Source organism: Hoplias malabaricus, chromosome 2 (genome assembly GCF_029633855.1).
Source record: "Hoplias malabaricus isolate fHopMal1 chromosome 2, fHopMal1.hap1, whole genome shotgun sequence".
NCBI classification, from domain to species: domain Eukaryota; kingdom Metazoa; phylum Chordata; class Actinopteri; order Characiformes; family Erythrinidae; genus Hoplias; species Hoplias malabaricus.
Genome location: NC_089801.1, coordinates 41709808 through 41770755, shown reverse-complemented (window position 1 = coordinate 41770755; position 60948 = coordinate 41709808). Strand labels below are relative to the sequence as shown.

The following is a 60948-nucleotide window of genomic DNA, read 5'->3' as shown; positions in this document are numbered from 1 at the left end:
AATAAGACTTTAAATAATTTATAAAATGAATAGCAGCAGACATCATATCAATTTTATTGCTGTTTTACAGGTGTGTAAAATAAATACTAACTTTTCACCACAATTAAGAGACTATACTTTTCACTACCAAGTCAAATAATTTTGTGCAGTGCTGGGCAAATCTCTTTTTCTGGATCAGTGACACAGGTTATAAGGCAAATACTGGGGGCCTGGTGTAGGCCCCACTTTCGCTCCCCACACCCTCAGAGCTAGGGACAAAGACCTGAGTGGGCAAGGCCTCGATACCCTGTCTGTTGCAATGTCTAGGAAACATCATCAAATCACATGAAGTTCAAAAGGATGTTTAAAAATAAAGATTTTATTAAGCACCTACTTCAGAACAACATCAACATGACGTTACTTCCTGCCAACAGAACCCATCAGAACCCCCAGACCCAACTTTCACACCGGAACACCATCCTAGCTCCAGAATAGCATGAATTGGTTTGTGTGTGAATAGAGGAACCCCACCCACTGACAGGAGGTCACTGCAGGCCACACCCACTCAGACAGTGGTCAGCTGATCCAGGTCATCATAGGAACGATGGGCAAGGTGAGACTCCAGGATTTCCCCAAACAACCCTCGCTTCAGGAGAGAGTAGGCCATCTGCAGCAGCTGATTTATCACCTTATAGAAATACTGCACTCGTGAAAACACACACACACACACACACACACACACACACACACAGGTTTGACTATATATGTTAGGACTATGAAAAAAAGGAGCTAAATAACACTAAACCTAACCCTGATATCAGTAACCAGATAAACTTTTGGCTTTGTTACTTTTTGGAATAAAAACATTTAGACACGCTGTCCTGAGAAGTGAGTGTCTTCTGGAATTTTGTCTTGACAATACAGTGTTTCCAGTACTGTGTATTTTGTGGCGCTGCCGCTCAATCATAATTTAAACAATTACATAAAACCATATTTACAAAAGCAGAGGGCTTTTATTTTGGAGTGAGGAATACCGGAAGTGGAAAAATGTCAACTAACGTGCTGCTTCTATCTCTACACACATGACAAGTGAGCGAGAGAGGGAGAAAGAGGAAAGGAAAGAAAGGTAGAATAAACTAGCTAACTTCTAAATGTTTGAAAACATTTAGAAGGTTATTTTAGATATGGCACATACTGTATAATGAATGGGGCCTGTTTAGATTCTACATATGTTTTAAAATACTGTCAAGGCTAAAGCGTCCATTTTTAACACAGATTAATCATATGACCATATCTGACCCCAACATTTCTTTAGTAAATTAAGAGATTTTAATTCAAAAATCATCAGAACTACACTGAGATAATTATAATACAGAAAAAAAGATTCCTCTATACCAGTGGTTCTCAAACTGTTTTCACCTCCAGCCTATTATAGCACATAACTGATGTAAAACTGATTCCTTCTCATTTTTATTTCTTTCAAAACACTTGTCCCATACATTTTATATGTTCTCATAAATGTATAATTGTGTCTGAAACATTCAGTTTAGGCCTATAGTTATTTGTTTTCCCTCTATAATTTGTAGTATTTTTTTTGTATGCAAATTTTTAGTAAATAAAAGCAACAAAAACATGCAAAAGTTCAAGCAAGACTTATGCTCCGCACCTGCCCCTGGAACCGAAGAAGAAACGGGCTCACATGTTTCTGTGGTAAGACTTGGAGGTTTTGGTTTTATAATGAGTTGTACTTGGTGTAAAATATTTGAGAACCACTGCTCTATCCTGTTGGTCATGTATCACTACACTAACTTACACATGTATTTGTTTTATTCCTCCCCATATAAAGAATTACTAATATTTTAACCTGTAATTTATCAAAGAATATTGTAGCAATAAATAAAAGTATTGGATTTAATCGTGTTGTGTTGATGTTCTTTTATTTTAAATTAAAAAAATCTATTTTAAAGCTTTACTCAAGAATGCATGAAGTGTGCACGTTATTGAGCATTAATGGGCCTTCTCTGGCAGAGTTTCCCTATGATAGAGCCATGGAGCCCTTTTTTAAAAATAAATCATGAAATAATAAGTGCTGTATTCCAGGCTGCAACCTATGCAATTCAATTTATGAAAATTGTGTGTAAATTTTGTGTAACGTATGTATTTTTCTTCGCTTTTTAATTAATTTTGCACTGTACCAGTTGGGGGCAGGAGTGTGTGTGGAAACACTGAAATGTAGACTGTGTTTTTGTGTGTGCATGCATTACTTGAGATCCAAAGCAGAACAGATCGATCCCCAGCTCGTAGCCCATGCCATAGTCACACTCATCGTTGGCAAACTGAATGAATGTAATCAACTCCTGAATCGGAGCAAAGGCTTTCATCCTTTCATCATCATCCTCAGCTTCAGATATCGCCCTGCATATCATTTTCAGCTCAGCTACACGCAAACAGATAAACAAACAGATAAACAAATAAATACATGCCAGCTACACATGTTGCTAGGGTGTTGTATGGATGTTACTATGGTATCCCAGGTGGTTGCTAAGGTGTGGCAGGGTGTTATGTTATCCTAGGTGATTGTCATGATGTTACTCTGTGGTCATTAAAATATCACAGATGGTCACTAAGGTGTTGAAAAGTTTTTGCTACAGTACCCCCCCAGACAGCGAGCATATAATCGGTCCATTGGCATAAAAATCTGTCACACTACTGACTGTAGACCACTGCTGGTCCACCATCGGACCACTCAGATTATTGTCCTGTACAGGATATAACTCATTTATAATCTCCTCAAACAGATTTTACATTTACAGAGACTTTTATTCTGGAAACAATTTTATACAAATATTACCAACAACTATGAGAGATATAATAATGAGTATAAGTCTGATATAAAATGATTAAATGCTAAAAATGTTGACACTGTGCTGGATTAAAATTATTTACTAATCTTATTTATAAAGAATAACAAAAGAACCTAATGAAGGAAAACAATGTAAATTGGACTGTGAATGGAAAAGTGTTAAATGTGGCATTTTGTCTAAAATTATGTTTAATCACCAGTGGTCCGCCCAGAAAACGCTGTGTAAAACACTAGTGGACCTCCAACTTTGCCCTCAGTGGAACAACAGTGGTCCATCATGTCCTATCAGGGTCAGGTGGTTGCTAAGATTTTGCCAATAGCAACATGCCATTAACAGTCAGTACCATTGCTGTGGGGGAGTTCTCTGTATCCCACGTTGTTTTTGTCGACAGGAACCACGATACCGGCCCCATGAAACGTCTTGCATACCACCTTCAGAACAACAACAACAAAACAATTACACACTTTACACTGGTGGGCGACATGGCCCTAAAATAATATCACAATAATTCAGGGTATTTTTGGTGATAATGATTTTTTTGGAGATATGACAAAACACTGAATAATACATTTATTACATTTCAAGAATACACTATTGCAACAAAATATATTTTATATTTATATATTTAATGCAATATAATATATAAAATATTTTAATAATATTAATATATGTTACATGTAAACATTTGCTTAATTTGTAAACAGTAACTTACCAAGACACTGATTTTGTATAAAAATAATGTAGCATATTTAAATTATAATAGTACACAAGAGAAGATGTAAAATATCCTATGGTAATCCATTAGAACTTCTCATAGGGCCCACCTCAGTCTCTTCCTACCTGCAGCCACCAAAATTCCTTTTGGATCCTAAACCTCAACATTATGGTTGCTGTGGCCGTTTATGATCAAATCAGCAACCAGCGATCATTAACAACTACGGGTACTCATTGAGCTCAGTCCATGAGTACACAATCCAGCCACTGTTTCACTAGCTCTTCACAGGGGGCATCAGGCAGGCACCTCTTCTCGTTAGTGTTTCACTGAATTAAGCCCAAAACACCTCCAGAAGGCTCAACAGTATAGTCTGGCATCCCAGACACACACCCCTCCAACCAGCTTTATAGTCATACCTTATCCTTTACCATCAATAGCCATAAACCAACATCATGGTGACTAAGGCTGTACCTAGCCCCACTGGCACCGTTAATGAATGCTCAGTGCACCAGTTCCATGTGAACTTTACATGATACATCACCAACAACCACAATAGTACCTCTACAGTGCATTTGCCCAAGTAATCTGTGCTCATCCGATCCCTGATGCCAAACAACAAAAGCAGGGATGTGGCTGATTTGGCAACAAAATCGCCTGCCACCCATCTTCCCTCCCAACAAACATGCTAAAACCCTTAGCACCTCATTATGTCTCCATGTATACCTCCTCTGTGACAAACTAACTTTACTAGCTAATACAATATGCTTCAGCATGCCAACCCCTGTACATAATCCACAACTATGGTCTTCACCTACCCACTGTCAAAGATTTACAGTGTTGGAAGGACGTCATAAGTTGCTAAAAAACTAAATACGACTTGCCTCCATCGCCCATAACTCTTGCCAGGAAATCTTCTGCTTCTCTAGATTCTCCCATTGAAGCCCCTGGCCTTGTTTTGCCTGTGATGCTGCTGTTGCACACCATGCCTCCTGCTTGCGAATAAAACAAGTAATTTTCCTTCTCTCTGGTGACGTGGCCTTACTAAGCTTTCCACGAATCACCTGACCCAAGGCCTGCTCTCCCGCATTGTACTTGGCCAATCACAACCCTTAGTTCTAATTAGCTCCTAGCTACCAAGACGGCCACTTTTGGATTCCACTTCCTTTGAGTTTGTGTGTTTGGCGCTGCTGCTTTTACCACTGCATTTTTTGATTCTGACAAAATCATCTTACGACTCAAATAACTTGAGTGGTAGCTCCAGTGCCCCTCTCCCATACCATGCCACGCTACTTAAACATTGCGGCACCCCTAGCCACTTCCTTATGGCCTTGTTAAAAACACTTTCCATCCTCTCTATTTCTGTGATTTAAATATCATAAGCTGTCAATGGCCACCTAACACGAGGCAGTAAGCCAAACTGCAGACGCTACAATTTCAACTTTCCTGGCAAACACGATCTATCAACGCTATTAACAGCCTTCACCTTTTCAGCTTTTAGTCCCACAACTTGTTCGATATCATTTAGCGCTGCACTATACCATCTACCTAAACTCTTCACTGGTCTCTCCGGTACTGTGGGGATTATTTCGACTTCCATCAAAATTTTTCTTGCACAAGTTTTGCTTTGACAATCGACATAGATTGCTTGGTTTAACTTTCAGCCTAGCCAACCATAGATTATCATTTAACTTCTCCAGCAACCGCTGTGTGCAATGCACAGTAGACCTTAGCATCATGTCATCCATGTAAGCCCTAATTTGGGGGAGCCGAGTGCTGTCATGCAACCTTGCCAACCCATCCCCACCTAAAGGACCTAATTAACACCATTTCCATTGTAAAAGCTAAGGGTGTAATCTTACATCCAGCCATTCATTATACCTATTCTTATCGCCATGTTGTAACAAATTCCACTGTACTAAAGCAAAACTGAATATCCTCAAAGTATGCTTTAACCAGCCTAATAAACTTATCTGGCACCTGGAAGAATTCAAGCTTTCCACATAAGTTTATATAAATATAATAATCTAATTGTGTGTGCAACAGAAAATGTAAAAATTATATTAAAAGTAACCTTAAAACTTTGCAGTAAATAAGAAAAATATAGAATAGGGGCCATGCTGAGTCAGTGTAGTTTATCTGCTTGGGTTAGAACTCACTGGATATTGAACTATTTTAACAGCATTTTTGATTTTTTGCTTCTGTCTTAGGGGGTAAAACATTAGTTTTGTTACCCCTTTAACTGTTAAAGGAGCAATCTGTAATATTGAGACAAAGTGTTTAAAATCGGAACTATAATATAATTTTAAAACAGTGGAGAGAGCTGTCTGCCTCCTCCCCCTCCTCCTGAGATGTGAAGATTGACCAAGTTGCCAGTTTGAGGAAAAATGAATGAACAAGCAAGATATGAGTTTAAAAACTTTGGACCATAATAGCTAAGAATAATGTGACATAATCAAAATATTTACATAATTTCACTAAAATATCTACCTGCATTTACAAGGCTTAACTGTCCAAATCCACATTAAATATTTAGACTAGACAAGGCTGGTGTTACTTATCGATTTTCCATTCCATCATAAAATGTTGTTTAGGTAGATCTTTGCTTCTTATTCACAATTTTCGTAGTCAAAATATTTCGTTCCACCTTTATGTCCGTTTATGAGTTTACAAACAATTTTTCCCTGTATTTACAAGAATTTACAGTCTAAACCACCTTTATGTTTGATGTTAATGTGTTGCTTGTTTCGTCTTAGCAGTTTTTCTGTGGCTTTAACGTTGTTTATATAGACAAATTAAGGAATAAATATATTGTGATATAAATTTTGGACATATACTCTAGCCCTCACACACACACACACCTTCTTGTCCCTCAGTTTCATAGCCTTGGTTTTCTGCTCCAGGCACAGACCCAGACGCTCTGCCTCAGTCTTTAGCGCCGCCTCCAAACGCTCAAGATCTTCTTTATCGTACTTTCCCTCACTCTCTTGCTTCTTACGGGAGAGAAATAACCTGAGAGAGAGACAGGGACACAGAGAGAGAGAGAGAGAGAGAGAGAGAGAGAGAGACAGGGACACAGAGAGAGAGACACAGAGAGAGAGAGAGAGAGAGAGAGAGAGAGAGAGAGAGAGAAAGAGAGAGAGAGAGACAGGGACACACAGAGAGAGAGAGAGTGTGACAGAGTGTAATACCCTTCAGGCTGTGTATGGGCACTGTGACTACTGTAGGACACTTACAGTACGGCAGTGAAGAGATTCTCCCCCTGGTGCGTGATGGTGCAGCCCAACCTTGCCTCATTCTCTCCAATAAACACTGGCAGGGCATCAGGACTGTCCCTATACACACACACACACACACACACACACACACACACACACACACACACACACACACACACACACAGTGAGGATCCTGTTTTCCGAGCAAATTGAACCCTCTCACTCGGATGCTGAAAAGGTGGGAGAACCATGTATTAGTTGGGCTGAGCACATGGAAAGTCTGGGGGAGGTGTGTAAAATGGGTTCACCACCACTGGCTCTCCTAATAAAGCCCTAGCTCCCAGAGCCTGCAGCTGAACTCAAGGACGACAACCCCTTTGATCTCAGGTTGGGCGAGCATGGTCTCTCCAAGGACAAGCAGGAGGACCTACTGGCTCCTTTTGTTGCAGCAGCTTAAGGGGGGAAACAGGATAAGGCGGAAATGCAGTGCTGCTCAGAAGCTGGATGTTCAGTGGCCTGCTCCTAACACAGCCAAAGTGGCTACGAGATTCTCTGGTTTCTTCCTTGCGCCATTTCTGACAGTGGTGAAACATTGCCTCCCGCTGTTTAAAGTCCTCATGGGCTAAACCACTGTTGACCCGTACCGCAGTTCCGGGACAGGTCCGGGACAGACAGGTCTGCTCAACCCCCTTCCCATGGACCCATCGCTATCAGCTTATCTCGCCCATCACACAACCTAGGAGTCGCATTACCAGCCGTGCTTCCCTCTAAACCCTGCCCTTTTTCCTCCTCTGAGCTGGATTAAGTTTACAGCGCTCGGCTAGGGCTATGAATTCGGTCACACTTCTCCAATCAGGCGATGTGTCTGGCCGAGCTCATAGAGCAACTGCCTGCAGAGAGCCCATAAATTGCCTTACTTAATGAGTTCAGAATTGCCTCGGATTACATCCTGCACATGTCCCGCTGTGCTGCACTGTCGCTGGGCAGAGGAATGGCATCATCACCAGAGGAATGGCTCATCACCACTTGGCTGACTATGTCCGATATGTCAGAACGAGACCCGGTGTCTTATTTGGACGAACCAGTCTTATCGGAAGGTCTGTTTGGTAACTGTCTCTTAGCCATTCAGGCTACATTCGAGATTAGGTAAAAGCGGACAGAGGCACTGCGCTCTATTCTGCCAAGAAAGGAGGTTAAGCAGGAGCCACTGTGGGTCGCTCTTAAGCCCTCCACTCCATTTCCCGCTATGAAGAGATCTGAATCAACAGTTTCTCCGGGGAACACCCCACCTAAGCAGCAACCACAAAAGCAAGGGCCCTCCCACCTGGACTTCTGAAGGATTCAGCGGTGAGGAGGAAGAAGCCCAACTCCTCCTAAGCTTCAGTTTAGTGTGGGAGAGGTTTCTGAGGCTCAGGGACACCGCAGCCGCTCCCCTCAGGTCACTCAAGAGGCATCACCCTTCTTTTGTGCTGGGGCCCAGTCCAAAAAGGACACATTCTACCCCGATAGTGTTCCCCAAGCACCTGTTCTGCCCAGACATATGTGCACAAACATCCCCCCAATCCTTTCCCAGTTCTCGGGTGTGGGTGGGTTTCCCTCAATGTTTTCTAGCCCCCAGTCTGGGTGCAATAAAATATCATATTGTTCCTCTATGTGCTTTAATAAAGTGTCATTTTTTACATAAGGAAATAAAGGTGTGTTTCAAGCTCAATAAAAGATCTTGCATCAGTGAGACTGAGAAAACATACTGTGTGCTCCCCAGCTCAGCCACAAGGGGGCTTCATTTCACCAGAGGGGGCCAGAATGGAGAGTCAGTCCCCTGGTGGTGATGCAGATATGGGATCGGTTTGGCAAGGCCAATGTAGATCTCTTCACATCCAGAGAAAACATGCATTGTCTTCTGTTTTTCTCTCTAACGGACCACGACATGCCCCTAGGAGTGGATGCATTGGCACACCTGTGGCCAAACACTCTTCAGTATGCGTTTGCTACAATACTTTTTATCTTGCCGATATTGTGAGGGTGCGCCAGAGAGACCGATATGGGTTTTTTGATGCCCGATGCCGATTTTTAGACAGCAGTAGTGGCCGATGGCCGATATGTAAAGCTGATATTCCCATTCCTCAGACAGTGAATAAATTAGAGGTATTATCATGATTTATTTTTACAGAAAACCCTTCAAATTTGTAAAAGAAACCATTTAGAGGTCCTGAAATATATATGAAATGGTCAAAAGCTTATGAAAAACACAAAAAATAGGCACTTGTCTTTTTTTTTTTTAAATTTGCCTATAACCTGAAGAGTTCATGAGTCTCATTACTTTTTTTCTTTTTAAAATTGTGTCTCCAGGGGTCTACTTTCATCAAAAAAGTTGATACCCTCCTACTGATTTGAAGTTATTCAAGCTGTAGCCGACAGTGGACAGATGGCCTCTCCAAGTGTCTCTTTAGACCCCAAGCTCTCCATAAGGAAAATTATTACTTTTACAGCAAAAATACAGTGAATATATCTTGTCTAGACCTAATGTCAACATCTTAGTGTTTTTCTTTACTTTCTTTGAGAAACCCGTCTCCTGTCCCTCAAAGTGGCCATTTACCCCTCACCAAACAATAAAAACCCTTAGTTATGGTGTGTTTTATTCTGATTTACTGAGTTTATTTCTGATGTTTACACTTGTTTCTCACTGAGTAGTGTTCCTTTAAATGACTGATTGAAATGACTGAGAGCAAGGCAACCTTCCCCACACCCCCTGCTGCATTTAAATGTCTTCAAAGGGGGAAATGTAACTAGTAAAAGACATCTAAGCCTTGAAACATGTTTATTGACTTGATTATTGTTTGTGGAGCTTGTGGCTGCCAAACAGAACCATTTCAGTCTCTCTTGCGGTGTCTGGGTCTGTTAGGCGCTGAAAACATATGCGCTCTGCTGCGTGTTTGTCCTGCCTCCTTGGGTGCACATTGCCATAACTCTGCCCCTGATTGGTCTACAGATTTGATTGACATGTCGTTTGGAAAGCTGAGCACCTAAGACACGCTGCAGTAACATGGGTCCACGGGGATCATATTTTAATTAATTTTTTGAAAATGTGTACTATTTTTTCGGCCAGTACTCTTGACACAAACATGAGGATTACTCACAAGCGGTTTGACGGAGAGGTTTGACTCAGATTTAGTCTCGTTTTGAAGGGGACTATCTAAGGTAAGCGCTGCTGTCTTAACTTTGTGTGTGAGCCTCTTGTGGGCTCTTCAGGCTTCGAGAAGCAGCGGTTTAGTCATTGATGAGGAAGAAACCTGAAGTTTGGAATATCTTATTTTTTTTGCCTTTAATTCCTTAGTCCTACATTTTAGTGTATATCCTTGTGATCCTGAGAGTCTGCCTGTTCGATTGGTGTATGATATGTACACATTGACTCAAATATGGCGCAGTGAAAATTCAGAAAATCTGTACTGTACCTAATATTTTTTCATAACAATTTCCAATAACAGCAAAAATAATTATTTATGGAGTGGGATTATATATAAAATGATTAAATCAATGAACCTCAATGACTTTAAGCTTTAATTTGGTACATTGACTGTCGACTTTGGACCTGTAGTACCTGAGCTATACTGACTGATATAACAATTAGTGATTTTTTTTTTATAGGCGCCGCCTACCAATGAGCGAAATAAGAAGCTAAATAACGCTGGGTTTCTAGGTTACAGCTATCAACTCGTTTATGATGTAGATTATTGAGTGTATGTTACAAGGAGCAGCCAGTAACAAATAGTGAGAGCTGAAGAAGAGAAAATAATGCATACCGCTTTCTCTGACGAGACGGCATGCAGCTACAGGTTGGAGGCTTGTACTCCTGTACTTGTGTTCAATGATGTCTGCCTGTAAGATGACAAAATGGACACAAGGGGCGCTCTAACAGCCAGAATGATGGATCTGCCCACAGCATGGCCTGTGTGCATTGTGTAAATATCGGCCTCTTGCGCTAATATATCGGCCGATGCCAATTATATAAAAAATGCCAAAATCGGCCTGAATATCAGCCGGACGATATGTCGGTCGATCATTAGACCTGTCCCTAATTCTGGTAGCTCCCTGTTGACACGATACACAGAGATAGTCAGTCTCCTTGCAGGAGTCCCTTGGCCTCTCCCTCTTCACAAGAACCTCATATCTCAGGCAGGCGGAGAAATAGTTCACCCTCAACTGAAGTTGTGGTGTCTCCATGCTCACCCGCTGAAAGGTCAATGTCAATGGCTCGTGGCTTACCCCTCAATGTAGTTTCCACTATTCAGAGTGCAAGGGCAGCCTCTACAAGAGGTCTGTAAGCATATAAATGGCACGCATTTGAGCTTTGGTGTCAGGTAGGCATGGGCGAAATATCAAAATAATATCTCGGTATACGGTATTACTATGGAGAGGAGGTGCTCTCTCAGGCTGCGCTAAGCCTTTGAGCACACCAACACACATTAAAAACCCGTTTCTGGGAGAGCTAAATTCAGCAACTGGTGCTGAAGGAACAGAAAAGTTTGAAAATAAGCGAAATAAAAGTGTACACTGTTTAGAAGCACAGCTGGCGCTAACAGGCACTTGTAGTTTAGCACCTCACAGCAGATTTTTCAGCGAATTGAGCCTCAAAACACGTATTTAGAGGATAAAGCCATATACTTGTGAGCAAGTCGAGTGAAGGATTTTCTGAGAATTATGTCTGTTTACAGCTTAATTCCTTTCTCTTTTAACCCAAACTCACAGCGGGGTTGGGCTACTGCGCTTGTTTTTTTCTCCACCCATTTTCAGACCGTGATATCAGCAGTTATAGAGCTCCCACAGCGCCCCTTCCCTGTGGCTCTCTTAAATGCACATGATCATTTTAGCCGATTTTTAAAAGGCATAGAACCAGACGTGACACACCGCACACATACACGTCATAAATACCGCCTCATTTTAAAGTACCATGGTATACGGTATTATCATTAGTTTACAATGTTCCATTGGTGACATTTTACCTTTCCTTCAGGAGTTATTTGAACGAGCTCTCTTTTTCAAAAATAAAAGTAGCTATATTAGCCTTTCATGAGGGTTTTTGGTGTGTTGTCGCCAGGAGCACACCCCCTAACCATACATATCATGAGGGGGTGAGGCACCTAAAGCCTGTATCTAGGTCCGCTGTTTCTACCTGGGACCTGACTGTGGCACTTGGTGTGCTATGTGCACCTCCCTTTGAGCCGCTGGAGTCTGTGGGCTTCAAATTTGTTTCATATAAGACTCCTAGCTTTAGTATCTGCAAAACGGGTGTGTGACCTCCATGCATGTTTCTCTGGGTGTGAATTTAGGTCCCATACAGCTTGTGTTGTACCGAGTGAATCGATTGATAGGGAACGTAAGGTTATGCATATGTAGTGGATATGATGAATGTGTATTAATTTCTAACACGAAATTGTGACTTTCCGAGAATATTTGATATACCCAAACTTTAGCTCGCCTCAGAGACACACAAAGCAAGATTGGAAATTGAATATAAGCTATTCAGAAAGAACTGGCCACAAATTGGTGCCTGGCTGTCTGTGTCAGAGAGTCATAAAACTGAGACTATAGGTCCTTTCAAGGAAAGTTTATGACCGGGTCTTGGGGGATCATGGAACTCTTCTCAAAAGCAGGATGCAGAGAGACACTCCTGAGGATCAGTTTAACTTTGATTAAAACATAATTCCAATCAGTTGTGTGATAAAACCAATCCTTGGTTATTTGATTGTGTGTGCACCTTTCTTGTTTGGAATTCTAGTTCAGATTCCATTTCAGAGTCAAGAACCCACAGCTGGTCAATGAGCATAATTCATTAATAATAGTTAATTCTAGCTAATTCTATTGTATAATATGTGAAGATGGCCTTCTTGTCTAAGCTGAAATTAAGACAGGTAAAGACACTACATATTAGTTAATGGCTCCCAAACATGGAGCTTAGCAAAATGAATTAAATAATTAATTATTAATAAAATAATAATGAATCATCATTGACTCCGCTATGTAGTGCTTATGCCACCACAACGTGTGCATACTATTTTCACTACCTATATAACCACTGTTCCATGAAGAAGAGGAAGCTGCCCCGCTTCACTATTAGCTCGGTGAAGATAAGCTTCTTCAACTGAAGAGAGACACTAGTGTACAAAGGTTATAGGTGTGGGGCGAGCCCACCTACCCTTGTCACTATGCGTCATATGCTTTGCAGGCATGATTAGAAGTGTCTTCACCCAGAATTGAAAGGAGCGTAATATCCCATACAGCTTGTGTTGTACCTCGTTCCTCTTCTTCAGGGAACAGTGGTTATATGCATATCCTTATGTCTGTGAGTGTTTAGTGTAACTGTTGTAGCCAGTTTTGGTGCTGTGTATAATTTGTGAGTGTGTAGTGTGTGTTTAGTGTACCTGTAGTAGCCCATGTGGTGCTGTGTGACTGTGCTGCCCTGCAGGATGGTCTGGAATTCAGGCGGATCATAGAAGTGTCTCCAGTGAAGGTGGAAGTTGGTTTTAGAGGATTTACAAAGTTTATGTTTCCCAGAGAGAACATCAAACGGACCCACCAACCGCAGACCCAGAACCTGCTGGAGAGCGTCTACTCACACACACACACACACACACACACACACACACACACACACTATGTCAGTGTTCCACATAGTTACTTGTACTTTTAATTGCAAACAAGGCTCTGATACCAGCATCCGATACCTTGTGCCTAGTGCACTTTGCTGCTCTAATGAGTAGACAACGCAATCAGTGATGGCAACCCAAGCAAAGCAGACTCCAGGGAGAACCCCAGAGCATGCCACACTGTTTTGAATGTTCTCGAACAAGGTGGATTTTTCTTTACTCAGAGTGTATTATCCTCAAGGGTAATGGTTTCCCATTTGCGAGAGCACTGTTTGTTGCCTGATGTGGTTTTTCCGCAAACTAAATTATTTTCTCTGCTCAAAAATTTTGAATTGGATCCAACACCATAGATCAGTTTGCTGCTCTTAAATAAACACTGGATGTAAGGGAATAACGAAAACTGTTTTACCAAAGATTCACAACACTCTGCGAATTCATATCTAGAGCTTGTTGCATCTCATGTTATTTATTTATAGATAGATAGATACTTTATTGATCCCAGAGGGAAATTCTAATTATTGATGGCGTAATGTGAGAAAATACTAAATAAAAGATGGACAGTTCCAGAAAGTTACAATAAAGTTTTTAATGATGGCAAAAATGTTTCAATTAATAACTAGACTACAATGCTCCTGACAGCTTCATTCTAAGTATTGGTATTGGCAAGTACAAAAATACCCATACTTATACTCATAATCGGTTGGGAAAAAATGGTATTTATGCATCCCTAGATCCACATATTGAGGACACACCTATAAAGCAGGAGTAACTGAGAGGTTAAGAGAATCAGTCCTGAAACTGTGTGGACCTCCAGCATTGCTGCAGTGGAATGGTGTAGACAAGTGGCAGCAGTACTGGGGGTCTATGATGGTTCTGACAGGGTGTGAATGTGTGTTCTGTGGTGTTTACCCTGTGGGTTCTCTGGATTCAGACGCCTGCAGAAATCCCAGAACTGATAGAAATCTTCAGGCATGCGGAGATTATACAGTCGCTCCACCTCATCCCTCACCTGCAGGGGCACACTTGACCCCTCCTTAGACTCCACCTCCAACACAGACATCTCCCTCTCCGGCCGAGCCCGCTTCACCTGCACCCCCTAATCACATCACCACAGGCCAGAGTGGGGGTTACACACGCAGACCAGACATTCAGAGTACAGTAGTAGTGTGTGTGTGTGTGTGTGTATACAGTGTGTTTTGAGTGAGTGTTTCTTATACCTGTGCTACTATGTGTAAAATCTGCGTAGTGTGTTGTATTGGTTGATACAGGGGTATGTAGGGGTGGTCGATACAATAACGTTCACAATAATACTGGTATGTTTTTTAATTCCATATCGCGATAGTGTGACCTAGGCGCGAGCTTTCAAGCGCAGGAGCGTGAACATGACTTGAGCTCAAGCTAGAGCTGGGGGATATCACAAATATGTATACATTCCATAGTATTTTTTTATACACAATTTTGAAAATGACTATATTCGTTATATCAAGCATGCAGAGGATATGCAGGATTCCATCTGAGTACATTTAAGACGTGCACAAATGTCCCATTCAGCAGTCCCAGTCACCCACCTACGTATGCATGTGTACGCAGCCATTGTTTTTGTTTGTTTGAGCAGTTCTCAGCACATTTATCGCGCGCACTCCTATCTACCTCTCTGATAACTGTGAGTAAGTCAACAAAGGAAAAAAATTAAACCAGTGGTGAAGCTTTATTTCCAAAAAAGGGCGCTGCCTTTCCCTCAACACCTTTAGGATGACAATAAAACAAAGTAATTCTTTACACATAAAAATCAAATTGAAAGTTTTATATAAGATTAAATATAATATTAAATTATTTATATAACTGTTTGTGAAGACACCATTTGTTTACTTTGTTATAAATAAAAATTAAGCAGCAGCTTGGATGCAGGCAGTTCCTAATGCGAGATTTTCAGTGTCAAGCAGAAACACCAGGCTGAGTTTACAGAAAATGTGCACTGTGTGTAACAGCACTGTCTAGGAAAATTATCAGATTGGGACTTGGTATCAGCAGATACTCTATATTAAAAAAACTTGGGATTGGGGAAAAAAAACTTGATCCTTTTGTTGTTAAACATAAACACTAATACTCTGACATTATATTTTGTTATGATTTTCATAACTGTATTGGACATTATTATATATGTCTCTGTTAAAGACCCTGTCTGATTGTTCTGTCTGTATTTTCATTTTTAATCGTCAACAGAACTCAGAAACTAAGTGTATGTCAGGTCAGTTTGAGATCAGTGCTTTATACAAACTCTCACTCAAACACACTCGCTTGCTTTATGTTGGTCCCTCACTCTACAAAACAAATCCAGTATTGCACTGATTTGCACTCCTCGAGAAACTATTCATTCAGAACCAGCAGTAAATCTTTGATAAAAATATAAATAATTGAAAATAGCTAGAAGATACAATTATAGTACAGAAATGTACAGATACTGACGAAAAGGCTTGTCTGTCTGGGTCTCAGTTCAATTGGTGAATGACATGTACACCTGGACTCAAATATGGTGCCTTGAAATATCTGAAAACCTGTACTGTCACTAATATTTTTTCATAAAAATTTCCAATAACAGCAAAAATACTTATTTATCAAGTGAGATCATATATAAAATGACTAAAACTATTAAAACTGTAGTACTTGAGATATACTGACGGATATAACAATGATTGATTTTATTATAGGTGCCACCTACCAATGAGCAAAATAAGAAGCTAAATAACGCTGGGTTTCTAGGTTACAGCTATCAACTCGTTTATGATGTAGATTATTGAGTGTATGTTACAAGGAGCAGCCAGTAACAAATAGTGAGAGCTGAAGAAGAGAAAATAATTCATACTGTTTTCTCTGATGAGACGGCACGGTGGCGCAGCAGGTAGTGTCGCAGTCACACAGCTCCAGGGACCTGGAGGTTGTGGGTTCGATTCCCGCTCCGGGTGACTGTCTGTGAGGAGTTGGTGTGTTCTCCCCGTGTCCGCGTGGGTTTCCTCCGGGTGCTCCGGTTTCCTCCCACAGTCCAAAAACACACGTTGCAGGTGGATTGGCGACTCGAAAGTGTCCGTAGGCCTAGGTGTAGGTGTGAGTGTGTGAGTGAATGTGTGCGTGTCTGTGTTGCCCTGTGAAGGACTGGCGTCCCCTCCAGGGTGTATTCCCGCCTTGCGCCCGATGATTCCAGGTAGGCTCTGGACCCCCCGCGACCCTAAATTGGATAAGCGGTTACAGATAATGGATGGATGAATGGATGTTTTCTCTGATGAGACGGCATGCAACTACAGGTTGGAGGCTTTTACTCCTGTACTTGTGCTCAATGATGTCTGCCTGTAAGATGACAAAATGGACGCAAGGGGCGCTCTAACAGCCAGAATGAAAGAGCTAGTAAATATCAGCCGATGCCGATTTTATAAAAAATGCCAAAAAAGCGGATTAATCTGCCAGCCGATATATCGGTCGATCACTAATCATATTGGCCCAAGTCCAATCCTCCATTTCCTCTAGACAGCAAGCTCATACTCCCTCATCCCCCTGTAGCACACTTCGTAAATGATGCTGAAATCTGAATCTGCTGGCCACCGTACCGGACACAGACATCTTTCTGATTGTTCCGCACAAAAGCACATTCCTGCGAGTCAGATTCAGAGCTGGAGCATGAGGGCACGTGATTGGAGTTGCCTACCATCCCCTATTAAATCCCATGCTGTGTTTTGGACCCATACTCGCGGTTCAACCTGTATACTTGAGGTGAGACTGTTAAGATCATGATTAGTTTACACGCTGCTCCCCCTCAGTTGGAAGAGGGGCAGAGACTCCACGGCTCCTAAAGAGAAAGTGTTTCCAATTGGTCGTCACGTTTTTAAGCTGATCAGCAGCCAGTGTTAGCCGTCCATTATTTACTGCTACTACCAATGGAGTCACAGTCCCGCCTACAGGGGTTTATTTTGGAGCTGTGGTGAGAGAAACAGGTAAGTGCTGAAAAAATATGGGTTCATCAGCCAAGTACCCGAATGCAGTGAAATCGTATTTACTACTTAACCATCTGCTGTATACAAACTATATTTAATTTCTCCCTCAACATATCTGTGATGACAGAGCTGACTGGATTTCAGATATTATTACATATTCATATAGATTTATGTTTGTGAAGACAATTCGTTTACATTGTTATAAAAATGAAGTCTGTACGGTGTGTAACGGGTGTGTCCTGTGTGTGAAGTACATGTAATACTTTTTCGATATAAGTGTGCAGTGTGTGTACACTCTGTAGACTGTTGTCACGATACACAACTGGCAATTTTCAACACTATAACCGCCTAAATATCTCAGTACTGATAGTATAACGATAGTAAAACCTAAAATCAGGCAAAATCACTGGTATCACTGTAAAACGTGACGCCACACGACGTGTGTTTGTCTTAGCACTTTTTGCACATTCGCAGCCCATTCTGATTTGTTTGAGCTGCCGTGCGGACTGACCGTGCTACTCTGTCTCTGTATAGTGTGTATAAAGTGTGCAGTCTATGTATACAATGTTTGTGTGCAGTGTATGTATAGTATGTGTCGTGTGTGTATAATGTGTGCACTGTGTATAGTGTGTACCTGAGTTCTGCTGTTAGTATTTTTTCTTTTCCCGCGTCCTACCATTTCTGCTTCTTCACTACACGCAGTGCGTCACTACGTCACCGCACGTAACCTTACATCACCACGCATACAGCGCTCCTCCTGAAACGTAAGAAATCGTTCCACTCCGTAGGGTCCCTAAGTAGTGCTCTTGTAAACGCTACACACTACAGCGCTGTGGTTGATTTTGATTTGCGCATGCACAGACCTTCACGCACGTAGTCTATAGAAGCAGATATTTTTTTTTTCCGAAGCAGAGAAAGGCTTCATACTACGGAGCCCTCCCGGACGTGTGGGGAAAAAACAAAACAAAAAAAAAGGACATATGGGGGATTTTTTTTGGTAGATTATTTTTTTCCCTTATCTTAATTATTTCGAGATAAGTATATCGGGATCTCAAGATAATTTAATTGAGGGGAAAAAAATTAGCAATACAGGGGACACTTTTCCGGAGCATTGCCAGATTTGCCCTGTAAATGACACAAATACTCCATTCAGGCAACATTCCACTCATTTCCCTAAGCCCAGTTTCTAAGACTCCAGTGAAGTTGGTTTTAATATTGGCATATTCAGATTTCTTTCTTCAATAGCTCTCAACCGGTGCGTGGAAATGGTTTAATACTTGCAAATTATTGTTTTTGGGATCTAAGACAAGCAGCTACAACTCAGTGTATTTCATGTCCTAGAGGGCAGTGCACTTTCATAATTTCCGTAGCCAAAACCAAATTCTACTCATCTATTAATTGCTGGAGTTAAGTGGGTCTTTTTAAGTAGGGAAATTACCATACAATGCTGGACACAGGCTCTTCAGAATCTGATCTGAAGTAAACCACTCTCCATTATTGGTAATAACATGGAAAGTGATCGGCATCTTATGTTAGGGTGACGCTGGCACAAGCCAGTGACATCGGCACCTTACGTACGGGTGACAGTATGGAACGCCGTTGAGCTCTAAAGGTGTTGGATTCTCGGTGCTAACAAGTAGCTTATAATTTCGTGTTAACACGCTAAGGTATTTACATGTTAACACGTTAAGTTTGTGTATTTCATGAATCATGATTCTTACTGGTGTATTGCGTAATTGCCAAAACAACATAAAGCTTTTTTTATTTTTTTTTTTTTTTGAGATTTTGTATAAACATTATACATATTGGGCGGCACGGTGGCGCAGCAGGTAGTGTCGCAGTCACACAGCTCCAGGGGCCTGGAGGTTGTGGGTTCGATTCCCGCTCCGGGTGACTGTCTGTGAGGAGTTGGTGTGTTCTCCCCGTGTCCGCGTGGGTTTCCTCCGGGTACTCCGGTTTCCTCCCACAGTCCAAAAACACACGTTGCAGGTGGATTGGTGACTCGAAAGTGGCCGTAGGTGTGAATGTGTGTGTGTCTGTGTTGCCCTGTGAAGGACTGGCGTCCCCTCCAGGGTGTATTCCCGCCTTGCGCCCGATGATTCCAGGTAGGCTCTGGACCCCCCGCGACCCTAAATTGGATAAGCGGTTACAGATAATGGATGGATGGATTATACATATTTAAATATGATACATTATATATATATATATATATATATATATATATATATATATATATATATATATAAACCCCTCACTTCAACCACCGCAGAATTTACTGCTGAAAAAGATTATGATCTGATATTTCAGATTTTTGGTTCAATTTAATTTTGAAGGAGATTTAACCTCTCAAGTTTTTAATGTATATATAAAGATAGATACATATAATTAAATAAAACATGAGTAAATGAATGTATCTTTAAACATATTATACATGTTTACAGAAAGAGGAGGATCTGGAAAGTTAATTTCACTATGGGTTAGTATCGACACTGTATTGTTTAGCAGTATGCTATTAAATGAATGCACATAATTTATCAATGAGAATGAATTACGCCTCAGTATGTGTCACAAACATAGTGTGAGAGAATAGTGATGTTTGTTTATGTTGTTTATTATGAAAAGCTTTAGAGCTTTTTATGAAATTATATCATAATATGCATGTTTACAAATGTTAAGGTATTAAACACCAGAGCCTTTTATTGTGAATAATAAACTTCCAGTTGCCATGGGGATCAGCTTACTGGTACTGCTGTCTTCACATTGCTCACATAGGGCTCAATGTAGCCATAGGTCCGAGCTCACAATGTTATGAATAATTCAGATGAAACATAGGAACTACATTCAGAAATGATTTATGTTTCATGTTAGCTACAGTGTGTGATGTAAGTCCTATTATGAATATGTAAGTACGCCCGGATTTGAGGCCTCCCATTGGCGGAAACCTTAAGAAGCGTGTAAACGTGTCATTTTTGGCGCGCATGTGTTCACATATTTAGAGACCAACGCCGTTCCATAGTGACAGTGGTATATTCCGTTGAAATCGCCATCTTACGTTCAGGTGACAGTGGCATATTCCGTTGAAATTGGCATCTTACGTTCAGGTCACAGTGGCATATGCCAATGGCATACGCCGATGACATTGACATCCGTTTTTACATTGGCATATACGCCACTTCATTGTTGAACATCTGCCAGTAGCTTAAGTTTAGCTAGCACATGGATGTTTAGGCTATAACTAGCACACGTATGCTACTAGCATGTAAACGGACCAAACAAGTAGCTAACTAGCTAACATGCTACAAACATAGCATCCCATATTCGCACACAGTCCACTATCTCTGTGTTTATGGACAATTGCACTACAAGCTTTTCCCATTCTAATATCATTATATATGTCTGCATCAGGCACAAAAAGCCAAGAACTGAAAAGTAATATTTAGGTGCCTGCAAGTCGTTTTAACATTAAATATATTGTAACATTTATTAAAAACTGGATATCTCCAACAGAGTTTTTTGATTAGTGACAATTATATTTTGACTAGTCAGAATCACAATTTAAGTTATCTGCATTTACAATCTGACTAAGAACAGTAATTTCAGATATATTTTTCCTAGTTAAATTTTCTTTTAAAATATATCTAATGACCTCAGCGAATTCGTCAACTGATGAGTCATAAATCTTGAATTAGTATTAAAGATATCTCAAATTCTAATTCGACTGGTCAAAAATGCATTTTTAGATATCTGAATTCATTGTGTGTATTCGTCACCCCATGTGCCACAGCGGTTGCCAGGTGTGTTCATTTTAACCGAATTTGGGCTTATTTCTTTGTAAAGTCGCTTACATCGAACACCAGCTTATGCTCCATCATTGAGAAATGTTTATAAATTTATTTACATGTCAGGGACTGGGGGAAATACAGAAAAAAATCTACAACGCTGAAGTTGGCTTCTTATTCAGATATTCTGTTCCACCTTAAATGATGCAGTAATTGCATTCTGTCGCCAATAGATGCCATGACCATACTGTGGAAATATTACATGTTTGGCTTATTTTCGTGGGCATTATCTCTATGAAGCAATCCCAAAAAGGCAATAACATTTTAGAAACAAGCTCCAAAAAGCAACCCACGACTAAATATTTGTAAGTGACTTTACTGCAAATGTAAAACCAAAGTCCACTATAATATGCAGACCTGGCAACTTTTACATGACGCTAAAATGGGCTATGTATGTCAGCTACATTTTCACTAGTCAGAATAATAATTTAAGATATCTACAATCACATTCGGACTAGTCAGAACTTTCATTTAAGATATCATATACTCCTAAACTGACGCTACAGATGAGGTGTAAATTGTGCCACTGCGATGTATCACCTTGCCGCTAGGTGCTGGCACCTATAAATGACTTTCAGTTCTCGGCTTTTTGTGCCTGATGCAGATATATATCGTGATATTAGAATGGGAAAATTTTGTAGTTCATTTGTCCATAAATAAAGTGACTGTGGACTGTGTGCGAATATGGGATGCTATGTTTGTAGCATGTTAGTTGTTTGGTCCATTTACATGCTAGTAGCATACGTGTGCTAGTTATAGCCTAAACATCCATGTGCTAGCTAAACTTAGCCTACTGGCAGATGTTCAACAATGAAATGGAGTCTATGCCAATGTAAAAACGGATGTCAATGTTATCGGCATATGCCACTGTCACCAAAATAAAAATCAATGCCACTGTGACCTGAACGTAAGATGCCGATGACTTTTCATGTTATTACTGCCTCTCACATATCTTGTAAACAACAGACCAGAAGGGCTACAGCTAGGTACTGCTACTGAATCGAAGGGAGTGTGAACTAGTATTAAAGGCTGGTGAGTTTTTAGCCATATTTAATCTTTTTAGATAGTATAACCCCACAGGCATGACTTTTGGATTACACAAAATTTTGTTATGACTGTGCAAAAGTCAGAGACAGTCATGTAAAATATATTCATTTTTGAGTTAAAACACCATTAAGTACAAGTTATACATTTATTTTTGTCTTTAATGATTTTAGCATTTAAGCCTTAACAACTCAATAGAACATATTCCATAATACATCAGTATTTAGTCTGCAGCCACATATTTGTTTTTGAACTGTCACTTGTCTCATAATGTCATATGAAATCTTGAGAGCATCCATATGAAATTTGTTTCACACCATATTCACCACTGCAACTGGAGCAAAACAGTCAGTGTATGATATTTTTGTACTTGTGTGTGTATAAATGGATTTGTGAACCTGCAATGAGAATTTGTACATGTGTAACTGTTAAGTTGTATTTGTGGGAGAGGAAAAACATCTACAGGTTTTTAACTCCTAGAAAGTTTTTCTCTGTGACTTCAAATTTGCCGATTCATATGTGTGATTATTTTCTACAACTACAAATCTCACTGTCACAGGTGCTCAGGGGTTTTACACCAAATACAAATTCACAGGAATCCACCACCGACTTACACTTGAATGCAGCATATTTCACTGCTGTCTGCTGTTTGTGTATACATGCAGGCTCTTTCTGAACAGCCAGAGTGTTGATAACTCAGTATTCTGAGAGAAGTTGCAAAATCATGTCTGTATTTAAAGCTTTTTAAAATTCTAAATGTTTTTGCTCCAAAGTTATAATTATTCTGGCAATGAAGCATTAGTTTGTAGGTGCCCTGGAAATGTGCTGAAATATTGATTACTCTAATGTGACTCGTTTACAAACAAAAAGAGTGTAAGTTACCTGCTGATTTCTTTTTCTGATACAGCCTGGGTATCTGACAAACTCCTGCCTGCTCTCGGCATGTAGCATTTCAGGGAAAATTCCCACAAGGTTTCGAGGAGCGGAGCTGTCTGTCACTGTGTGTAATTGGAAAGTGTGTGGTGTTTCATTCAGGGTGGTAATGTGGGGACTTTGAGGACTAACAATGATCCAACAATCAAATATCTGTGAAAAATGTGATTGTGTGGGGTGTCCCACGTTTTTAAAATGAGTTGAACACCCTGAAATGTGAAAAATGCCAGTTTTAAGACTAGGATTAATGATAAAGGTTCATAGTCTGAGAGTCTGGGGTTAATGTAGAGGTTTAGGATTAAGGTTAAATAGTTAAAAATAAGTTAAATTACTAAAGATTAAAGCTTTAAGCCTGACTAATTAAAGACCAGAGATTAGTACTAAAGGTTTATGGCTGGAATTAATGACTAGGTCAAAGTGAAAAGGTTTGATCAACTTCACCCGGTGCTGCGCAGACTGATCACCATTTGTTTCCAAGCGGTGCATGCGGGATAGTTTTTTTCTGACTTGCGTCTGCGCCTGCGATACATCACGATGATGCATTGCGTTTTAATCTCTTGAGTGAGAGGCAGCTGCAGGCTCCAGAGCCAGACACCATAGCAAGCAGTTTTAACATTAAATTGCTTTCGTCTGACTATAAATAAATGATCCATTTTAAAAATAATAAATCCTGAATTAGCATTAAAAACATCTCAAATTTGAATCAGACTATCAAAATGACATTTTCAAAAATCTGAATTATAGTAATTGCGTGCATTAGTCACCCCAGGTGTGCCTATTTTAAACTGATTTTGGGCTTATTTTTCTGAAAAGTCTCTTACATCATAATAACACCAGCCGATGCTCCATCAATGAGAAATGTTCATACGTTTATTTACATGTCAGGGACTTGGGGGAATACAGAAAAAAAATCTACAACGCTTATTTGGATGTTCTGTTCCACCTTAAATGGTGCAGTAATTGATGCCAATAGATGGCAACATATGAACATGACTTCCATACCCTGGAAATATTACACGTTTTGCTTTTTCCTTGGATATTATCTCCATAGATGAAGCAAGCCCAAAAATGCCACTACACTTTACAAGCTCAAAACCAATATTTGTAAATATGTAGAATTTAATTTCAGATATCTACAATATAGTTTCAGATATCTTAAATTATAATTAATAATTTAATAAATGTAATAAGGAGGGAATTTAAGATATATTTAAATGGAATTATGACTAGTCAGAACAAAAGTTATCTCTAATTTACTTTTTGACTAGTCATAATTTAATTGTAGATATCTGAAATGGTAAATTTGACATCATTAACACTATTCAAAATGTAATTAAAGATATCTTAAATTATTTCATCTAGTCAAAATATAATGAGATATCTTAATTTAGAATTGTCTAGTAATAAATTAATTGCAGATATCTGTAATATGAATCCAGTCGCATGATTTAATGTTAAACGGCTTGCCACTCAGCTGCTGATGTTGTTCCCCAGGAGCCGTGTGAGACGCATAGCAGCCTGATGACAACAGAGCTTAATCTTCATTGGCTAGAAGCTCACCTTTGGTTTCTTTCAGTTCTAAAATATAAATGTCTCTTAAAGATCCTTTATGTACAGTAATAATATCATGATCTTTCATAGAGTGAGTTTATTTACGTTATAATTTTTAAATATGATGTAACTCATGTTTTTAAATGTACTGAGATCTGCCAGAACACATGTGAGCTGTCTGTGTTGAAGGCTCTTTTCTACCCTTCCTTCTCCACTGCAACTGGCTACTCTCGCTGACAACAAATGCAAAGCGCAGTTCACCCCAAACAAGCCTAATGTGATTTGGTGTGGGTGGAGATTAACATGGACAGGACGGGGCTTCAGTGCACACACACACACACACACACACAGACGTGGTGCAGGACCAGCAGTGTGAAGATGTGATGGAGGAGTGTGAGAGCTGCTAGGATGAAAGTGTCACCTGCGACAGGTAAGACCTGCAGGACCTTCACACACAGTAGCAGTTACACACAAACTGCTCTGGAAGAGTCTGAATGAGACGTTGAATGACAGGGTGAGACACTAAGAGAGTGTGACATTGTGAATAAGAGCTGTGTGAAGTGTGTTCTGTGGCTGAGTGTGTTCTCCGTTTGTGGATAAAACTCCTGAGTCCTGAGGAGTTTACACTCTCATTTCCTGCCTTCCAGTCCTGATGTGTCTTTATTTTCGTGTTCCTGGGCTATTTGTGTGAGGGAGAATCTGCTGTTTCTATTCGTGACTTAATTCAGATTTTCATCTCTGATCTGACCCGACGTTAACCCTCCACTACACACGAACACTGTAGTGACGCCATAGTTTGACTGACTAGAGTGACTGTGCCTCTCAGATCTGTGAGATCACTGAGAGAACCTGATATTTTTTTTTCACAGCCACATAGGTACGCCAGAATGTCATCAGCCCTTTAATCATTAAAGTACTCATTACTTGTGTTCTACTTGTTCTAGGATAGAGTCATCTTACTTGTGAAACACAAATACAGGGGGATGCTTGGGTGCTAAATGTTTTTACTTTGGCATCACTGTGATTGTAGTAGGCTTGTGTAGGAAAAAAAAGTCCAGGGGTGAATTTTGTTCCCAGTCTGGCCCTGATGATGCTCATCCTCTTAAGAGTGACTGAGTGTGCCCCCTGGAGGCCCATCACTACATCTGCACACAGAGATTTGTTCTAGTACAGGAGTAACATGTCTAGTAGAGAACTAATCGCTGTTAGCCTTAGTTTTAGTCCAGGTTTGTTTAATCTGGGAGTGGGGAATTGACACTGTGTGCATTATTCATTGGTGTGACGACATCTGCAAAACCAGCAGCAGTTTGATAAACAAGTGTTCAAGGCAAAGTTTACGATTGTAATCAAATAACACCACTTATGAAATTCAGATGTTTTCTCACCTATTGCTAGCTCTCCAGTTTGTTTGCATGCTGGAAATCGGTCTAATGTGTTTACAAAATCCCAGTGTTTGTAAAGGCTTAAATAGTTAAAAATAGGCTTTCTTTCTCTCTCTCTCTGCTCATGAAAGAGACATCTGGAGTATTTTTACACAATGGAGAGAACTCCAAATGTTGAAAAGCATGAACCAAAATAAGCATATGACTGCCCAATAAGCGAGTAATATTGACTTATTTTTGCTGTTTCAGATCAATTAAGGTGGAAATGTCTCCAAATTCGGGAGCATTGCAGAAAGTGCAACAAAACTAAACTGAAGTAAAAAAAATACATTTTTTATGGTAATTCAAACAGTGGGGGGAAAAATGCACAGACAAGTTAAACAAACAAGCCTTTTGTGTCTTGCACTGCTTCTGTAAGGTGTCAGTGGTCATCTTTTGGACAACTGTCAAGTCAGCAGTCTTCCCCATGATTGTGGAGCCTACAGAACTAGACTGAGAGACCATTTAAAGGCCTTTGCAGGTGTTTTGAGTTAATTCGCTGATTAGAGTGTGGCACCAGGTGTCTTCAATATTGAACCTTTTCACAATATTTTCTGAGATACTGAATTTGGGGTTTTCATTAGTTGTCAGTTATAATCATCAAATTAAAAGAAATAAACACTTAAAATATATCAGTCTGCGTGTAATGAATGAGTATATACAAGCAATATGAGAGGCAGCAGTGTTTTAGCTTTGACTGTTTCCATAATCTATGGAAAGTTTCCTATGTTCCTATGTTTCCTTAATCTATCTACACACCTTGGATAATTTATGTCCAAGTACAGTAAATATCTTAGAGATTTCTCCTTTAATGTAACAATGTGTTGTCTGTTTACTCTAAGCATCTGTTGGTTGTTTACGTATTTACTGAAACTGTTAATTATTGTCTTTGTTATTGTGTTTATATATATATATATTTATAATGGGACTATTTTGAGCAGCGGCAGTGAGGAGGCGGAGTGCTCCTGTGTATTTCTGAGTGGCTCCGCTGTATTTTTGGTTAATGTTCCAACCGCGGGTGGATGACGTTAAGAAGGCGGAAACAAATGCAGTGGGCGGGACATGACAAGTGACGCTCGAAAGGGGCGGTATCATAGGAGATATCGGGGGCGGGGTTTGTTGTGTTGGCGGAAGGATCCGAGGCAGTGCTGCGGTGGCTCCGAATCATGGCGCTCCATGCGGGAAGCGAGACTCAGCTGGACCTGCTGATCCGGGCAGGTACAGAACCGCGGGGCAGAATCGAGGGGGGGCAAGGAGTTGTACCGGAGCGGGACCGGGGCAGACGGCAGAAGCGGAGGGAATTGAGGATGGGAAGAAAGGAGGTGGCTGTAATTTCTCAATCTTCCCTAACCGCCTGGTCTAAATGGTCCCGTTCCACCTTAAATGGTGCAGCAGTTACCGTTACATTGACGCGTATTTACTGCACGTTTTCCTGTTACACTTTAAATTGTACAGCATTTACGTGTGGGCTTGTTGTAAAAAAATGGGTTCCACGTTAAATATTGCAGCAGTTTTCATTATCAATATTTTCACCCCTTTAGTGTACTTTACTCCCCAAATTCCACATTACGTGGTGCAGCACTCTTTCATGCTTATTGAAATTTAGTGGTTACTTCACATTAAACTGTTACATTCTAGCTACTGGGCTTTTTTGCTTTTAAATTGTGCAGCGGTTACCGTTATATTCTTGCTTCGTTACTGCACGTTTTCCAATTCCACCTTAAATTGTGCAGCAGTTCCTTCTCATGTCCTACTGGATCATTTCCGTCCCCCTTAAATAGTGCAGCCGTTATATTCTGAGAGTTCGGAGGCTCCGAAAACTCCAGCAGCGAGAATGCACACATTTAAGGTGGAACTGCTAGTTAAAATGTTAAGGACGCGAGTTTTACCGTGTTCCCTCAGACTTTACCCCTCAATAAGCTTCTCTAAAACCTCCGTTTCTATATCGCCCGCTCGGATAACCGCTGCTCCCTCCATCCGATCAATAACCCGATCCCGTCGCCGATCATCTCAGAGTTTATAACGGGCCTCCGTATAGCTGGGGCTGTGATTGACACGTCTCTCGGCCAATAGAGTCATTGATGTATTTCGACATCCTGAGAGAGACCAATTGGAGTGCCTAAATGAAAGAGATCTGGCCAATCATATAGGAGGAGGGCGGGCTCTCCGGCGTGTAGAGGGAAAAGAGTAAACAGCGAAGCGCTGGGGCCAAATAGACCCGTTATTCCCAATTAATTTGGATTTTACAAATACTTTAAATTCTCTCGTTCCGCTGTAAGCGCCAGCATTAGTTATTTCAATTTTAGATGTTTCATTTAAACAACACAAAAACTTAAATAGATTTAAGAAAGCCCATAGCCTTCAGTTTTATACATATATTATATGAATTGCTGTATTAAATAACAGAAAATAATAGTGATTTATATGTACACACATGTTTAACCCATCGTTAAGAACACATTGAACCTTTATACATATGTCTTTGATCTTTATGACATTATGAAAACAGTGAGCCAGTGTTTGACTGAGGTTTCTTCGTCTGCTACAGGTTAATTATATTAAGATTATTTATCGATTATATAATGAGTTTTAATGGACATCACTCATTTCCAAGAATTTCCCTACAATCCTCTGCATGAGAATTGGACACAACACTGGACAGTTATGATGATGATGGAGAAGAGTGACAACTCAGTGTGTGTCTCTCAGTGTCCTGCTTGTTCTTCTCCACCAGTATTGGCTTTAAACACCGCCACCTTCTTCAAACTATGGTCAAACATCTGCTGTGTGTCCTCACTTTCTATGAGAAGCTTTTAGAGGTGGGCATCTGGTTCCATTCGCACAACACTGTCAACTGTTCCCCACGGTTTACTTTCCTCATGTTCTGTGAGAAGCTTTCAGAGGGTCTCCTCCAGGTTGTGTTCCTGCCTTGTGCCCAGTGATTCCGGGTAGGCTCGGGACCCACCGCGACCCTGAACTGGATAAGCAGTTACAGACAATGAATGAAGCTTTCGGAGGAAGATGTCTGTTTCCGTTTACCTCAACTGTCCACTGTCTCCAGCCCCACTGAAACAAGATACACTGCTCTGTATTTATTTGTAATGCAGAGGATTATGGGAAAGATTGGGAAAAGTTTGGGAGGCATTCCCCTTTAAAGTTAAAGTGTAGCACATCTGTTCGTGTGTCTAAACATAGATCCTGGGTTCAGTGACAGACACAAATATCCAAACATGGTCAGTAGATGGTGTAAGAGATGGGAACAGGTGTGTGTGTGTGTGTGTGTGTGTGAGAGAGAGAGAGAGAGAGAGAGAGAGATATTTGTATAGGCTTAAAAAGTCCCAACCTGAAACAAAAATTAACTTTTATCATTAGGTAAATATTAATTAGTGTTCATGGTCTGTGTGATGTCATTAAACAGCTCATTTATGTGCACTTCTTTAAAAGCCCTGCCCATACAACCAGCAGAGGATTACCTCCACCCACTCCAGGGTAGTCTGATTGTTGAAGAGGGTCAGCCATGAGAGTGGGGCTCATTTACATATAGGCGTGTAAGAGTGTGTTCAGAAGTGTCCTACATGGTTGGATTATAACATTAAACCCGTGGAGTGGGATCACCTGAGCAGGAGGGTCTTGCCCTCAAAGACCGGATTAAGATTGGTTGTGAACACCCATGAGGCTAACTGAACTGTGTTCATCCTGTGTGTGTGGGTGTTTCAGTGGAAGCGTCGGTGAATGGAGGCTGCATTGATAAAACATTTGAAGCAGCTGAAGCTCTGTTGCACATGGACTCACCGTGCAGTCTACGAGGAGACCACAGCCCTGGTACACAAACAAACACACACACACACACCCACACCCACACACTGTCCACTCTATGAGGAGAGCACAGCCCAGGTAAACACACACTGTCCAGTCTACAAGGAGACCATAGCCCAGGTAAACACAAACATTGTCCAGTCTATGAGGAGACCACATCCCAGGTATACACACACACACAAACCGTCCAGTCTATGAGGAGACCACAGCCCAGGCACAGACACACATATAAAACAAAACAAAGTTATTTCATTTACCTATATAATGTAAAAAGTAACCTGTGTTGTATGTATTTATCTGTGTGTGTTAGAGGTGTTTGTTCCTCAGTGTGTGTCCACCCCGGAGTTTCTCCATGCTGCAATGCGTCCTGACGTTGTCACGGATATGGTGGTGGAGGTCAGCACTGAGGAGGCAGAGCCTGTGGAGGTCATGACACTCATAGAGGAACCACAGGACAACAACAGGAAGAGGAAAGGTGAAAAAGGGACAGGGAGAGGGCACAAGGAGAGAGACAATGTCTGTTTGTGTAACTATATACTGATATGGCTTTTTTTGAGCTATGGCTGGACAATATGGCCATATATATTTTTTATATATAACAATATATTTGTTTATATTACAATATATTTTTTAATTTTAGTCTATAAAATATAATTTCGATATGAATGTGAACAGTATAAAATCCATTGAAAAACAAGAAACATGACAATCACCGTCAAACATAAACATACTGGCATTGAAAATTATTCTAAACTAAATTTTAAATTGAGTGCACTGAACTAATGGCAGCCCTGTAATGAATGTCAGTCAATGACAGATGTTGTAAATAATGTATATTGAAATATTGAAAATGTGTTTAAAAATCGTTTAGCAGTCACACAGCTCCAGGGACCTGGAGGTTGTTGGTTCGATTCCCACTCCGGGTCACTGTCTGTGAGGAATGTGGTGTTTTCTCCCTGTGTCTGCGTGGGTTTCTTCCGGGTGACTGTCTGTGAGGAGTGTGGTGTGTTCTCCGTGTCCGCATGGGTTTCCTCTGGGTGCTCCGGTTTCCTCCCGCAGTCCCAAAACACACGTTGGTAGGTGGATTGGCGACTCCAAAGTGTCCGTAGGTGTGAGTGAATGTGAGTGTATGTGTTGCCCTGTGAAGGACTGGCGCCCCCTCCAGGGTGTATTCCCGCTTTGCGCCCAGTGATTCCAGGTAGTTGACCCTGAACTAGATAAGCAGTTACAGATGATGAATGAATGTTTAAAAGTCATATCATTGCTATTGAAGCAGGTTATATTGCGATATATATTGATATTGAATTATTGTTCAGCCCTAATTTGAGCACACGTTTATCAGCTTGTTTTTTTTTTTTTTTTTTTTTTTTTTTTTCATTTATCTGCTGCAGTTGGGAAAAAGTCGAAGACCCACAACACCTCAACTGTGTCTCAAGATTTAGGAGTCAGGAAGAAAACCAGAGAGGGCAAAGGTCAGACAGAGAGAGTCTGTGTGTGTATGTTTTTACCTGTGTGTCTGTATTTACCTGTGTGTGTGTGTGTGTATTTACCCGTGTCTGTGTGTATATTTATCTGTGTGTGTATTTACCTGTGTGTGTGTGTATATTTATTTATTTATTTGTTATATACATATATATTTGCCTGTGTTTAGGAGTGTGTGTGCATGTAGCTTATAGCAGCAAAGAGACTGTTAGTTTTTCCTCACAGTCCTTTAAAATTTTAAATAACTGGAAACATTTTTTTTTTTAATACGCAGCTGAAGAAGGGTAGATGTGTTGAGATAATGTTCCGTTTAAACAAAATATCATGAATAGGTCCTTTTAACCAGAAACAGCTGTGTCTATTAACATTTATCTACGTCAAATAAAAGGGTGTCCTGTGACTTTTACCTTACTCAGTATTTCTGTGTTGATATTTTTGGTGGTACTCAGTGAAATGCCTGAGGCTGCACACTGTCTGCAAGTGCTTTTTAAACAGGTGTTCTGACAAGTTTTGCAGCCTTTCAGTATCTGTCCTACCTAGCAGCTCTGTGTATGCTCAGACCCACAGTGTTGAATGTTTTTCTTGGCAAATCTGTTTTCCTCTGGTGTATTATATAATCTTAGCTTACTGTTATTTCCTTCAGCATTCCAAAACTGTACATGCTGAAACAAATGTATAAAAACAGTGTAAAACAATTTATCATCACTTTTATTTTCTTCTCCTCATACAGTGACTAGGGGGTACATGTCTCCTGCTTAATACTTCTATTGTGAGCATTTATTGATCTACTTCTTCTTTTAGCCTATCCAAATATCTTACCCACTTTTACCCATTTTATTTAGTACATTAAGGTAGCACAACTTGACAGAACACCAGGGTATAATGTGATTCTCGCTTGTGTTGTAATTAGTAATCCACATGAAATAGTTGTATAATATCTCTTGTTTAGAAACCGCAGCCATGATTCATCCCAATCGACTTGGAAAGTCTTGGAGATCGACTGTTTGACCACTGGTGTAGGCTGTACGTACCTGTGGGAGTTCCTGTGTGTGTACTTACATGTGTATGTGTATATGTGTGTAGGCAGTACGTACCTGTGGGAGTTCCTGTTGGATCTCCTGCAGGACAGAAACACCTGTCCCAGGTACATTAAGTGGACTCAGAGGGAGAAGGGCATATTTAAGTTGGTGGACTCTAAGGCTGTGTCTCGTCTGTGGGGGAAACACAAAAACAAACCGGACATGAACTACGAGACCATGGGCCGAGCTCTCAGGTCAGTTCCCTCTTACTGACCATCTGACTGTCTCACTGACTGTGTCTAGACTTTGGGGGAAACACAAAACAAACCGGACATGAATTACGAGACCATGGACCCAGCTCTTGACTGTCTCACTGTCCTTCTCACTTTCTCACTAAACATTTCACTGACCATGTCTAAACTGTCGGGGAAACACAAAAATAAACTGAACATGACTTACGAGACCATGGACTGAGCTCTCAGGTCAATTCCGTCTCACTGACCATCTGACTGTCTCACAAGCTGGGATTTGCAAATGTTTTGCGTAATAAAGAAATATCGGCAGAAAAAAAAGTGAAATAAGTCATGTTTCCATCCACTGCACTTTTGCGAATAAATTTCAGATGACTTAGGCATGGCATTAAAACGAGGGAGTTGGAGAGATCTGAGTGGGTAGTGGATATCCAAAACACACTTTTTTTTTATATCAAAAGACTTGATTGAATATTTTTTTTAGTTGGGTGTCTGGGTGTCCACCATCCTCAGCAGTGAGCAGCTCAGTGTTTTACTGGAGCCTCTCACAGAAATGTGGTGAACGTTGTTGAGGTAATATTTATCATAGTCTCTTCTTTATGTTTGGAGAATGTTTCTGTGACACTTTTTTATTTTTATTTTTATAAATTTATAGATAAGTTATATATTTAAGAAACACAGTCATCTTGTCTCTCCCTATAACGACATGAATACACGGACACATCTCATCATTACTGACTTTCTGATGAGTAAATTACATCTGCACAGCTTTTTTTTTTAACTTTACATTAAAACAGACAAAATCTCCAGATTATTAAAGACAGAACACCAGAGCGAGGTGTTACTCAAAATAAAAGAGGCTGTGAATTTGTTACAGTACCGTTTTATCAGTCAGACCCTTATAGAAATGTAAATCAGTAATAAATATCTAGTTCCCAGTGATGCCCTGTTTCTTTATCAAGTGTAGATTACTTTGTTCATAAAATGTTAAGGTGCTTGGTTTTAGAAATGTTCAAAAACTTAAATGTTATCTTGTTGCTGTCTGGTAAACAAGTTGCTTAATGTCATCTCAATACCGTGCTTCAGTTTTGTAGCTTTGTGTGAACAGAAAATAACAGGCTTTCCATGATCTCACACACACTGTCAGCAACTGACACGATAAACTATTTTAAGAGTTTATTTTTTGTTATTATTGTAAACAAAGACAGCTATGATATGAAGCACCAAAGCTTCTCCAGACCTTCTAATGACATGGGTATGTGTTATTGGGCTTTCCTGTTTTTTGAAATACCAGAAACACCTCTGTGACAATGGCTATATGGCTAATGGCAGTCCGGCTAAACTAGGCTTGCCTAGTTTCTCTTTGCTCCTGTTTTTTCATGCTCATTTTTATAATTCACAAAAACTCGGTGGATGGAAAACCCACTACTGACTGTCTCACTGACACGAAACAAATCGGACATACCAAACTATGAGACCATGGGCCCAGCTCTCAGGCCAGGTCCTTCTCACTGACCATCTGACTGTCTCACTAACCATTTCACTGACCGTGTCTAGATTGTGGGGGAAACGCAAAACAAACTGGACATGAATTACAAGACCATGGATCTGAATGTCTCACTGACCATCTGACTGTTTCACAGACTATCTCCCTGACCAGTTATGGATAATTCTGACTGGCCACAAAAAATAGCCTACTGCCCACCTACTTACAATCTGTCTTACAATCTCTTAATTTCTCTCTCTCTCAGGTATTACTATCAGAGGGGTATCCTGTCAAAGGTGGAAGGGCAGAGGTTAGTTTATCAGTTTAAGGAGATGCCGAAGAATATTGTGGTGATCGATGATGAAGACACTATTGATGATGAAGAAGAAAAGGGTGACTCCAGCTGTGAGGATAACCCTGGGATCCTGAGGGGTGTTGGGCCTGTTCTGCTTAGCTCTGCCTCCCCCAGAGCCAACAGCTCTCTGACAGCAACACCCCTCCAGCAAATAGTGACAGTCTCCACAGCAGTGGACACTGCACAGCCCCCTCACGCCACCATTATTCCCAACACCAGTCCACCAAGGTACAGAGACATTTTTCTGCCCCCTGCTTTCTTCCTTTACACTTCTATTCCGATGGCAAAAGTGTTAGGAAGGATAGGGCATGCGACAGCAACTTCCGCCAAGTCCAGGGTCCAGAGTATGACCAATCAGAATCTGACAAAACTCTGCCCACACAACCAACTAATAGGAATCTGACCCAAAATTCTGCCTACACAGCCAGGAGTAAAACCAATCAGAATCTGACCCAAAATTCTGCCTACACAGCCAGGAGTAAAACTAATCAGAACCTGACCCAATACTCTGCCTACACTGCCAGGAGTAAAACCAATCAGAATCTGACCCAAAACTCTGCCTACACAGCCAGGAGTAAAACTAATCAGAACCTGACCCAATACTCTGCCTACACAGCCAGGAGTAAAACTAATCAGAAACTGACCCAATACTCTGCCTACACAGCCAGGAGTAAAACTAATCAGAAACTGACCCAATACTCTGCCTACACAGCCAGGAGTAAAACTAATCAGAAACTGACCCAATACTCTGCCTACACAGCCAGGAGTAAAACTAATCAGAAACTGACCCAATACTCTGCCTACACAGCCAGGAGTAAAAACTAATCAGAAACTGACCCAATACTCTGCCTACACAGCCAGGAGTAAAAACTAATCAGAAACTGACCCAAAACTCCACCCATGCAGTCTGTAGTACAACCAATCAGAATTTGACCCTAAACTCCACCCACATGGTACAGTGAGCTAGTGATCAGTGCATAATTATGAGGAAAGTAAAGCAGATCTTTAGAGACACTACCTGATGTAACGCTGCAGGGACTTCCCAATGGCACTGTCAAAAACACTGACACCAAGTGTTTAAAATCGGAACTATAATATAGTTTCAAAACAGTGGAGAGAGCTGCCTGCCTCCTACCCCTCCTCCCCAGACGTGGAGTTTTGAGGAAAACTGAACGATCAAGCAATAGCCGAGTTTAAAAACATTGGGCCATAATCGCTAAGAAGGATGTGCCAAAATCAACACATTTACACTGAATAATTTCACTAAAACATCTACCTATGCAAGAAAAAAACAAAAAAGTAAATAAGCATTTCCGTGAATTTACAAGCCTTTACTGTCTAAATCCAGACTTTTGTTTCGTATTCACAATTTTCATAGTCAAACCTTTTAATCCACCTGTGTGTCAGTTTACAAGTCTTATCTGCTTTATTGGCCAGCTTCTTGAATTCTCAGTTCCACTTTAAGAGCCATATAGCTAGTGTTGCTTTTGAAAATTTTTGAAGCAACTGTTATTCCAGGTTATACATTAAAACACACAAATCAATTGTATGTGATGTCACTAAACATTTACCTACTTAAGTGAAAGGCAAAAATGGAAAGAGCTGCCACTTGCATTTACAAGAATTTAACCACCTTAACATTTTAGACTACACAAGGCTGGTGTTATTTTACCTTCAACCATAATATTCAGGCATTTAGTTTCACCTTAAATGGATCCATTTGAGTCTTATTTGCGCTACTCTCCAGCTTCTTATTGAATACTCATTTCCACCTTACACATCTATGCGTCACTAAAGCTAACGCTAGGTTTTATAAACATAACTCGTTTTGAAACATATTATTATTATTATTATTATTATTATTATTAACACTTATTAATATATTTATGAATATTTCTCAAGTTCAAAATATTTATGATCCTGTCCATACAGAACCCTGTAAAACGTTCTGACACATGCAGCGTTTGTCAGCTGCTGCAGGTGTTAATCATGTAGTTCATGTTTAGTAAATGTTTCTCCGTCTTGTCTCCAGGACAGTCCGGGTTGCTATGCAGGTCCCAGTTGTCATGACAAATTCGCGGGGCCAAAAGATTTCCACGGTCGCTGTGCCAACGGCCAATCCCCCTCTCTTTACCACAGCGACAGTGCCCAGCAATATTGCTGATGCGACCGGAGGCTCTGCCCCCCAGCAGAATGTTCTGATACATACGGTGCCACTAATGGAGAACGGAGAAGAGTTCACGGTTCAGCTCGCCAAGATCATCACCTTCCCTTCCACACTCTCTCACCTGCAGCCAAAAGAGGGTGCCCTGCCAACAGGCTTCAGCTTGCTGGGGGCGCCTCTTTCCCTCCGCTCCATCACACCGGCCAATAAGCTTGTCAGACTGGCAATACCTGCACAGACAAGCCCTGCCCCCATGCCTCAGAACTCAGTCAATTCCAGCACTGTCCTTGCACAAAGGCTCACTCCCACATTACAGAGTCCAGTCAGTCTTAATCAGACTCAAAGCCCCACCCAAAGGCTCCAGAGTTCCCCCAATACTAGTACCATCCCAGTCCGAAGCCACACCCCCACAATCTGGAACATAGCCAATCCTAATCTGGGCCCGACTCAAAGTCCTTCCCACCAGCACCAAAACAGCACTGACCAGCTCGTAAGACTGGTAGTACCTGTCCCCACAAACTCAAACCCCACTACCCAGAACTCAGCCAGTCAGAGTCTGAGCCAAGTCAAAAGTCCCGCCCACATGGTCCAGAGTCCGGCTAATCCAAATTTGCAGCTAACGGCTGCCCACATGCAACAGATTGCAGCCAATAAATATCCAGCCCAAAGTCCCACCCCTTCCTCAGCCTCAGTTCAGATTCAGAGCATGGAGCAAGCCGCTCCTGCTGGACATTCGACTCAAACACGGCTAGCCATCTTGACCGTCTGCCCTCGCACCCGGGATGTGACTTCCCCCTCAGCACTGTAAACACAGTGCCACTGGGATCTGCGGAGAGGGTGGTGGGCTTCAGCAGAACGCCCCTGAAGGAGAGGGGTCGAACTGCAGAATTTCCAGGAGAGGAGTAGAACTTCAGTGCGCCCTTGAAGGAGAGGGGTGGAACCGCATTCTCCTGAAAGAGATGGGGTAAAAGTGCAGAGTCTCCTGAAGGAGTGTTTGCACCTTAGCACCCCCTGAAGAGGAAGGTGGAACTACAGAGCCCCCTCATGGAGAGTGGTGAAACCTCAATGCCCTCGGAGGCTAGGGTTGGAGCTACTGCGCCTCAAGTAGGAGAGGAGTGGAACAGCAGTGCCAAGTTCAGAGGAAGAGTTATCAGACATGGAAAGGACCATCTTTCACTATGACACTATGGACTCTCAGAAGGGACACTACAGCAGCAAGATCTGTAATGCATATCCAGATATAATCCAGATGTGAATGTACAGCATAATCTTCGGCTTGCACTGTCTCTAGACATGAATTTGCAGAAGACAGAGGCATGGCTGAGGGACATTAGCCGTTTGTGGATGAATGGATGGAGGGCTGTACATATCCACGCTGCGGGGAACGGCCGTAGCCTCAGGAGTGTAGCGCACATCTCATTTACTTTTGCAGACATGGACTTTTTTATGTTGATGAGAAATTATGGCAGAAATCACATGTACACAGTTCCCACCAGGGTGCGGTGTTCAGTGGGTGGTGTCCATATACAGACCTCAGAGTCTGAGTGGGTTGTCCTGAACTGAATAGTGTTGATCTGGAGGGTCTACAAAGTTTTGGACACTTGCTGGACACAGTCCTCTCCAGGTGCTGGATGCCTGGCAACTGACTTTGTGTATGTATGTGTGTATGTATGTATGTGTTTGTACAGTGAAACCTTGACTTACGAATTAATCAATTTTTCAAGATACGAGCCTTTGCTCAGGCGATATTTTGCTTTAAGATGTGAGCTGAGATCTGAGTTACGAGCGAGCAAGCTTACGCCACCCGCCACTAGATAGCCCAGTGAGCGTTCAGTTCACTCAGTTATCTTACCGTGTAAGCATATTTGTCATATCGCTGTTTTTGTAGCATTGGGTTATTAAGTGTGTAGCGAGTAAGTTAAGAGATTGAGCGTGAAAGAAAAAGAGAAAAACCCTCCGCCAATCTCCTCCACCTCTGCCAGCATCTTCGTCTGATCTTCAAGGTAAATACACTTAATAAAACCAGTTTATTTCTTTACATTCTCTTTTATTATGTAATATTTGTTTCTACATAATTTGTTATTTATAAATGGCATTTTTCTTATTTAAAAATATTTTTAAAAAGTGTTTTTTGGGGGGCTTGAGCAGATTAATAACATTTTAATGTGGAAATTGTATTTGATTTACTAGTAAAATGAGTTAGGAGCTTTGTCAAAAAGAAATTAAACTTGTAAGTCAAGGTATTACTGTACATATGATTCCCCCAAGCTCTCTCTGAAAAGCAGAGTGTTTTAGATGTTGTACCGTGCGCAGTATTAAGGTGGGGGCAGAAGTCCTGTTGGACAGGGAAAACTTGATGCTTTTCCACCAACGAGGAACCGGAAAGGTTCCAATTCGCAAATGAAGTTTGGAACCACTCTGCGTGTTTCCACCAGTCGGAACCAAACAAGAGTTGTTTTTTCAGCGTGAACCGTGACGTCGTCCATGAGCCTGTTATGGTTCAGTAACTCAAGGAGGACCTCAGAGGCTCAAATGCAGCATTTTTGCCCAGAGGAGCTGGATGGGGTAATTTACAACATTTCATATAAATAAATAATAGAAAATAAAACAGGAACATGCTCCACCATGCACATTGGTCAGAGCCACAGCTTTTGGTTATGTTTCTCTGCTGTTCACGAGCTTAGCACCTCGGAACTCTGTAATACGTATTATATCTTGTTCTCTTATATTTGACTCCTGTTTATTTCTGGCTATGGCATGGTATTCAGCCCCAGTAACACCCCCCGCTGCTGACGTATTCTTGGTGCCCCTCTAAACTTTTAGAAACATGGGCCGTTCACTCAAAAAAATCATGAATGGAACTTTTTTTGTGGAAATGTGCTATGATAGGGGTTTCCTTTTTCTCAGGGTTCTAGGTAGACCCCCCCACACAACTCCTCTCTGTGAAGGACAGAGTGAGCCGGTGGTCTGGACTGGCCCATTATTTAATATTCAACATTTGAAGTATATTCTATTTTCTTGTACTCTTGTTTCAAAGTGTATCAAGTAGTTTTGACCAAAACATTAAAAACTGTGTGGTCACCTCTGCAGGGCTTTTCTCTGTTTACCCTTCACCAACACACACACACATTATCTTTTTACACTTTTCACCAGCACATTCTCTCTCTGATTTTATAATTTTGTTCATTCTTTTGCTCAATTGTTTTTGTGGTGATTATTAATATTTTACATTTTAATAACTGTAACATATGACAGAGGGTAGTTTGTAGCTGCCGTGGTCAGTAGGGGGCGCTGTTGGAGCATTTAAAACCAATGCAGAAACCCTCTGGTTTCCAGCAGATTTAGTATTCACCATCATATGCGCTCTCTCTCTCTGTGTGTGTGTGTGTGTGTGTGTGTGTGTGTGTGTGTGTGTTCCTTCCATTAAAGCAGTGGCGGATTGGAGTGTGTGATAGCACTGTATGTATCAATGTAAAACAGCTTACAGACTTTATTGATCTATAATGAAATCCTTACAGATCTCACACACAACAGTGTTTCAAAAATCTTCAAGAACACACTCCATTATACTATCTTATAATATATAAGGAGGTGTAGGTGTGGCTTTGATTAATTTATGTATTCTGTTTCCTCTGTTCACTCTATTACAGTGTTTATTTTGTAATTTGTTTCCTGTTACTGTGTGTGTACTCTGTTGTTATTGTATTTACTCTGTATGTGTACTCTAGTCCTCCCTCACTGTGTGTAATTAATTTATTCTGTAGAGCATGTTAAGTCGCGGGGAGCTCCAAGTCGGGGGGGGGGGGGGGGGGGGGATCATGGGAAATGAGAACTGCACTAAGTGGAACCAGCTGTAGTTCATTCATCAATATCTGATTTACATTAACATCATGAGAATAGCCACAGGAGGGACACACACATACACACAGTTAAGAGATATGGTGTATTCCATGAGAACACTGTTCCATTGACCACTGCTGGGGGTTTACACCCCTCTGGCCCACAATTACCAAAAGTCACTGTCAACTTAAATTCCTATGCAGCTGCTCCAGTGCACCCTCTAAAGTTAACCTCAGTCTGTTAACCTTATATGCTAGTTAAGCCCCACCCATGAGAATCTAAAACAGTGAAAGCTGGCTCAGTCAAAGATTCAAGGAGTCAATTCATTTGGAGTCATGAAGCCTCTGGTCATTATAGTGTTGCAGGGTTAGCTGTGTTAGACTTTTAGCACTAGTTCTAAGACATGCTTTGATCTTTTGGGACAAAATGGGGTTGATTTCTGGCCAAAAGCAGAGCTTAATGCTTTGATTCAGTTGGATTCAAGCACTCAAGAAGCCGCTGACTACAGGAAGCTGATGGAAGAATGATGAAATGAAGAGAAAGAAAGAGAGGGGGCAAGAGACAGTGCTGTGTTACTGGAGCACTCGGCTGACTGCAATGAACACTTCTATTGAGCAGAGAGAGAAAGTCACGAGCAGAAATTCAATCAGTTCTGCCCGAAGACATCTTCTCCCACTTTTCAAGATTAAAAGATCCAATTCTCCAAATCCAGTCAAGCTCATCTCTCTCACACTGCTCTGGCTCAGCTCATCTGTCTCTCACAGCACTGTGACTCAGCTCATCTCTCTCTCACGCTACTAGAGCCTAGCTCCTCTCATTTCAGCTCATCTTTTCCTCAAAGTGCTCCAGCTTGTCTCATCTATCTCTTAAACTGCTCTAACTTGGCTCAAGTTTTTGTCACATTGCTCAGGCTTTGCTCCTCTTAGAGCAGCCAAACTTATTGGTATCTCATACTGCTCTGGCTTAGCTTATCTGAGCTTAGCTCAGCTAATCTTTTTCTAAGAGCACTCCAGCTCACACTGCTCTAACGTGGCTCACTTTTTCTCACACTGCTTCAGCTCAGCTCAGAGGAGTTATCTACCACCTTCACTGCAGATCAAGTCAGGAGAGAGCTGAGGAGACTCCGCCCCAGGAAGGCACCACGCCCAGACCTGACACTATGGACTAATGTACAAGGCATGCGCCGACCAGCTAGGCGAGCCCCTCTAACATTTCTTCAACCTGAACCTGTGCCTCAGGAAGGTTCCGGTCACATGGAAGACATCCTGCATCATTCCGGTTCCCAAGAAGGCACACCCGAAGAAGTGAATGACTACAGGCCGGTCGCATTGACATTCCACGTGATAAAGACCATGGAGCGACTGTTGTTGAACCTCCTCAGATCTCAGGTCCGCCATGCTGAGGACTGTTACGACCCAGTGTAGGGTTGAGCCGTAACAGAATGAGGTGTGTGCTAGGATTAATGTGTGGGAAATAAATTACTGTAACAGAGATGAGAATGTGGACAAAAAGGACACGTTTGGGAACTTCGGGATGGCCTTATGCCGACAAAAATAACAAACACCCCACCTAACTGACCCCCTAACTTACCTAAGTGAAACAAAAAGGAAACAAAAGACAATATCATACCTCACTCCCTAGATATACACAAAAACACACACAAAACCCACTCCCAAAACAAACGGCAGCCAACCCTACTCTGGTGAAATATATACAGTGTTTACAAAACTTTACAAAAATAAATCTAGCGTCAGCAACCAAAAAGGGGCAAAACAAACTCGGAGTAAAAGTAGAACGAGCACAAAGTCAATACCAAGAAAACACATAATTCAAAATGTACAACAAAGTCACAAAAGCATGAAGCACAAAAACAAAGCTGACTAGCGGTGTACACATAGACGTATTTATGATTCCTGCTGAGATGACGAACAGGAAACATGACATACAGGAAACAGAACACATTGATTGGTTTGTGGAACGAACTCTGGACAGCTGAACAAATACATGGCCTGGAACAGACAGCAGAACCTAGAATATGATGGAAACAGAGAGAGAGAACATACACAGTGCAGCGTAACGACTCACTGCAGTTTGCATACCGAGAAAAGGAGGCAGTGGATGACACCATCCTCTATCTTCTGCATAGTCTCTCCCTCACACTGCTCCTGCTTGGCTCCTCTCAGAGCAGCTCAGCTCATCTGTCTTTCACAGTGCCCCTACTGGGCTCACCTGTCTCTCACATTGCTTTGGCTTGCTCATCATTGTCTCATAGCACTGCCCATTCAGACTTCTGCAGGTTAGCTCCGCCCAGTCAGAACAGAGCTCATTTGAGTTTGTCAGTCCTAATGGGACAGTGTATAATTTCGAGGGACAGGGAGAAACGTTCCAGAGTGAATCTTGACCGGGAAACTACAACAGAACCGTAGAAGAGTTTAGCGAGAGAGTGGTAAAGCACAGGGGAGGGTTATTGGAGATGGTGGAGTTGAGATGTCTGTTTGGGTGTAGTTGTGTTGATGTGTGTAGTTGCGTAGAATTCGTAGTCATATTGATGTATGTGTAATTGTGATGAGTGTGTAGTTGTATTGGTGTGTGTTTAGTTGTGTTGATGTATGTGTAACTGTGATGAGTGTGTAGTTATATTGATGTGTGTTTAGTTTTGTTGATGTGTGTGTAATTGTGATGAGTGTGTAGTTATATTGATGTGTGTTTAGTCGTGTTGATGTATGTATAATTGTGATGAGTGTGTAGTTGTATTGATTTGTGTTTAGCCGTGTTGATGCATGTGTAATTGTGATGAGTGTGTAGTTGTATTGATGTGTGTTTAGTCGTGTTGATGTATGTGTAATTGTGATGAGTGTGTAGTTGTATTGGTGTGTGTTTAATTGTGTTGATGTATGTGTAATTGTGATGAGTGTGTAGTTGTATTGATGTGTGTTTAGTCATGTTGATGTATGTGTAATTGTGATGAGTGTAGTTGTATTGATGTGTGTTTATTCATGTTGATGTATGTGTAATTGTGATGAGTGTGTAGTTGTATTGATGTGTGTTTAGGTTTGTTGATGTGTGTGTAATTGTGATGAGTGTGTAGTTGTATTGATGTGTGTTTAGTTGTGTTGATGTATGTGTAGTTGTATTCATGTGTGTTTAGTTGTGTTGATGTATTTGTAGTTGTGATGAGTGTGTAGTTGTATTGATGTATGTATAATTGTGATGAGTGTGTAGTTGTATTGATTTGTGTTTAGTCGTGTTGATGGTGTATTATTGTGATGAGTGTGTAGTTGTATTGATGTGTGTTTAGTTTTGTTGATATATGTGTAATTGTGGAGTGTTTAGTCGTGTTGATGTATGTGTAATTGTGATGCATGTGTAGTTGTATTGATGTGTGTTTAGTTGTGTTGGTGAGTGTATTATTGTGATGAGTGTGTAGTTGTATCGATGTGTGTTTAGTCATGTTAATGTATGTATAAATATGATGAGTGTGTAGTTGTATTGATTTGTGTTTAGTTGTGTTGATGAATGTGTAATTGTGGAGTGTTTAGTCATGTTGATGTGTGTGTAGATGTAGTTTGTGTGTTGTTTATGTGTGTGATGTTCTATTTGTTTTGTTGTGTAGTTTTCTGTGTGTGTGTTGAATGTGAAAACTGCTGAATGGTGCCTGTTCTCTTTCAGATCCTGTGGAGGGGAGGGCACTGGTCAGTAGAGATCGATGTGTGAGAGCAGGACACTACCCAGTCCACTCTCTGTGTTCTGTTCTTCTCAGACAGACAGCAGGAGTGAGAGAGATGTTTTTATCACAGAGACATCAATTAAGATGAGAAGAATCGATGAGGAGTGCTTCACCACAGAACAGAGGAAGATCTCTCTATCACTATTTCACTCTGTCCATCTCTTTCAGACCCTCTCTTACTATTACACTCTATCCAACTCTCTCCAGCTCTCTCCCTCTACCTCCATCACTGTCTCTCTATCACTCTCTTCAGATAAAGTCTCTACTTCATTCTGTCCCACTCCCTATCCCTCTATCATTTTGACATTCTCTCTATCAATCTCTCTTTTTCACTCACTCTTCTCTGGTCGCTATGGCAAGGTTGTCATGGCGCTGGGTGGATGTGGTTTCTGTGGAGATTGATCCAGGTGAACAATGACTGACAGCAGGATGAGATCTCTCACATACATGAGAGCGATAATAAACAACAGCTTATTCAGTTACAGGACACTCTCATAGACTGGATTCTCACTCTATATCTTTATTTGTATTGACTATGCTGTTTCTCACTTTCTCTCTCTCCCTTCCTTGCTCTCTCTCTCTCTCTCTCTCTCTCTCTCTCTTTCTCTGTATTTCTCTTTTTCTCTAAATTCATTTGATTTTTTATTGCCTTATCTCTGTCTCTTTTTACCCTGTTTTATCTCTCTCTCAGTATTGACTCTGCTCTTTCTTGCACTCTCTCTCTCTCCTTTTTATTGCCTTTATCTCCCTCTGTCTCACTTTACCTTCTTTATGTGTCTCTGTCTCTACACGTTTTAATACATTTCTTTCTTCCTCACTTTCAGCTCTCTTCTCTTTTTACTCCCTCTTTTTTACCCTCTTTACTCTCTCTATCGTCTCCCTCCCTCTCTCCCTCACTTGAAACTTTTTATCTCTATTCTCTCCCCCTTTTAAAACTTCCTGTGTGTGTGTGTGTGTAATTATAGGTGTTGTTTAAGAGTGTGCTGTCATTCCAAACAGATGTTCACCTTTCCCACAATCCTCAGCAGCATTCAGGGTGTAATTATGCAAATGAACAGGTTGTAATGAGCACTTTAAACAAAGTGTGGGGCTTTGTTTCCATGGAGACAGAGGGATGAGAAAGCTGCTGAACTTTGGGATTTGGTCTTTGGTCTCAACTCTGGGCTGGAGTTTAAGGGCAAGGTTTGAAAATCAAATAAAGAAATACAGATATATATATATATATATATAATGAGTGAATGAATGAATATATATATATATATATATATATATATATATATATATCAGTGGCGGATGCTGGTCTTTCAAGGAGGGGAAGCTCAATTTCGGCCTACATCATAAAATGTGTCAGTTTATTTATACGTAAATTCTACCCTCCGTTCCTTTTCAAGAAAATGATTTGTGACCCTGTCGTAACAACAAGGCGTCTTTTCCAGGGACTTGACTAGTGTACTCTCAATGGCCAGCAGAGCTAGGCTGCTTAAACGGCCTTGGCCCATGTGAAGTGTGTCCGTCTGTGAGTGCTTTGTGACGGTGGAGGGGCTCAGCAGCACCTGCTGGACAGAAACTGTGATAGAAGTCAGAAAGTGTGACAGAGGTCAGTCTCCAAACACAAGCAGCTACAAAAACCCCACCAGAAATAGAAGCTTGGTTTGTAGCTAGTCGTTTTTAACAAAGAAAATGCCGCTAAGAGAATTAAGAAAGTCTGGTTCAACTCAGAACAGAATGAAAATTTAATGCTCCCACGAATCTTTACACCAAAGGATCGCTGATTCGCTCATTTCGCTGTCAATCAAAAAGGGATTCAGCCTCAGACAGATCATCCAATCATCATGCAGAAGCTGAGTGTCCGATGGGCGGGACAAAGCCCAGCATTTATCCAAGGACTCGTCTCGTTTCGCTGCACTTTGCTGCTTCACTATTGATATATATATATATATATATTTTAAAATAAATAACAATAACCATTTAATAATTTAATAATTTTTTTGTGTGTTGATGTTTATAATGTTTTTAGTAGTGCTTTGGTATTTCAGCTGGCTGCTAGGTGATCATTAGTGTGTTGCCTGAACTTTGTTGCTAAGTGGTTGCTATGGTATCCCAGGTGGTTACTTAGGCATAGCTAAATGATCCCTGTGGTATCATAGGTGGTTAATAAGGTGGTACTTTGTGGATGCTATGGTTTTCCAGGTGGTTGCTAAGGTGTTACTAATTGGTTGCTATGGGTTTTCTATGTGGTTCATAGGTGGTGCTTAGTGGTTGCTATGGTATTTATTACAGTTGGTTGTTTAACTGTTTCTTAGTGGTTGATATGGTATCCCAGTTGCTTGTTAAGGCATTGCTAAGTGGGTGTTACTTTATCCCAGGTAGTTGCTAAGATTGAACATTTGGAAGACCAGTGCAAAAAACTGGAACTTTGAATCAGAGGGACTTTTAGCTCAAAATTAGCCCAGGTCTCTGAGTCAAACAAACTGAACCTATCTGTTTTTGCTGCCCCAGCTATCAGCGGCCTTGAGCTACTGATAGTCAAACTCCCCCGGAGGAACGGTCGCTATGGAGATCCCCCCCAAACACGCCCCCTACTGCTTTTGTCCACGTCACTGAAACTATGTGTGTGTGTTGCTTGTGTGCTATAGGTGTTATTTTTTACTATTTTTTATAGGTGTTATTTTTTGCTTTTTTAAGGTACAGTCTTTTTTTTTACCACCACTTCCCTGTTGTAATCCAGCTGTTTTTTTTTTCAAACTGTAAGATGGCGCAGGCACCTGCTGCCGTCGCATCTGTTGGGCACACCTAACCCCTGTTTGGGTGAATGGACAGACGGAATGTAATTTCGCTGCAATGTTGTACTTGTATGACTTTGTATGTGACAATAAATAAATCTGAAGGTGGTTGCTATGATGTCCCAATTGGGTAAGTAACCTATAACCTATAGTAAAGTTTATGACACAGACGTTGCACTGACCTCGAGGCCTGTGTCTGTCAGAGGTAAAGGAGGAGCATAAACCTCTTCAGTCAGGGACCACACAGCGCCCTCTTACTTTCTAAGCCGTACTGTTCTCCAGAGCTGCACCTCAGGAAGGGAAGGAGGGTCACTGCGGCTCTGAAACCTGTCCTTTGACTATCCTGTGAGGAAAAAAAAAGGCGAGTTTAAAAAAAGACCCTCAGACAATTTGAGGGAGTGTAGGATTTATAACAGGACAGAATGAAAGAAAATGAGAGAGAACGACAGAGAGAGGCATTGCTGCTGCACTTCATCATCACAAATGGAACTGAAAATACATTTCATCTCAAAATGATAGAAGACAAAGTATTACAATCTCCCCCTCCAAAATTATTCCATACCCCCACCCTCCCTCTCTCTCTCTCTCTCTCTCTCTCTCTCATTTCAGCCCTCTTTCTCTCTTGGACCATGTTTGTGCATCCAGAAATTTATCCATTTGAGAGAGAGAGACAAGATAATGAAAAAGAGAATGAGGACTGATGTGCGTGTGAGAGAGGGAGAGAATATAAGTAGAGGAAAGGGTTTGTATGTGTATTTGATGAAAGGGAGAGTGAGGTATATGTGTATGTGTGTGATGAAAAAGAAAGCAAGGCATATGTATATGTGATGAAAGAGAGAGCCAGGGATGAATATGACGAAAGAGAAAAATGTTAGCGTGAGGATGGAGGAACATATGCGAGAACAGCTTTACATAAACAGTAAACTGAACTGAACTGAAACTGAACTTGAGAAATGATGAGAAACACCACCAACACCAGCCAGAACCCACCAAAGACTTTTGTGGAGGAGACACCACAGAAAACACAGGACACCTGGGGACAAGGACAGAGGAGGAAATGATGGGAACACACAACAATCCTGGACAAGGAGCAGAGAAAGAGAACCTGAAAGATATAAGGAGTTGTATAGAAACATAATGAGATAAATGAGAGAAGATAGAAGAGAACGAAAAATAGAGTGGAGTTATGAAGGAATAACCTGGACTGATATGGACTCATCTTTAGCGATGAATCCAGGTTCTATTTGGGATCTGAGACGGTTGGGTTTGAGTGTAGAGTTTTCAGTCTTGCCTTTGAAGTGATACACTGACCCCTTTTGGTGTGATGATCTGGATAGCCATCACATATGACAGTGGATTACCCCTAGCAGAGAAAAAAGGGACACTAACAGCTCAGTGATGTGAAGGCTTCAAATGTAATGCAAGATACTGTACAGAACCTGTCCTCCATGAACATGTCCAGAACAGAGGCCCAGCAGGGCACCAGAGGCTCCTTTAGATTGTACAATTTTCCTAATGAACTCATCCTGTCACTCTAATGCTGTAATCACCATCATTATTATACAGAGAAAGATTCAACTTCTTGGTGTGTTCATTTTTTGCAATGTGTGTGTGTGTGTGTGGGGGGGGGGGGGGGGGGGGGGGTTTGACCCTGTCTGTTTCTCTCCTAGGAAAATGTAATGGGAACATAAACCTGTATATATACACACACACTGTACTGTGCAAAAGTTTATGTACCAGAGATTATGAGATTTAAAAAGCTAATTATCTGAGCAGTAAGTGTTTATTTACTAAAAAAACTGCAAACAAACCACAAATGATGCCCAAAATTAGAATAAAACAAATTAGTCCTTCACAGGGCGACACACACTCACACCTAGGGACACTTTAGAGTTACCAATGCACCTACCGACATGTGTTTTTGGATTGTGGGGGTGAAACCCATGCAGACACGGGCAGAACACACCAAACTCCTCCCAGAGCGAGACTTGAACCCACAACCTTAGGAGCTGTGTATCCAGAGTCTTTGGAACCTATTTTGTACCTATTTTGTCTGGTATTTTATCACCCTTCCAGCGATTTAAACTAGCCAGCATGGACAAAAACCACTCAGTCTCAGGTTCTGTGCAACAGGGCTTAGAGATGGCTTTCCAATAATTGTCATATTTCTTTGTTTTTCATAGAATGTGTTTAATCACATTGGTTACCAGAATTAACTCTGTTGCCCTTCTACTACTAGAGTAGGTACAATCATCTTGCATATACTTCCATCTCAACATTAAATACTGATTTAGGGCTCACGCATTGACCTCCAACACCCACTAACATAACATCAAAAGAAAACCGGTCATGTTCGGTTATGGCACCTAGGAGAGAACGTTCTGCAAACTCATTCATCATGCATGCCATTGAGCCACTAACATGGCACCCAGGGTCACTTTATCATTAACTCTCACAGGTGTGTGTTTCGCATCGGCCAACAATGTGAGTGTTCTGATAAACAACAGCCATGTTCCCATCTTTACAAGCACTGCTGACTGTCTGCATTAACTCAATTTCATCTGACTGGGAGTTTATATCTTGACCTGTACTGCCTCCCACCGAATACAGATCAGCTAGTTTCTCTGAGCTGGTTTAAAATGCAAAGGCGGCCTGTTTGGCATTGCTGCCTGGAATGAACAGGAGCTAAGCAGCTGAAGCAAAGGCGGTTAGACATACAATGTGACCGTGTTGAGTGGCTGCTTTCACTACAGATTTTGCATGATGGTTGGTTTAAATTAGAACGTGGTTTCTGTGGATGCACAGGTGAGATCATGCTATGTTGATCTAACTTTGAAATGACCTGCTCCAGCGTACCCATCATATGGCCAAAAACATGGTCATCAGTTTGCTGGACGCTTTGTAAAATGGAAGGTGATAGGTCATGTGGCTGAGAACATGCTGGAACTGGACGGGAAATGGGAGTGCGTGATAAAGCAAGAGTGCAGGACGTGCAGGAGAAGCAAACTGGCTTATTCTCAATTTTACTCATAACGGGTATATGTATGTTGTGACTCTGCTTCAACAACTGCAATAGGATGACTCTTAAAATGTGTATTATTTTTAGACTTCACTGAAGCCATCAGTTCTCTCTGGTATTCATCAATCCGTGTTTGAATCTCTCTGGCCATCCACTCACTGATTGGCCTACATTTAAAAATGCATAACATTCCTGGATCAGGGCCGTGTTTTACAAACATACGAGCCACCTCTCCACTAATGTTTTCCATTCTCGGTCTGTGCCGCTGTAGTCCCTCATCTGCTGTATCTGCTGCTTTATTAAGCCTGATCCAGTAGTCAGCTAGGCTTTCCTGATGTTTGGGCAAGGTGGTATTAAATTCTTCAAGAGGAAGACAACATGAAGTCTCACTAAAGTAGCCTATGAGAATGTCATGATTTCTGGATTCTGTTTTACATCTAGTAAATCACCACTTCTCTATTTTTTACCACATCTCTTGCTTTTCCCATTAATTGCTCCAAATCTCCTCAGCTTGGTCAGTTAACTGACAATTCTGCTTTTTTAGACATGCCTTTGTCAGGTCTATCCACTCTTGGACTGTAAATCTCTCTCTGCGCTGTCCCCTCTATACACCTTGTGTTCGTGTTCAGTATTAACATGTAAAGTTACTCGAGGTGTGTCTTGTCTGATAGATGCAGGTATTGTGTTGGTCTTTAGACTTTCACTGTCACTAATCTAGCAGCAATTGATTTCCCTATTTGCATTCCTAACTGACTCACCATATCAGCTAAATGCTGGAAGCTAACACTGTCACTAATGGGAGTGGAGCTATGTGAACCTTCTTTCAAATATTGCTCTAAAAGGAGAGCAACCCGAGCTCTGGATACGTCCCCGACACTTACCATTCCCTGCCAAGAACTGAGAGTCACCCACACCTCCACTCTTAAATCCACTAGAGGCTCCACTCCCCAAATGCTCATGAAACTTATAGCATCTGCCTTTACATAAATTGGGTTTAGAACTATAATCAAATTTGCTAATTTTGAGAGCCATTAATCACCTGAACAAACAAAAACACTGAACAAAATAAGTAAAAATAAAATGTTTATCAATAAGGATAAAAAATTTTTTTTTAAATTTGAGGCTTGGCGGTTGTAGGAGAAACCAATATGAATAGAGAATATGTATATGCTCATATATCTCTCAACTGGCACTAAATAAATTCTGACCACAGCACATGATTTTTAGCAGTTCCCTCAGCAATCTGCGATGATCTTGATGGATCTTGATGATCCAGTGAAAGGTCACGACACCAGTGTGACGGGAGATGTGCAGAATGAAGAAGACCAGCTCAGGATATTTTTCTCTCTGTGTGACTTTATTGTGCCTGTATACACACATACACAACATCTTTCTCAGGTTATGTTTTCTGCAACTGCACGTAAGCTCTCCAGCAATGCACAAACGTTACTGGGCTCCTAGTACAGATTTTCTCATGAATTTCATATTAAATTACACTCTTGATTTTACAGTGGCAGAGTCTTGTTTTTTTTTTTCTTCTTTTTTAAAGAGAAAAAAAATACAACTTAACTATTACAATGACTTAATTGTGATCGTATAGTGAAATATAGAATTGCAACAAAGAGAGAGAGAGAAATTAACCAACAAAATGTATTTTCCAACTTAAAGACGATAACTACAACATACCTGTATACACATGCACATTCTCTTTCTTAGGTTATGTCTGCAACTGCACATAAGCCCTACAAAAATGGGATAAAGGAATTAAAGTTTAAATACTTCTCATAACTCATTGTTCAGCAGAGGGAAATTGGTGCCAAAATAAAAAAATTCCACCGCCCACTTACAGCTCCGTAGAGGAATTAAAGTCAAAATTTCAATACAAAATGCATTAATACTCATCAAAACATAGCAAGTAAAAGCTGTAACTGATATTAGTTCAAGTTCAAGAAGTTTGTCATTTCAGCAGTATACAGTGTTTACAGTACACAGTGAAATGAAATAGCGTTCCTCCAGGACCAAGGTGCTACATAAGACAATACACAACATTAAAGTGCAACTAGTGCAAAGCTAGTGCAAACATAAAACAGTGCACACACATTAAAGTGCAAAAGACATAGAACATAAAACAATACACAACATTAAAGTGCAACTAGTACAAAGCTAGTGCAACGTAAAACAGTGCATACACATTAAAGTGCAAAAGATATGGCTAAGAAAATACAAAACAATGTCCATACAGTACAATACAATACAATGCAATACAAGACAATGCAAAACCATAAGTACGGAGGGGGTGAGGGAGAGAGACGCTGCAATTTAAAGTGTATTTGTGCTGTAAACAGTAACTGGATGTAAACATGATGTAAACCAGATATGTGTAAACAGTACACTCATTTCAGTCCAACAGACCGGTGTTTGCGTGAAGAAGTGTGTGTGTGTGTGTGTGTGTGTGTGCTTCTTCAGTCCAGTCTCAGTCTCTAGGTGTTCAGGAGTCTGATAGCATGTGGGAAGAAGCTGTTATGGAGTCTGGATGTGAGGGCTTGAATGCTTCGATACCTTTTTCCAGACGGCAGTAGGTTTAGGAGTGTGTATGAAGGGTGTGAGTGATCTCCCACAATGCTGAGTGCTTTGCGGGTGCAGCGAGTGGTGTAGATGTCTGTAATGGAGGGAAGAGACACAGATAATCTTCTCAGCTGTCCTCATGATCCGCTGGAGGGACTTGCGATCTGCCACAGTGCAGTTTCCAAACCAGACAGTGATGCAGCTGGTCATGATGCTCTAGATGACTCCTCTGTAGAAAGTGGTGAGAATTGGAGGGGGGAGATGAGTCTTCTTCAGCCTTCGCATAAAGTAGAGGCATTGCTGGGCTTTCTTTTTGATGTTACTGGTGTTAGTGGACCAGGTGAGATCATCCACTAGGTGAACACCAAGGAATTTGGTGTTCCTGACAATCTCCACAGCAGAGTTGTCGATGTTCAGCGGCAAGTGCTCACCCTTTGTTTTTCTAAGTCTACAACCATCTCTTTGGACGTTCAGAGACAGGTTGTTGACTTCACACCAGTCAGTTAGCCGCTGCACCTCCTCTCTGTATGCTGACTCGTCGTTCTTACTGATGAGACCCACCAAAGTCGTGTCATCAGCGAACTCGATATGATTTGAGCTGTGCATCGCTGCACAGTCATGGGTCAGCAGTGTGAACAGCAGTGGACTGAGCACGCAGCCCTGGGGGGCTCCAGTGTTCAGTGTGATGGTGCTGGAGGTGTTCCTATCTATCCGGACTGACTGAGGTCTCCCAGTCAGGAAGTCCAGGATCCAGTTGCAGAGAGAAGTGTTAAGGCACAGTATATTCAGCTTCCCGATCAGGTGCTGAGGAATGATGGTGTTGAATGCTGAGCTGAAGTCTATGAACAGCATTCGGGCATATGTGTCTTTCTTGTCCAGGTGGGTGAGTGCCAGGTGCAGCGTGGTGGATATGGCATCGTCCGTTGAATGGTTAGGACGATATGCGAACTGTAGAGGGTCCAGAGTGGGGGGAAGTAGGGTTTTGTTGTGCCTCATGACGAGCCTCTCGAAGCACTTTGTGATGACAGGTGTGAGTGCAACGGGACGATAGTCATTGAGGCAGGACACAGAAGAATTCTTAGGCACTGGGATGATGGTGGTGTTCTTGAAGCATGTTGGAACAACGGCGCTGCTCAGAGAGATGTTGAAGATATCAGTGAAGACATCAGCAAGCTGGTCTGCACATTCTCTGAGCACTCTGCCAGGAATGTTGTCTGGTCCAGCAGCTTTCCGCGGGTCGACTCTGCATCGGGAGGAATATAGATTGTGATTAAGTAAATAACGGGGAATTTTCGCGGTAAATAAAAAGGTCTACATCTCACCGCCACAAACTCCACTAATGGTGAACAATAAGCAGAGACCAGCACAGAGTTCTTACACCATTCAGTGTTGATATAGACACATAATCCACCACCGCGAGTCTTACCGCATAGCGCTGGGTCTCTGTCGGCTCGAAATGCGGCTAGCCCATCTAGCTGAATGGCGGCGTCGGGAATACTGTCGCTGAGCCATGTCTCCGTAAAAACAAAAACACAGCAGTCTCTGTATTCTCGCCGTGTAGTTCGCTTAAGTTTGATATAGTCCAGTTTATTATCCAGCGAGCAGACATTGGAGAGAAAGAGAGAAGGGATAGCCTGCCGGCTCGCGTTAGCTCTTAGCCTAGCATGGATCCCCCCTCGCTTGCCGCGCTTCTGTCTCCTCTCACACGCTTGCGTCGTCTCCTTCCTCGGCCGCCGGCATCAGGAAACATCGAGGCTTCAGGGCTAGGCCTCCAAAGCAAGCGGAGGTTCCGCAACGTCTCCTGGAGGTCATCGCTGATACTGTATATTTCCTGTTTGCGATATTGAAGCAGTGTCTGGCGGTGATATATACGTACTGCAGGTGTTCCTGCGTCCATATATTATAAATAAAATGAAAAAAAAAAACGTTTTTTAAACAAACAAAAGCCCGTTTGGTTCCGGAGCGGCCGCTGCACGCGTGTTGACGCGCGCGCCACCAGCACTCACCACATCATTATACATCATGCTTGCAACAATCCACTGAATTAGAACATATAGATAGTTAAAATATGAGATTTTATGCAGAGCTTCTCTAACACGTCTTACCTCCAGCAATGCACAAACACTACTGGGGGTAAGGAAGCATGTAAGGACAAAAAGGGAGAAAACTGAAGCTTTTGCAGTTGCGTGTGTGTACTACAGGGAATTGTAGTTCAGTCTCAACATGGAACAAGTGTACTACATTAATGTGACAAATGACATTTTCAAAGAAAAAAATATATATACTTATCAGCTCTTATAAAGAAAAATTAAACCTAAACATGTGTTTAGTAAGCCATAATTTTGAGAGAATTCACACAAATGAGTATTTCATTTTCTTTTTATAACATACACGTACAAACTGGATTCCAAAAAAGTTGGGACACTAAAATTGTGAATAAAAACTGAATGCAATGATGTGCAGGTGCCAACATATAGTATTATATTCAGAATAGAACACAAATCAGAGATCATAAGTTTAAACTGAGAAAATGTATCATTTTAAGGGAAAAATATGTTGTTTCAAAATTTCATGGCGTCAACTAATCACAAAAAAGTTGGGACAAGGCCATTTTTTACCACTGTGCGGCATCTCCCCCTTCTTCTTACAACACTCAACAGACATCTGGGGACAGAGGAGACCAGTTTCTCAAGTTTAGAAATAGGAATGCTCTCTCATTCATTTCTAATACAGGTCTCTAACTGTTCAATAGTCTTGGGCCTTCTTTGTAGCACCTTCCTCTTTATGATGCGCCAAATGTTCTCTATAGGTGAAAGATCTGGACTGCAGGCTGGCCATTTCAGTCTCCTACATAGCCATGATGTTGTGATTGCTGCAGAATGTGGTCTGGCATTATCTTGTTGAACAATGCAGGGTCTTTCCTGAAAGAGATGACGTCTAGATAGGAGCATATGTTGTTCTAGAACCTGAACATAGTTCTCTGCATTAATGCTGCCTTTCCAGACATGCAAGCTGCCCATGCCACAAGCACTCATGCAACCCCATACCATCAGTGATGCAGGCTTCTGAATGGAGCGTTGATAACAACTTGGGTTATCCTTGTCCTCTCTGGTCCGGATGACATGGCGTCCCAGTGTTCCATAAAGAACTTCAAATCGTGACTCATCTGACCACAGAACAGTGTTCCATTTTGCCACACTCCATTTTAAAAGACCGCTGGAATGTTTCAATAGCCTTTCCATGTGGAGTAGGCAGTTTCCCCACTCATCTTTAAAAAACAGTGTTGAGGGAAGTTATGGTGCAGCTCCTTAACTTTTAGCCGGAAAATGTACTAATTGTCAACATAAATCACCTTAACTCATTTATTTCCAATATATATATATGTATATATAGAGTATGTTTTGTGCAATAAAATCCTTATTTTATATATGTTTATTCTTTTGTTTTAATATGTTTATTATTACTCTTGATGTGTCATTTAATGTGGAATGTATATTATGAAGTGAGATTACAGGTACTGATTGTTCATAGAACATTGATTTATGTTTTTTGTTGAATATAATTATATTAAATAGTACTTGATGACAGTGTTTAACCATCGTTTGTGAGGAAAATATATGCTCCACATTACTATGATGTGTGGGTGTCTTCAATCCAATGGCAGAGCAAATCTTGAACAACACAACACAGAAGTAAAGCTCACTTCCTGTTGTTTTTGTGTATTTACAGAGTAAACCGGGATAACAGTTGTCCACTACATAATCCAGCCCGCTCCCCGCTGTTTCACTGCAGTTACAGTGTAAGGAGCAGAGAACTGTGAGGAACTAAATAATCCAGTCCGCTCCCCATTGTTTCCCTGTATAATGGTGTAACAAGGAGAGAACACTTTATAATTATTGAGTTTTTTGAGTTTTTTGAAAAAAAAAACACCAGTTTTTTTATGAGTATTGAGCTGTTGTACTGAACTTACAGACCTGGGAGGACATTTCAAAAATGCTCATGATATTATTCAGAACCATACAATGAAGTACAAGACAATTAGAAGCATAAGTTCCTGGAATGTGAGTGAAGACTGCCTGTTGAGAATATATTAATATATCCAGCCTCCCAAACCCACACCACTAACAGAACTGGTTTGTAATTTCTCTCTGACATAAGAGGCTCTGGCTGTAAGGTGAAAAAATGTTGTGAACACATGGCTGCATGAGAGACACCATCCACATCACATCTCGTATTGATTAAGAGACAGTGCCACCAGCTGTGAATGTCTTTTAGGGCCACTTACATCTAGAACTACAATATCTGCTTTTCAGGGAGAAGTTTTCCCTGTGTGCTCACACACGAGCCGTAAATCTCAATGTAGATGCACAAGCGGAATGAACAGCCATCCTGTACTCCACAGTGACTTTACATTTTCAGAATATTAAGAAAATTTATTTCAGAATTAATTTTAATCTTGCAATATTTGAAGTTATGTAATAACATAATTTTGGGAGTAGGACCATGTCCAAACTTCTCCTCTCAGCCCTATATATACCCCGCAAATTCACATCATTTCCGCGTCGGACAAACTCGCTTCATTTAGTTCAGGAGACGGATCTCGACTCGACTGCTTCACTACATCAGCTCCTCCGCACTGAGTCATTCCTGCTGATCCCCATATTCTGAGCCGTGTTTGGCCATTATCAAACCCACAGAGTCTCCTGTTTTAAAAATCTTGCTATGGGACTGCCCAGTATCTGTAGTTACATACAGCCATTGTCGTATCTGCAACTGCTTCGACTGTTCTATGCTCTGCGGTCTTACCCACTTTGGATCAGTGCTCTACTCTCCTGCTTCTCCTCCCACTGCAACCAGCCTCCTGAGTGACCCCCCGCATCTTCCTCAGACGCTGGCGCATGGCTTTGAGGCTCCCCTTACCATCATCTCTGGCTACGCTGCTACGGGACTGCCTCATGTTTTGGGGATAGCGAATCTACCATCGGTATGACTGCTGTTCCACAACTACGTACTCTACAGTGACTTGAGACTCCCATTTCCTCCTCTCCAGCAGAACAGCCTTGGCGTTCCAGTAACGTGCTCTGCTCAGCGTTTCCTTTGCTCACTCAGCTAAAGAGAGAAACCCGTCTGCCGGTGTACAGAGCCCCTGTGTAGCAATGCGATGACATAACAACCTCAACGCCCCCTGCTGGAGTACTCTTCATCTTCCTGTTACACTTTTGGGTTGTGTCTAAGCTGGAGCCTCAATGTCTTATAGTCTTTGCTGTCTCACAATTCGGTGCCTTAGCGGGCTGTTTTGATAATAATATAATTACCTGACCTGCATTGGATAATGGCTTGGAATCTGCAATATTCATGCACATCACCAGGGCACCTACACTGCTTGCCAAGATGGTCCTATTTGAAATATTAGAAAAGAAAACAGGCAACATGTTTAAGCCTTCATTTCGAATCGGCTCCTCCTTCTCTCTGAATACTGCCCTGATTGACAGCATTGCACTCATTTAGACACAGCCCTCCTTGCTCGTTTCATTCTCTCTTGTCCTCTCTACACATCATCCCAACTCCTCCCTTGCGCCTCCTCTCTACATCTGTCTCTACACATCATCACATCCCTCCCTTCATCATCTCAACCCCTCCCTTTCTCTTCCTCTACATATGTCTCTATGCATCATCCCACCCCTCCCTTTCTCTTCCTCTATATCTCTCTCTAAGCATCATCCCACCCCTACCTTCATCATCCCACCCCTCCCTTTCTCTTCCTCTATATCTCTCTCTAGGCATCATCCCACCCCTCCCTTCATTAACTCACCTCTTCCCCCGTGGCAGCCGCAGCTGCATGCCTCAGACCTTCTAGCCCGCACCCTTCTATAGGTGCTGCTGCGGGCGTGTCTCCTGTCCAGCGCTCTGGGCACTTGACGTGGTCTCTTCACTGCATGGCTTCCTCATTGCTGATTCATTTTTCATTTTCATTGAAAGTGTAGGGAAGAGTAGGGTATATATATATATATATATATATATATATATATATGTGTGTGTGTGTGTGTGTGTGTTTGTGTGTGTGTGTGTATGTATATACAGAGATCCCTCGATAAGATTATGCAATTTGAAATGGGGTAGAACCCTAGCTGAAACCCAGACTTGTAATAAAGGTAAATTAACTTCAATTAATCAGTGTTGTGTTAAAATGCTATTTTACATAATTCTTTATAAAATTGTTGCTTGAACTGACACTTGGATAAGGTATTTACATATGCAGTAAATATTTCATTCTATGTAAAGATTCACCGTTCTTCAGTCATCCTTGCAGAATTTAAGTGTATTACCAACATGCCCCTGCAGTCCAAATTTCTCTCACGGTTAGATGTGCACTCTGAGAAACTGATAAAGCTGGTTATTTAAAAAAAAAGAAAAGAGGAGGACAAATAGGCAGGATGCCTAGAGAGCATTGTTGCACCCATGGTTGAAGTAAGTATGCTTTCTGGAAAAATTTGTTGATGTAATGTGATTTGATTAATAAAAAGGACTCTAACCAAACAACTTGCTCTACTTATCCCCCTTGAATAGGATGATGACATTGGTTTAGGACGAGAATGTGTTATCAAGGCACTTTGTGTGTACCTTAATGAGGATCCAGAAAACATTTTGAGAGTATGTGGCGAGTACAATTTCTGACATTCAGAAATATTTCATTTTTTGGAACTGAAATGTCAATTTGCATAGTATGTAATATTGAAATTACATAGAACAGTCAGCAAACTTGTAATAATGGGGGTGTGTCGGAGTGGTCACAGAGGTATATGCAGGAGACTTTATTAATAATAAACAAAAGGTAACTAGACAGAGGCAAGCTAACATTAAACAAGGCACACACACACACAAACAGGAAACTCTGACATGAACTATATAAAGACAACACAAACAAGAAACTCCTGGACATCAATAAAGACACATGACACGAGAAACACAAGGAAAAGGTATCACATGACCTGAGAACAAGCAGGAAGCAGACACAAGATGGGGGGGGCAGTCACATGACATGGGGAGCACAAACAAGAAACAAAACATAACAGAACACAAAACTAAGCACATTACATTACTCCCCTCTAAGACAAGACAAGACACTAGACTAAACAGGGGACTGGACTCAAGACAAGACTGGACTAGGCAGGGGAACAGGGACCAGAACATTAACAGGAACAAACACAAACACGGTGACAGGAACAGGGACAGAGACAAGGGCCGAAACAGGTACAGGGACAGGAACAGAAACAGGGACAGACAGAGGTACAAAAACTATTTGGAAGTTCTAGGCTCTAGGAAGCTCTAGGAATCGGCCTGGAAGTCCTCGAGGCCGATCTCGGGACACAAACTGAAGTGGCCGGAGGCACAGTCACAGGAGCAGAAGCGGCGGGGTTTGCCGCCTTCACTGGAACAGAAGCGGCGGGGTTTGTCGCTTTCCCTGGAACAGAAGTGGCGGTGGAAGCCACCTTCTCAGGAACAGAAGGGGCTGAGGAAGCCGCAACCGCAGGATCAGGAGCGGCTGAGGAAGCCACCATCTCAGGGACAGGAGTGGCCAAGGCAGCCGCCATCTCAGGGACAGGAGCGGCAGGGTTCGCCGACATCTCAGGGACAGGAGTGGCACGGCTCACTGCCTTCATAGGGACAGGAGCGGCCTGGTTGGCCGCCTTCACAGGAACAGGAACGGCGGGGTTTGCCGCCTTCACTGGAACAGAAGCGGCGGGGTTCGTCGCCTTCACTGGAAGAGAAGCGGCGGCGGAAGCCACCTTCTCAGGAACACAAGCGGCTGAGGTAGCCGCCATTGCAGGAACAGAAGCAACTGAGGAAGCCGCCACCGCAGGATCAGGAGTGGCTGAGGAAGCCGCCATCTCAGGGACAGGAGTGGCCGAGGCTGCCGCCATCTCAGGGACAGGAGCTGCAGGGTTCGCCGACATATCAGGGACAGGAGTGGCACGGCTCACCGCCTTCATAGGGACAGGAGCGGCCTGCTTGGCCACCTTCACAGGACCAGCCTGGTTGGACGCCTACACAGGAACAGGAACGGCCTGGTTGGCCGCCTTCATAGGAACAGTGGACCCTGCAGAGACGTCCTCTGGAGCAGGGGGCCCTGAATCCTCTGGATTGCCCCGGAGCAGCCAGAGGCTCTGGAGCAGCCAAGGGCTCTGGATTAGCCCCTTTGAGTTTCGGACACTCTGACCCATTGGATTCCGAGGTCCGGTCAAATAGCTCCCC

At 41.6% G+C, this 60948-nt stretch overlaps 2 protein-coding genes across 4 annotated transcripts; one reads left to right on the top strand and one right to left on the bottom strand.

Annotated features, from left to right (window-relative positions):
* Positions 1-245: 245 nt before the first annotated feature.
* On the bottom strand, positions 246-18173 carry hpf1 (histone PARylation factor 1). 2 transcript variants are annotated; one of them, XM_066661054.1, is made up of 8 exons: positions 18035-18173; positions 14327-14513; positions 13193-13379; positions 6792-6890; positions 6417-6567; positions 3187-3274; positions 2244-2416; positions 246-679 (listed from the first exon to the last, which is right to left on the bottom strand). In XM_066661054.1, the coding sequence occupies exons 1-8, from the start codon at positions 18077-18079 to the stop codon at positions 545-547; spliced, it is 1065 nt and encodes a 354-aa protein (XP_066517151.1). In that variant the 5' UTR covers positions 18080-18173; the 3' UTR covers positions 246-544. The 2 variants fall into 2 exon arrangements, with proteins under 2 accessions (XP_066517151.1, XP_066517152.1); XM_066661055.1 differs by lacking the exon at positions 18035-18173 and adding an exon at positions 16281-16623 and having other exon boundaries at positions 247-679.
* Positions 18174-27322: 9149 nt separating this feature from the next.
* Positions 27323-39907, top strand: elf2b (E74-like factor 2b (ets domain transcription factor)). Of its 2 annotated transcripts, none has more exons than XM_066660591.1 (7): positions 27323-27406; positions 29906-30010; positions 30315-30479; positions 31396-31476; positions 32570-32759; positions 34508-34825; positions 36630-39907. In XM_066660591.1, the coding sequence occupies exons 1-7, from the start codon at positions 27355-27357 to the stop codon at positions 37567-37569; spliced, it is 1851 nt and encodes a 616-aa protein (XP_066516688.1). In that variant the 5' UTR covers positions 27323-27354; the 3' UTR covers positions 37570-39907. The 2 variants fall into 2 exon arrangements, with proteins under 2 accessions (XP_066516688.1, XP_066516689.1); XM_066660592.1 differs by lacking the exon at positions 27323-27406 and adding an exon at positions 27471-27510.
* Positions 39908-60948: the final 21041 nt, after the last annotated feature.

Coding starts and splice junctions, on each gene's coding strand:
- hpf1 (XM_066661054.1), bottom strand. CDS start 18,079: ATGGTAGGACGCGGGAAAAGAAAAAATACTAACAGCAGAACTCAG. Junction 13,380..14,326: donor GAATCCAGAGAACCCACAGG/GTAAACACCACA, acceptor GTGTGTGAGTAG/ACGCTCTCCAGCAGGTTCTG. Junction 6,891..13,192: donor CACCACATGGGCTACTACAG/GTACACTAAACA, acceptor GTGTGTGTATAG/GGACAGTCCTGATGCCCTGC.
- elf2b (XM_066660591.1), top strand. CDS start 27,355: ATGGCGCTCCATGCGGGAAGCGAGACTCAGCTGGACCTGCTGATCCGG. Junction 32,760..34,507: donor ACCATGGGCCGAGCTCTCAG/GTCAGTTCCCTC, acceptor TCTCTCTCTCAG/GTATTACTATCAGAGGGGTA. Junction 34,826..36,629: donor CCCAACACCAGTCCACCAAG/GTACAGAGACAT, acceptor TCTTGTCTCCAG/GACAGTCCGGGTTGCTATGC.